We start from the raw sequence: 70,770 nt of genomic DNA, 5'->3' as shown, positions 1-70,770 counted from the left end.
TTTGTATGCATGCAGCACCCGATGAAATTCCCTCTTCACCACACCAGTTAAAGCTGCAGGTGCCCTGCCCTCTTTTAAATCTGGTCACTCTAGTATAGCTCCTGCAGCTTTAATTGTGGTGATGGAAATAAATAAATATGGGGTCCAGGCAGTGAGGCAGCTGGACAACCACCTGCCAGGGATGCTTTAGGGTGGATCCCTGCCTTGAGCAGGGGGTTGGACTTGATGGCCTTGGAGGCCCCTTCCAACTCTGCTTTTCTATGATTCCATGATGACCTCCCTCCCATCCGCCTGTGGACCAGACTAAGCTTTGGCAAGGGGGAAGGGTAAAAGAGGCTGGTCTGCCTACCTGCCTCTAAGGAAGCGATGCATGCTGGGAGCCAAGTTCTGTGCATCCCAGCCAGGGCAGCTTTTCTAGAAAAGCAGAAAACGTAGCCAGGGCTGGAGAAGAAGTGGCAAGGTGGGGAGGCTCCTTGAAGGCCAAATCCCAATTGTGGTATGGGGTGGGTGGGTGACTGGGAAAGGAAGGGGCTGAGCTTCATCCAGTTGCAACAAGCGTTGGTGCAAAGAGCAGGTGCAGAAGTCGGCCTCTTGCTGGGGAACAGCAGGCACCACCTTCTTGTTAAGTATATGAAAAGTAATACTTGCTTAGTCATTAAAATTGTGTATGTATGGCTATCTCAGAGTTAAACAGAGAAAGACTATCTGTGTGCAATTACCTTGAGATAGAAGCTGTACTGGGAACCTTGCCAGGATTCTAAGATATCATGGTGTTAATGATATGAATATACCAAAGATCCTTGAGGCTGAATTAGCCTAATCACAGCTGTATGTAATGTAGATAAGAACTGTGTAGATGTGTATATAACTTCTCACTTTTATAAAATAGAACTGAACTAAACAAGACTGCACAGAAGCCTGAAGTGAATAAACTAGCTCTGCACATTTGTTTCTGAACATAAACAGAATCCCAGAAAAAAAAGTTCTGGCAAACCCAACACTTCTCCCCAAACTGGACCCCTTTTCTTGGAAGTGTTAGCTGCAATCCTTAGGAATCGGAGGGTCGCCACCGATTTCTCTGCATAACCCACTTCCCGCACCCACCCACCCTGCCCCTCTGCTCAGTTCAAAGGGTCAGTAACATTCATCCCTGCAGGTTTTCGAGAGACAGGTTCACGCACACACGAGTCAAGCAGCAGCCGGACCACAAGCGCAAGGGACAGCATTCCAGTTTATTGCCCTGGCAGGCAGCCAGTCAGTTGGGCAGCAGGGTGGGGGGTGGGGTGGAGTTCTGCTTCATAAGAATTGGGCCGGGAAGGACGGAGGCAAGAGAAGAGCCCAGAAACGCCTCTCCCCTTCTCCCTCTGCAAAGGCCTCTGCTAAAGTAAGGAGGCCCAGGGTGTTTTGGGGGGGGGGGAGACACCCACTTCCTTCCAGGGTTTGAGGGCAGCTGGGTCGTCTGTCACCCAGAGAGGCAGGCAGCAAACAACGCAGTCATGAAGAAGCCAAGGAGTTGTTTCCCAAAGGAGGGGGAGAAAGAGGGCAAGAGCCGTTCTTTTGGGGGGGTGGTTGGAGGAAGGGTGTTCAGGGTGGCTGTGGAACACAGACCTCTTTAATGGAGTCTCCCCAGCCCCACCCTGGTGGACTAAAAGGGAGGGGCGGGGCAGGGCAAACCTGGCGAAAGGGAAGCCTAGCAAGAGACTCAGGAATGCCTTTTCAGCCAGAATGTCAGGACGGACAGGAAAGGAAGCTGAGGAGGGAGGGGAAGAGGGGGAGGAGGAGGGGGGAGGAAGAGGAGGAGGGGGGAGGAAGAGGAGGAGGAGGAGGAGGAGGAATGGGGAGGAAGAGGAGGAGAAGGGGGGAGGAAGGGGAGGAGGAAGAAGAGGAGGAGGGGATGACGACACTCCAGGCAGGCACCAGGGCAGGCAGGAGAAGAATAGAGCCCAGGGGTGCTGAGGAAACATAGCCCCCCCCCCCGGAGCATTTGGGGATCTGCCATCACTTCTGTCCTGCCCCCTTCACAAGGACATGCCACTGCTTCTCACCGGTGTAGCTTAGCATTGACCCCCCCAAGAGCTGGGGCAGGTGGGTGGGTGGGTGGGTGGCGATGCCCCGGCGCCCTCACCTGCACTCTGCTCTTCACCTGCATAGAAGAGCAGAGTTGGAAGGGGCCTCCAAGGCCATCGAGTCCAACCCCCTGCTCAATGCAGGAATCCATCCTAAAGCATCCCTGACAGATGGTTGTCCAGCTGCCTCTTGAAGGCCTCTAGTGTGGGAGAGCCCACCACCTCCCTAGGTAACTGATTCCATTGTCATACTGTTCTAACAGTCAGGAAGTTTTTCCTGATGTCCAGCCAGAATCTGGCTTCCTTTAACTTGAGCCCGTTATTCCGTGGCCTGCACTCTGGGAGGATCGAGAAGAGATCCTGGCCCTCCTCTGTGTGACAACCTTTTAAGGATTTGAAGAGTGCAATCATGTCTCCCCTCCATCTTCTCTTCTCCAGGCTAAACATGCCCAGTTCTTTCAGTCTCTCTTCATAGGGCTTTGTTTCCAGACCCCTGATCATCCTGGTTGCCCTCCTCTGAACACGCTCCAGCTTGTCTGCGTCCTTCTTGAATTGTGAAGCCCAGAACTGGACGCAATACTCTAGATGCGGCCAAACCAGGTCCGAACAGAGAGGAACCAGTACATAGAGAGGAACCAGTACCTCTGAAGAAGCCGGACCTCTGAAGAGCTTGCCCGAAACAGCTGAAAGAGACACCCCTGGGCCAGGGGCTGCTCTTGGTTCGTGGCAGAGAAGGCCACAGACCCCTGGAGAGTCTCAAAGTGTTTCCTTCTCGACTTCAAAAGAGTTGCCCACACGGGCAACCTGTTCTTCCAACAGATCCGGGCCTTCTGTCTTGGGAAACGGCCCCACCCAGCCCAGGCGGAGACCGTGGGAGCAGACATGGCCAGTACCTGTGACTTTGGTGCCGCCCGCCAGGTCGGTGCTGGTGCTGGTGACCGTGAGCAGAGCGTGTGAGCGGGAGCTGCGCTCGTTTATGTGGGTGGAATGGGTCACCCGGTTCCGCTTCCCCATCGAGAGCATCTGGGAGGCAGAGAGGCAAAAGCACAGGACAGTGACACTCAAACATGCTTTAAAATTGGGCCCTCAAACGAGGAAGGAGGGGAGTCCACTTTCTGCTGGGGCGAGGGTTAATGTTTTAGCTAAGCGAGGGTTAATGTTTTAGCTAAGCGAGGGTTAATGTTTTAGCTAAGCAGAGTATTTTTTTGCTTTGCAGGAAGCGCAGCCCTCCAGGTGTTCTAAGGCTGCACTCATAGAATCATCGAATAGCAGAGTTGGAAGGGGCCTACAAGGCCATGGAGTCCAACCCCCTGCTCAAGGCAGGAATCCACCCTAAAGCATCCCTGACAGATGCTTGTCCAGCTGCCTCTTGAAGGCCTCGAGTGTGGGAGAGCCTACAACCTCCCTAGGTCACTGATTCCATTGTCATACTGCTCTAACAGTCAGGAAATTTTCCTGATGTCCAGCAGGAATCTGGCTTCCTTTAACTTGAGCCCGTTATTCCGTGGCCTGCACTCTGGGAGGATCGAGAAGAGATCCTGGCCCTCCTCTGTGGGACAACCTTTCAAGTATTTGAAGAGTGCCATCATGTCTGCCCTCCATCTTCTCTTCTCCAGGCTAAACATGCCCAGTTCTTTCAGTCTCTTCATAGGGCTTGGTTTCCAGACCTCTGATCATCCTGGTTGTGATGATGAGTCTGTGGCGTAAACCCAATCAATGGGAAATTGCCTTAGGAACCATGTGGATTATTTCCAGAGTAAAAATGGAGATTGATTCAACAACAAAAAGTTTCTCCACTGACCCTTGCTAGGAAGCAGCTGGCTAGCACCTCTAAATGCTGCCCGTGTGATGAAGATGATGACTCAGCGTATACATTTTGTTCTTGAAAACTCCACCAACCAATTAAACCCCTCTCCTGAAAATAAAGAGACACACACTTCCTATATGGCCGCTTTCCTCTCTGTTATGTCCACCTGTGATGAAATGTAAATTATCCCAGGCTCAGAGAATGATCTCTAAAAATTAGTCATTATTCTTACCATGAATAATAATTGAATCTTCCTTGCCTGACTTAAACCAATGAAACCAGTTCCTCTTTCCAATGGTACAAGGGAATGAATGCTATATTGGTCCATCTGTGAGCGATAATTGGGGGAAAGCCCTTGTTTGACGTTTTGACCTTTTCCTGATTATGCTGGGCAAATCTACCTGGGGGTGTGACGAGTCTGGCTGGCCAGGCCAATTTGCACTCTTTGGGAAGCTGCGCCCTCTTACTCTGGAGTAAGCGCCTCCCCGCTTACTCTGGAGTAAGCAAGCACTTTTCCTGCCCAGGAGCGTGGCGGGTCCAGCCAGGCGACGAAATCAGCCGGGGTCGTGGAATCCACAGCCCCACCCCCCACCCCGGTGGCCGCTTCGCAGGGGCTTTTGTCCCGGAATGTTTCCCCGTGGTGGATCGGGCTCCGCCAAACCAGCCGCCCCAGTCGCCCGGTGATTAGCGCGTCCCGGCTAATGATTGGACCACCTGTTACCAAGGGGTCTGCCCTTCATCAGCATGACAAAAGGGCCTCCATGGCCGGCCCTACTTAAGGGGCCCCGGCACACACCCACACCCATTTCTCCGCCCTCTGAAGAAGTCCTTCCCTGCGTTCTCCAGGGGCCCAACGCGAGCATGGAGCCCGGAGAGGCGCGGAGCCCACTGGCCGAAACCCAGGCGTCCCACCCGCAGCCCCGGAGGAAGCCGCCCTGGCCCCTCGCCCCACCAGCCGCAAGCACAAGAAGCGCTATCCGCGGCACCGCAAGCCGCCCTCCTCCTATCTGGGCATGATCGCCCTAGTGATCCAGGGCTCCCCCGAGCGAAAGCTCAAACTCTCCCAGGTTAGGCGCTCCGCCGGGGCTGCTCGCCTGGCCGTGCGCTGGCTGCGCTGCGGGGCCTCACCGGCGTGGCCCCGCTGCCTGCCGCTGGAGAGGACGGTAAGAGAAGAGCCGGCTGCGGGGTGCGGGGGGGGTTTGGCTTTCTGGCTTGGTCCCCTGATGGGATGCGGGGGGGTCAGGGGGCGGCCACTTCCCTTTTTGCAACCCCGGCTCAGGCGGCCTCTTGGAGAGGCTTTGCGCGCCACCCAAACCCGCCCGGAGTGTTGTGCTTGGGGAGGGCTATTTTGCTTGAAAGTGGCGGTCGGGGGACGAGGACGTGCGGAACAGCCCTTCCCCAGGCCCGGCCGCCCTGTTCCTGGGCGCGTCTTTCCGCAGAGGTGCAGGAGCTTCGCCCTGGGTGGGCTGCTTGGTTGGCGAAAAGCCCCGCGGAAGGCGGAAGGCGCGCTCGTTGCAGCGGCCAGGTGGGGGCGCACTGCTGCCCGCACGGCTCCCACGGGACGCCCGGAGCGCGGGGTCTGGGCACCGGGTCGAGCTGCTCTCCGCTCAATGCGGGAGAAGTCGCGTCTTCCTCTCTGCCCACGCAAGCGGCGCGCAGCCTTGCGTCGGACCTCCGTGCTCCACATCCCCGGCCAGCTAATTCCATTCCGCCTTCAAGGTGTGTGTCTGGGCGGGGGAGGGGTGGGGGGAGCTGCTCCCTTCCGAAGCAGGACCAGGCCGCCCTGCTTCCGGCTCAGCTGCCCTCCCCTCCCCTCCCCTCCCCTCCCCGGGGTCAGTAGACTTGGATCTGGCCATCAGGACTGACCCCGACCTTTTCCTTCGCGCCCTGGGCCCCTGGAGCCAGCCCTCCCCAGGCCCCTTTCCTTGCAGCAGCGTCTGTTTGTGCAAGAGCCCCCCCCCACAGACTCTGCCAAGGAACGGGGCCTGGGGGGGGGCGCTGCCACTGGAGCCTCCCCGGATCAAGGACTGCGGAACTCCAGGCAGCCCTTGACCCCCCCGGCGGCGGTTGCTTTTTGGTCGACAGCATCCAATAAGACCCCATTTTCTCAACCAGATTATCCGCGAGATAGGGGAGAGATTCCCGTTCTTCAAGGGCTACCAGGGCTGGAAGGACTCCATCCGCCACAATTTATCCAACAACCCGTGCTTCTCCATGGTAAGGAACGGGGAAATGATGGAGGGGGGGCGGCTGTGGGGGTGGGACGGGCGCAGGGCTCGGTCCTGGGCCTCCAGGAGTGCTTCCTCGCAGGTAGCTGCTTCCCTGGGATTCTCCCCGTAGCGCTGAGCTTTCGCGACTGTGGTTGTTTTTGCTACCGGGCGACAGCGATCCTTTGCATACCAGGAACGGAGTTTAAGGGGGGAAATGTAAAAAAAACCAAACCTTTAAAAAATCAACGGATGGCCCAATCCAATTCAAATTTGGTGTGCTTAAAGCTCTCCCTAATATCTATTCCTGTGCCAAATTTGGTGTCTTTATCGTTAAAGCTTACGCAGATGTAAGCATTTCTTTAAAATCCTGCTCCTGCGTCCCAGCAGCGACCCGGAGGATACGCTCAAAAAGTAGGGGCTAAATACAGCTATTGTTTTGGCTTTATTGCACAATGAAGGCAGGATGCCTGGGAGATTTTAATGATTCCATCTTTTTCGGCCCACTTGTATGGGCTTCCAAATTTTACCATAATTATTACTAAAGGTTTTGTTGATGTTTTTCCTAATTTGGACTCCCAAATAGCGAAAAGATACGTTAACTAGGGGAATGCCCATTATTTTAGAAGTAACCATTGTGTATTGGCATTGACATTGACATCTTGTCTGCTTTGTTCGAAGCTCCTCTGCTATTTTTGGGATCCTGTTTCCTTGGTTTAAAATAACTTTTGGTGTTGCTTTCTCTGGTTCTCTGACGGTCTGCTCAAAGACGGAGCTTCCAAATTGTTTTTGAGCCCTTCTACGGCTTTTCAGGGCGTTTTTTTTGCCTTCGGGCTGAGGTGCTCTCCCCTTGCGCTGCCGCTCTCTCCGCACCCAAGCCCTGCCCCGCGGCCTTCCTTTCTCACCCACCCACCCCTTCTTCTCCCTCTGCTGCAGGAGCTCAAGGATCCGACGAATCCCAAGGCGAAGGGCAACTACTGGACCGTGGACGTCCGCCGCATCCCCCCGGAAGCGCTCAAGCTCCAGAACACCTCCGTCTCGCGCCGGGAGGGAGCCGCCTTTGTCCCTGACCTCTCGCCCTATGTGCTCCACGGCCAGCGCTACTCCGGCCACCATACTCCTGGGGCAGAAGCTGTGGCCAGTGGAGGAGGGGGCCCAGAGGGGCCCCCACCGCCCCGCCTGAAGAGCACGTTCAGCATTGAGTCGCTGCTGCAGGATGTGCCCAGGGCGGCCTCGGACCCCGGACCAGAGCGTGCTGCGGGCAGCGCCTCTCCTCCTGCTGGCGGGAGAGAGCAGCCGGGCCCCAGCCGCCCTGCCAGCCCTCCTCTGTTCCTGCACGCCGGCTGCAAAGAGGACTCTGCCCTCCAGCCCAAGGCCTCTGTGTGGCCACAGCCAGGGCCGCCCCAAGGGCCCCAGGGCCAGCTGCCTGGTCTGTACAGGGCGGCTGTCTTCGTGGGCTGGGGGCCGCCCACCTTGCCCATGGCATCCCTCTTTGCCCCCCGGCCCAGTGTGCCCCCTGGCCCTGCCACCTCTTCCAATGGCACTTACTGGAGCCTGGCAGCAGGGCCCCCACCCCTGCCCATGCAAATGGGGCAGCACCCCAGGGCAGACCCCACTGGACCCCTTGTCCAGAACCCTCCTCCCTCTTTCCCTCCCACTTTCCCCCACACTCTTAATTTCCCCCCTGAAGGGACCTCCGGAGTACCAGGGAGTGAATTTCCATGATGGCAACTCTTGTGAAGAATCCCGTCTTCCCCATCCAAAGTGCTTCCACCAGCAATGCTGAAAGCAGCGCTTTAAAGGAAATGGAAGCTAATGGGGGGGAGGGGGAGGTGAATTTTGGAAAGTCTTTAACAGCCCCCCTCCCCCCCTTCACAGCACTAACAGTTTTGCACTCTCTCCTTGCCAAGTGCTGGTTTTTGTGGGGGGAGGGGGGAGTCACAACTCTTGGGCCCCCCTCCTCCTTTGTGTATGTGTCTTACTTATATTTAACCTGTATTTTATTCTTGGGTGCACTTTTTCATGGGAAAGCAATGCAATAAATGAAATAAATAAACAACGGTCTTTGCCTGATGTGTTTTTAGCCAAGGAGATCTGGGTTCCTTTTGACCCAAAAAAATCTTTAAAGGTTGCTCTCGGGCACAGCAGTGCATCTCTCAATCCAGCCTACTCATCCAATGCAACCTGGGTGGGGGGGTCACATGGGTACGTCCTGAGCTCTCAGAGAAGAGATCCCTGCTTGGGGTACATCTTCTTGGCTCGCCGCTCCGACCATGTTACTCCGCTTCTGAAATCTCTTCATTGGCTTCCAATTCACTTCAGAATCCAATATAAACTTCTCCTGTTAACCTTCAAAGCTTTTCACGGTCTAGCTCCTTCCTATCTCTCCTCTCTCATCTCACACTATTGCCCCGCTCGTGCTCTTTGCTCCTCTGATGCCATGTTTCTCGCCTGCCCAAGGGCCTCTACTTCCCTTGCTCGGCTTCGTCCATTTTCGTCTGCTGCCCCTTACGCCTGGAACGCTCTTCCAGAACATTTGAGAACTACAAGTTCAACCGCAGCTTTTAAAGCTCAACTAAAAACTTTTCTTTTTCATAAAGCTTTTAAAACTTGATGTTGTGCAGACTTCTACTGTTACTTTCTACTGTTAGTTTTACCCTACCCTGTGCCTGCTTACCCTACCCTGTACCTGTTTGCATTCTCTTCCCCTCCTTATTGTTTTACTATGATTCTATTAGATTGTAAGCCTATGCGGCAGGGTCTTGCTATTTACTGTTTTACTCTGTACAGCACCATGTACATTGATGGTGCTATATAAATAAATGATAATAATAAATAATAATCCTGTTAACATAAAACCCTGTTTTGTTGTAGGATTCCCTTAGGGTGACTCTATGGAAAGGAGGACAGGGCTCCTGTATCTTTAGCAGTTGCATAGAAAAGGGAATTTCAGCAGGTGTCATTTGTATATATGGAGAACCTGGTGAAATTCCCTCTTCATCACACCAGTTCAAGCTGCAGGTACCCTGCCCTCTTTTAAATCTGGTCACTCTAGTATAGCACCTGCCAACGTCTGAGCCTGTTTAGCTCAGTGGTTCCCAAACTTTTTCAGGTCACCGCTCCCTTGGTTACACAAGTTCATGCCCAGCGCCCCCTACCCTACACTTTAAAAATCCTCATTCAGAATAGGGGGTTTCAACGACCCACTAAGGAAGATAATAACAATAAAATTCAAAACAGTGACAATTAGTGGAATACTTTATTCAAAATCCAATTGGTGTGCCCTGCCACGCAGGCTGCAAACGCATTCACTCTCTTTTCCCTCCCTCCCTTGGCAAGCTTGGGGCGGGTGCTTCCCATTTAGGGGGGATTCTAGGAGTTGAAGGACTTTTTTCTGTTCAAACATGCCTAAAATGGACTGTGGGAATGCTGTGGATGTCATATATCTTGACTTCAGCAAAGCTTTTGACAAAGTACCACATGACATTCTGATTAACAAACTAGCTAAAAGTGGGCTAGATGGAACAACTATTAGGTGGATCCACAGTTGGCTACAGAATCGGACTCAAAGAGTACTTATCAATGGAACCTTCTCAAACTGGGGAGAGGCAACGAGTGGGGTGCCGCAGGGCTCAGTCCTGGGCCCTGTGCTCTTCAACATTTTTATTAATGATTTCGACGAGGTGCAGGGAAAGCTGATCAAATTTGTAGATGACACCAAATTGGGTGGGATAGCTAATACCCTGGAAGACAGAAACAAACTTCAAAGTGATCTTGATAGGCTGGAGTGCTGGGCTGAAAACAACAGAATGAAATTTAATCGGGATAAATGCCAAGTTCTACATTTAGGGAATAGAAACCAAATGCACAGTTTCAAGATGGGGGACACTTGGCTCAGCAATACTACAAACGAGAAAGATCTTGGAATTGTAGATCACAAGCTGAATATGAGCCAACAGTGCGATATGGCTGCAAGAAAGGCAAATGCTAGTTTGGGCTGCATTAATAGAAGTATAGCTTCCAAATCACATGAGGTACTGGTTCCTCTCTATTCGGCCCTGGTTAGGCCTCATCTAGAGTATTGCGTCCAGTTCTGGGCTCCACAATTCAAGAAGGACGCAGACAAGCTGGAGCGTGTTCAGAAGAGGGCAACCAGGATGATCAGAGGTCTAGAAACAAAGCCCTATGAAGAGAGACTGAAAGGACTGGGCATGTTTAGCCTAAAGAAGAGAAGACGGAGGGGAGACATGAGAGCACTCTTCAAATACTTAAAAGGTTGTCACACAGAGGAGGGCCAGGATCTCTTCTCGATCCTCCCAGAGTGCAGGACACGGAATAACGGGCTCAAGTTACAGGAAGCCGGATTCCAGCTGGACATCAGGAAAAACTTCCTGACTGTTAAAGCAGTGCAACGGTGGAATCAGCTACCTAGGGAGGTTGTGGGCTCTCCCACACTAGAGGCCTTCAAGAGGCAGCTGGACAACCATCTGTCAGGGACGCTTTAGGGTGGATTCCTGCACTGAGCAGGGGGTTGGACTCGATGGCCTTGTAGGCCCCTTCCAACTCTGCTATTCTATGACTCTATGATTCTATGAAAATTGTGCCTTTAACTTATCATGTCACACTAGCATGAATACAGGAATCAAATAGGATTTCCCTCTTCAGTGGAACACACTTACTTAGGAGTAAGCACCATTTTGTTCTAGGTAAGGATAATGTATTTTAATTAAAATTTAAAAATAATTCTCTGCCACCTGGTACAGAGTTTTCCTATGGAAAACCTGGCTGGGACTGAAGTAGAGGGGCACTAATTTTACTGTAGTTCTGGTCTTTAATTATGCTTAACTATCCCACAGTTCAAAACTGAAGTACTTTGGCCACATAATGAGAAGACAGGATACCCTGGAGAAGAGGCTGATGCTAGGGAAAGTGGAAGGCAAAAGGAAGAGGGGCCGACCAAGGGCAAGATGGAGGGATGATATTCTGGAGGTGACAGACTTGACCTTGGGGGAACTAGGGGTGGCGACAGCCGACAGAAAGCTCTGGCGTGGGCTGGTCCATGAAGTCACGAAGAGTTGGAAATGACTGAACGAATAAACAACAACAATCCCACAGTTACCTTGCTATTCTATTTCTACCATTCCTTTTCTCCTGTCTTTTCTTCACCCTCTCTTCATTTTCACATATCCCGCAACGCCTTTTTTTCTTTTTTGGTTGGAAGCCCTCATATACATTTCGTTCTTGAAAACTCCCCCAACCAAGTAAATCCCTCTCCAGAAAATAAAGAGAGGCACAGCTCCTATATGGTCTCTTTCCTCTCTGTTATGTCCACCTGTGATGAAATTTAAATTATCCCAGGCTGAAAGAATGATCTCTAAAAATGAGTCGTTAGATCTTGCAATGAATAATAATGGAATCTTCCTTGCCTGACTTAAACCAATGAAACCATTTCCTCTTGAATGCTCTATTGGTCCATCCTGAGCGATAGCCATTGGTTGCAGCCTCCTTCTTCGGGAACTTGTCTAACCCCCTTCTGAAGCCCTCCAAATTGGTGGCCATGACGACATCTGGTGGGAATGAATTCAATCATTGAACTGCACATTGTGTGAGGAAGTCCTCCCATTGATGTGCCCTCAACCCTCCTGCCTTTTAGATCCATGGGCTGACCCAACGGGGTTCATGAATGGGAGAAAAAAGTTTCCCCAGCCACTTTCTCCACACCATGCATCATTCCGTGCACCTTCATCACAGTATTTTAGTACTGTGGCCACCTTGAGTCACATTTTTGGTAGAAAGGTGAGATATGCATTTAATTAATAAATGAGTACATAATCTTTGACTCCCCAAGAGTTCTCCATGCATAGTGATTGTTTTATACCGTATGCTTTTATCTGAGATCTTCATGATATAGGGTGGGATATAAATGTTTTCAATAAATAAATAAGCTTCACCATTTGCATTTCTGTCTGTCATGTTGCTGCAAAGGAACAATTTAGGTGAGGGGTCAGCATCTCCAGGCCAGCACCTTAAAATAGCCGAGATAAACCTGCCCCTAAAGCTGTTGTAGGGGTTTGTAGCCCTATTCCTCCGGGGAGCACCTGGTTGCGGAAGGCTGTTCTACACCGATGCACTGTGACCCCCCCCAGAGAGAGTCCCAGAAGCTGCAGCTGGGGGATTCCAACGCCCTCTTTTCACAGCTGGGCTCCATGAGCCAGACAATACCAGCAACACCTCTGCTCTCACTTTCACCGGTGGAGGAACATTCTCTGACTCTTCCTTCCCTCCTTCCCAACAGGAATCCTGAGCTTCAAAACAGCCAGCTCAACAGAGGAAGCTTCAGCTGTACGCTGAGAAGACCTGCAACTGCTGTTAAAGGTTCTGCCTGTCATGGCAGCTACCAAAGCCCCAGTTCAAATCTCACCTCAGCCAAAAACACAGAGTGGGGGGTGGTCTGAGCCAAGCCTCTCGATTGCAGGGTGCTCTCATGGGTCAGGAATGTGAGGACAAAGATGGCCAACCTTGCAGGGATGTTGGAATGATCACCAGTGTCATGCACGAGGAAAAGCACGGGCTCTCTAGATTGGTGGACAGATGCTTATTGATCGTCCTCAGGGGTCCTTCTCCGTGAGCCCCTGCCAAAGAAAGTGAGGCAGGTGGCTACCAGGAGCAGGGCCTTCTCTGCTGTGGCACCCCAGCTGTGGAATGAGCTCCCTAAGGAGGTTCACCTGGGACCTACACTATATTCTTTCAGATACCAGATGAAGGCTTTTATTTATTTATTTATTTATTATATTTCTATACTGCCCAATAGCTGAAGCTCTCTGGGCGGTTCACAAAAATTAAAACCATAATAAAACAACCAACAGGTTAAAAGCACAAATACAAAATACAATATAAAAAGCACAACCAGGATAAAACCACGCAGCAAAATTGATATAAGATTAAAATACAGAGTTAAAACAGTAAGATTTAAATTTAAGTTAAAAATAAATGTTAAAATACTGAGAGAATAAAAAGGTCTTCAACTGGCAACGAAAGGAGTACAGTGTAGGCGCCAGGCGGACCTCTCTGGGGAGCTCATTCCACAACCGGGGTGCCACAGCGGAGAAAGCCCTCCTCCTAGTAGCCACCTGCCTCACTTCCTTTGGCAGAGGCTCACGGAGAAGGGCCCCTGTAGATGATCTTAAGGTCCGGGCAGGTACATATGGGAGGAGGCGTTCCTTCAAATAACCTGGCCCCAAACTGTTTAGGGCTTTAAATGTCAATACCAGCCCTTAAAATCGGGCCCGGACCTGGGCTGGCAGCCAATGAAGTTGTAAAAGGACTGGCGTAATGTGATCTCGCCAGCCAGTCCCTGTTAGTAAACGGGCTGCCCTGTTTTGTACCAACTGAAGCTTCCGGACCACATATAACGCCTTGCAGTAATCCAAACGAGAGGTTATCAGAGCATGGATAACAGTAGCTAGGTTATCACCGTCCAGATAAGGGAGCAGTTGCTATATCAACCTAAGCTGATAAAAGGTGCTCTTTGCCACTGAGTTCACCTGTGCGTCAAGTGACAGTTCTGGATCCAAGAGCACCCCCAAACTACGGACCCGATCCTTTAGGGAGAGTGCAACCCCGTCCAGGACAGGGCAAACATCACCTCGCCGGACAGAAGAACCACCCGCTAACAGTACCTCCGTCTTGTCTGGATTGAGTCTCAGTTTGTTAGCCCTCATCCAGTCCATTACCGTGCCCAGGCACTGGTTCAGAACAGTCACTGCCTCACCTGGGTTTGATGAAAAGGAAAGGTAGAGCAGGGTATCATCTGCATATTGATGACACCTCAGTCCACATCTCCGGATAACCTCCCCCAGCGGCTTCATGTATATCTTAAACAGCATAGGGGATAAGATAGAGCCCTGCGGAACCCCATGGCTTAGGAGCCACGGCACAGAGCAATAATCCCCCAGCACCACCTTCTGGAATCGGCCATCCAAGTAGGAGTGGAACCACTGCAACGCAGTACCTCCCACTCCCAGCTCAGACAACCTATCCAGAAGGACACCATGGTCGATGGTATCGAAGGCCGCTGAGAGGTCCAGGAGAACCAACAGGGTCGCACTCCCCCTGTCTCTCTCCCGACAGAGGTCATCCCACAGGGCCACCAAGGCAGTTTCCGTTCCAAAACCAGGCCTGAAACCCGATTGGGGTTCAAGACCCAAATCTCAAGACCCGAACTTTTTTTATTCTCTCAGCATTTTACTGGTCTATAAATTTAGTTTTAACTTTGCTGTTCTAAATTTATATTTTAAATTTGTATTTCTGCACCGCTGCTGATTTTATCCTGGTTGTACTTTTATATTGTACTTCAACCTTCTTCTCACTGGCCTTCCTTCTTCTCACATCAGTCCCTTGGTTTCTGTTCACCACTCTGCTGCTAAGATCATCTTCTTGGCTCACCGCTCTGACCATGTTACTCCACTTCTGAAATCTCTTCATTGGCTTAACTTCTCCAGTTGACCTACAAAGCTTTTCACTGTCTAGCTCCTTCCTATCTCTCCTCTCTCATCTCACACTATTGCCCCGCTCCTGCTCTTCGCTCCTCTGATGCCATGTTTCTCACCTGCGCAAGGGTCTCTACTTCCCTTGCTCGGCTTCGTCCATTCTCTTCGGCTGCCCCTTACGCCTGGAACGCTCTTCCAGAACATTTGAGAACTACAAGTTCAATCGCAGCTTTTAAAGTTCAGCTAAAAACTTTTCTTTTTCCTAAAGCTTTTAAAACTTGATTTTGTTCTGACTTTTATACTGCCTGTTTGGTGCATTCTCTTCCCCTCCTTATTGTTTTATTATGATTTTATTAGAATGTAAGCCTTTGCGGCAGGGTCTTGCTATTTATTGTTTTACTCTGTACAGCACCATGTACATTGATGGTGCTATATAAATAATAATAATAATAATAATAATAATAATAATAATAATAATAATAATAATAATAATTTGAATGGTTTTTTGTGTGTGTGTGAACCGCCCAGAGAGCTTCCGCTATATGTGTATTTGTATGTGTAATGTTCAGATCAACTTCTCTCCGCCTTGTCTCTGCATAAAATTAAAGCAGCCACCGCGAATAGCCGGCAGGCAGGAATAGTTCAACTCCCTTCTGTGCGGCCTTTAGCCCAGACTAACCCTAGCCCGATGCCCTCTTTGGCTTCCAGCCTCAGTGTCCAAAGCGCGGAAGCTGCGCCCTCTTACTCCGGAGTAAGCGCCTCCCCGCTTACTCCGGAGTAAGCAAGCGCTTTTCCTGCCCAGGAGCGTGGCGGGTCCAGCCAGGCAACGAAATCAGCCGGGGCGTGGAATCCATCCACACACACACACACACACACACACAGGCACACAGCGGGGGCTACTTCGCAGGGGCTTTTCTCCCGGAATGTTTCCCCCGCGGCGGGGGTTTGTGGATCGGCCCCGGTTTCTGCCCGGTGATTAGCGCGTCTCTGCTAATGGTTGGACCAAGGGGGCAAGGGGTCTGCCCCCCATCAGCATGACAAAAGGGCCTCCTTGGCCGAGCCCCTACTTAAATGGCCCTCGCAACCCCACCCCCCACCCCTTTCTCAGCCGGATGAAGAAGACGTTCCCTGCCTTCTTCAGGGGCCCCACAGCTAGCATGGAGCCGGGACAGATGCGCATCCCCCTGGCCGAAACGCAGGCGCCCCACCCGCAGGCCCCCGCGGCCCCGGAGGAAGCCGCCCTGGCCCCTCGCCCCGCCCTGGCCCCTCGCCCCAAGAAGCGCTATCGGCGGCACCCCAAGCCGCCCTACTCCTACCTGGGCATGATCGCCCTAGTGATCCAGGGCTCCCCCGAGCGGAAGCTCAAACTCAGCCAGGTAAGGCGCTCCGCCGGGGCTGCTCGCCTGGCCGTGCGCTGCGGGGCCTCACCGGCGTGGCCCCGCTGCCTGCCGTTGGAGAGGACGGCAAGAGAAGAGCCGGCTGCGGGGCGCAGAGGGGGGGGTTGGCCTTCTGGCTCGGTCCCCTGATGGGATACGGGGGGGGGGGGTCAGGGGGCGCCCACTTCCCCTTTTGCAACCTCGGCTCAGGCGGCCTCTTGGAGAGGCTTTGCGCGCCACCCACCCCGCCCGGAGTGTAGTGTTTGGGGAGGGCTATTTTGGGGACGTGCGGAATAGCCTTTCCCCAGGCCCGGCCGCCCTATTCCCGGCGGCACGTCTTTCCGCGGAGGCGCAAGGGCTTCGCCCTGCGCGGGCTGCTTGGTTGGCGAAAAGCCCCACGGAAGGCGGAAGGCGCGCTCGTTGCAGCGGCCGGGTGGGGGCGCCCTGCTGCCCGCGCGGCTCCCACGGGACGCCCGGAGCGCGGGGTCTGGGCACCGGGGCGAGCTGCTCCCCGCTCAACGCGGGGGCTCCTGCGGGGGCAGTCGCGTCTTCCTCTCTGCCCACGCAAGCGGCGCGCAGCCTTGCCCAACCTCGCGCTCTACTTGCGTCGGACCTCCGTGCTCCACATCCCCGGCCAGCTAATTCCATTCCGCCTTCAAGGTGTGTGTCTGGGCGGGGGAGGGGTGGGGGGAGCTGCTCCCTTCCGAAGCAGGACCAGGCCGCCCTGCTTCCGGCTCAGCTGCCCTCCCCTCCCCTCCCCTCTCCGGGGTCGGTAGACGTGGCGCCCTGGGCCCCTGGAGCCAGCCCTCCCCCGGCCCCTTTCCTTGCAGCAGCGTCTGTTTGTGCAAGAGCCCCCCCCCCCCGCGACAGACTCTGCCAAGGAACGGGGCCTGGGGGGGGCGCTGCCACTGGAGCCTCCCCGGATCAAGGACTGCCTGGGACCACCCGGCGGCGGTTGCTTTTTGGTCGACAGCCTCCAATAAGAGGCCATTTTCTCAACCAGATTATCCAGGAGATCCGGCAAAAATTCCCGTCTTTTAAGATGAGCTACCAGGGCTGGAAGGACTCCATCCGCCACAATTTATCCAACAACCCGTGCTTCTCTATGGTAAGGAGCGGGGAAATGATGGAGGGGGTGGGGGCTGTGGGGGTGGGACGGGCGCAGGGCTCGGTCCTGGGCCTCCAGGAGTGCTTCCTCGCAGGTAGCTGCTTCCCTGGGATTCTCCCCGTAGCGCTGAGCTTTCGCGACTGTGGTTGTTTTTGCTACCGGGCGACAGCGATCCTTTGCATACCAGGAACGGAGTTTAAGGGGGGAAATGTAAAAAAAACCTTTAAAAAATCAACGGATGGCCCAATCCAATTCAAATTTGGTGTGCTTAAAGCTCTCCCTAATATCGATTCCTGTGCCAAGTTTGGTGTCTTTATCGTTATAGCTTACGCAGATGTAAGCATTTCTTTAAAAATCCTGCTCCTGCGTCCCAGCAGCTTCCCGGAGGATACGCTCAAAAAGTAGGGGCTAAATATAAATAGGGCGAATCTTTTGGCTTCTTTGCACAATGAAGGCAGGATGCCTGGGAGTCCTTCACCCGCAAAGCAGATTCAAAGGTGGAAAACTTCGGAGTCCTTTGCATGCAATTCGCAGGGATTGCACAGTATAACGCGGGTGCGATAAAGCTCTGGCTTGGACCCCGCTGCCTTTTTTTTTCTTTCCATTTTTTTACAAACTCTTTTATTGATTTTAATACAACTTCATGGGTAAATCTACCAAACCGTGTTCACATATACTACAAAGGTGGATAAGTATTATAAAAGCCTTTTAATACATTACTAGAAACCCATTCAAAGTCAAGGAATTTTTTTTAAAAAAAAACCCAGACCAAACACATTTCGACCCTAAAGGAGGGTCTTCCTCAGTGGTCACATATACTATATACACACTTAGAGATACCAGGTAGTTATTTACACATTGCCAATATGCCACTAGATGTAAACTTGCTTTTTAAAAGTAGGTATTGGGCTATTTTATTGAGCCGGGTTTGGGAACAGCTTCCTGTGCCAACTTTTAGAAAGCAAGGTTACATCTAGTGGCATAGTGGCAATTTTTAAATAACTACCTAGTATCTCTAAGGTTACTTATCAGAAACGCCTTGGAAAAACCAAAATAGGCTTTAAGAAGTGTATTTTGGTTTTTCAAGGCGTTTCTGATCTCCTTTTTAATAAAGGGTATATCCGTGGATCTGGGTGTTTGCTTTTCTTGTGAGTCATTCATAAAAGATAAGAGGTGTCTTAAGTTGACACGCTTCACAATAAAGTTTAAGATTAGGGACTGCCCATCCTCCCTCAGTTAATGGCCAGTACCTTAACAGTTTTGGAGTGCGAGGCGTCTTACTTTTAAAAATATTTTTTTCAGTTTTGGTTTGCCAGATCTTAAGATGTATTGGGACTTCTCTTGGTAGAACATAAAATAGATAAGTAAATTTAGGAACTCTCATCATTTTAACTGTTGATATTCTACTTAATAACGAAAGATTTAAATGATTCCATCTTTTTCAGCCCACTTGTACGGATTTCCAGATTTTACCATAATTATTACTAATGATTTTTGTTGATGTTTTTACTAATTTGGACTCCCAAATAGCGAAAAGATACGTTAACTAGGGGAATGCCCATTATTTTAGAAGTAACCATTATGTATTGGCATTGACATTTCCGGCAGCCATCTTGTCTGCTTTGTTTGAAGCTCCTCTGCTATTTTTGGGATCCTGTTTCCTTGGTTTAAAATAACTTTTGGTGTTGCTTTCTCTGATTCTCTGACCCAAAGACGGAGCTTCCAAATTGTTTTTGAGCCCTTCTACGGCTTTTCAGGGCGGTTTTTTTGCCTTCGGGCTGAGGCGCTCTCCCCTTGCGCTGCTGCTCTCTCCGCACCCAAGCCCTGCCCCGCGGCCTTCCTTTCTCACCCACCCACCCACCCCTTCTTCTCCCTCTGCTGCAGGAGCTCAAGGATCCGAGGAATCCCAAGGCGAAGGGCAACTACTGGACCGTGGACGTCCGCCGCATCCCCCCGGAAGCGCTCAAGCTCCAGAACACCTCCGTCTCGCGCCGAGAGGGAGCCGCCTTTGTCCCTGACCTCTCGCCCTATGTGCTCTACGGCCAGCGCTACTCCGGCTGCCACGCTCCTGGGGCAGAAGCTGTGGCCAATGGAGGAGGGGCCCCAGAGGGGCCCCCACCGCCCCGCCTGAAGAGCACGTTCAGCATTGAGTCGCTGCTGCAGGATGTGCCCAGGGCGGCCTCGGACCCCGGACCAGAGCGTGCTGCGGGCAGCGCTTCTCCTCCTGCTGGCGGGAGAGAGCAGCCGGGCCCCAGCCGCCCTGCCAGCCCTCCTCTGTTCCTGCACGCCGGCTGCAAAGAGGACTCTGCCCTCCAGCCCAAGGCCTCTGTGTGGCCACAGCCAGGGCCACCCCAAGGGCCCCAGGGCCAGCTGCCTGGTCTGTACAGGGCGGCTGTCTTCGTGGGCTGGGGGCCGCCCACCTTGCCCATGGCATCCCTCTTTGCCCCCCGGCCCAGTGTGCCCCCTGGCCCTGCCACCTCTTCCAATGGCACTTACTGGAGCCTGGCAGCAGGGCCCCCACCCCTGCCCATGCAAATGGGGCAGCACCCCAGTGCAGACCCCACTGGACCCCTTGTCCAGAACCCCCCCTCCCTCTTTCCCTCCCACTCTTCCCCACACTCTTAATTTCCCCCCTGAAGGGACCTCCGGAGTACCAGGGAGTGAATTTCCATGATGGCAACTCTTGTGAAGAATCCCGTCTTCCCCATCCAAAGTGCTTCCACCAGCAATGCTGAAAGCAGCGCTTTAAAGGAAATGGAAGCTAATGGGGGGGAGGGGGAGGTGAATTTTGGAAAGTCTTTAACAGCCCCCCACCCACCCCACCCCACCCCCGCCTGGCAATGCAGCTGCTTAACTCCATGGGCCAGGTGGGGCAGCCCCCCTCCCCCCCTTCACAGCACTAACAGTTTTGCACTCTCTCCTTGCCAAGTGCTGGTTTTTGTGGGGGGAGGGGGGAGTCACAACTCTTGGGCCCCCCTCCTCCTTTGTGTATGTGTCTTACTTATATTTAACCTGTATTTTATTCTTGGGTGCACTTTTTCATGGGAAAGCAATGCAATAAATGAAATAAATGAACAACGGTCTTTGCCTGATGTGTTTTTAGCCAAGGAGATCTGGGTTCCTTTTGACCCCAAAAAATCTTTAAAGGTTGCTCTCGGGCACAGCAGTGCATCTCTCAATCCAGCCTACTCATCCAATTCAACCTGGGTGGGGGTCACATGGGTACGTCCTGAGCTCTCATTATTATTATTATTATTTATTTATTTATATAGCACCATCAGTGTACATGGTGCTGTACAGATAACACAGTAAATAGCAAGACCCTGCCGCATAGGCTTACAATCTAATAAATTGTAGTAAACAATAAAGAGGGAAGGAGAATGCAAACAGGCACAGGGAAGTGTAAACAGCACCGGGTAGGGTGAAGCTAACAGTATAGAGTCAGAACAAACTCAATATTTGAAGGCTATAGGGAAAAGAAAAGTTTTTAGCTGAGTTTTAAAAGCAGTGATTGAGTTTGTAGTTCTCAAGTGTTCTGGAAGAGCGTTCCAGGCGTAAGGGGCAGCAGAAGAAAAAGGACGAAGCTGAGTAAGGGAAGTGGAGGTCCTTGGGCAGGCGAGAAGCATGGCATCAGAGGAGCGGAGAGCACGAGCGGGGTGATAGTGTGAGATGAGAGAGGAGAGATAGGCAGGAGCTAGACCGTGAAGAGCTTTGAAGGTCAGCAGGAGAAGTTTATATTGGATTCTGAAGTGAATTGGAAGCCAATGAAGAGATTTCAGAAGTGGAGTGACATGGTCAGAGCGGCGGGCCAGGAAGATGATCTTAGCGGCAGAGTGGTGGACAGAGTTGGGATACATCCTGTTAACATAAAACCCTGTTTTGTTGTAGGATTCCCTTAGGGTGACCCTATGGAAAGGAGGACAGGGCTCCTCTATCTTTAGCAGTTGCATAGAAAAGGGAATTTCAGCAGGTGTCATTTGTATATATGGAGAACCTGGTGAAATTCCCTCTTCATCACAACAGTTAAAGCTGCAGGTGCCTTGCCCTGTATAGCTCCTGCAGCTTTAACTGTGGTGATGGATAGGGAATTTCACCAGGTTCTCTCTATATAAGAATGACACCTGCTCAATTTCCCTTGTCTATACAACTGTTAAAGATACAGGAACCCTGTCCTCCTTTCCATAGGGTCAGCCGAATTCCCTGCCCACTCCCACCTCTCCTGCAGTCCCAGACCCTTCAGGCCTCTAGGCCCAAACTTTCCCCTCCAACCCCAAATGCTTCTAAATTCTCACTTGTCCTCATTTCCTTTGACTTGTTTCATGACTGTAAGGTAGATCTCTGTTGTTTATTCGTTCAGTCGCTTCCGACTCTTCATGACTTCATGGACCAGCCCACGCCAAAGCTTTATGTGTTGCCAGCATTAGGTTTATTATTAATAGTGGTGGAACACACAACTGGACTAGAAATGTATGTTGGGGAGGAACTTTGTTTGCTAAGAGCAGAAGATCTCTGGCAACCTTGTACACTTCAGCGGGGTCAATGTAGGAGAAACTCCCGCTGGGGGCTGGGGGCCAAATGTAGCACTGCAATAAATAAATAATAAATAAATATGGGGCCCAGGCAGTGAGGCAGCTGGACAACCACCTGTCAGGGTTGCTTTAGGGTGGATTCCTGCATTGAGCAGGGGGTTGGACTTGATGGCCTTGGAGGCCCCTTCCAACTCTGCTATTCTATGATGATCTGCCTCCCATCCGCCTGTGGACCAGACTGTCTGCCTACCTGCCTCTAAGGAAGCAATGCATGCTGGCAGCCAAGTTCTGTGCATCCCAGCCAGGGCAGCTTTTCTAGAAAAGCAGAAAAAGTAGCCAGGACGCCCCTGGCCAAATCCCAATTGTGATATGGGGTGGGTGGGTGACTGGGAAAGGAAGGGGCTGAGCTTCATCCAGTTGCTACAAGCGTTGGTGCAAAGAGCAGGTGCAGAAGTCGGCTTCTTGCTGGGGAACAGCAGGCACCACCTTCTCCCAAAACTGGGCCCCTTTTCTTGGGAGTGTTGGCTGCCATCCTTAGGAATCAGAGGGTCGCCACCGATTTCGCTGCATAACCCACTCCCCCCGCCCCGCTCAGTTCAAAGGGTCAGTAACATTCATCCCTGCAGGTTTTCGAGACACAGGTTCACGCACACACGAGTCAAGCAGCAGCCGGACCACAAGCGCAAGGGACGGCATTCCAGTTTATTGTCCTGGCAGGCAGCCAGTCAGTTGGGCAGCAGGGTGGGGGGTGGGGTGGAGTTCTGCTTCATAAGAATTGGGCCGGGAAGGAGGGAGGCAAGAGAAGAGCCCAGAAACGCCTCTCCCCTTCTCCCTCTGCAAAGGCCTCTGCTGAAGCAAGGAGGCCCAGGGTGTTGGGGGGGGGGGGGGAGACACCCACTTCCTTCCAGGGTTTGAGGGCAGCTGGGTCGTCTGTCGCCCAGAGAGGCAGGCAGCAAACCCCGCAGTCATGAAGAAGCCAAGGAGTTGTTTCCCAAAGGAGGGGGAGAAAGAGGGCAAGAGCCGTTCTTTTGGGGGGCGGGTTGGAGGAAGGGTGTTCAGGGTGGCTGGGGAACACAGGCCTCTTCAATGGAGTCTCCCCACCCCCACCCCCACCCCCACCCTGGTGATCTTAAAGGGAGGGGCGGGGCAGGGCAAACCTGGCGAAAGGGAAGTGTAGCAAGAGATGGAGGAATGCCTTTTCAGCCAGAATGTCAGGACAGGCAGGAGAGGAAGAGGAGAAGGAGGAGGGGGGAAGAGGAGGAGGAGGAGGAGGAGGGGAGGAAGAGGAGGAGGAGGAGGGGGAGGAAGAGGAGGACGGGGAGGAGGAGGAGGGGGGAAGGAAGAAGAGGAGGGGAGGAGGAGGGGGGAGGAAGAGGAGGGGGAGGAGGAGGAAGAGGAGGAGGAGGGGATGACGACACTCCAGGCAGGCATCAGGGCTGGCAGGAGAAGAATAGAGCCCAGGGGTGCTGAGGGAACATAGAGGGGGCCCCGGGAGCATTTGGGGATCTGCCATCACTTCTGTCCTGCCCCCTTCACAAGGACATGCCACCGCTTCTCACCCGCTTAGCATTGACCCCACAAGAGCTGGGCAGGTGGGTGGGTGGGGAGGAGAGAAGCCAACCAGAAACCGGCTCTTTTTTAAAACAAAACAAAACCCCAACAACCTCCAGCCCCCCGGGATTGTGAGCGTAAAGATGGCTTGAGCAGCAAGCTGCCGTCCATATAATATCAAGCGACCCCCTGGGATGAGCCCCACTGTGACGGATCGGGGCCCTGGCTCCACGCCTCAAACATGCAGGAGGAAAGCACTTCTCAGGCAGCCGGATGGCAAAGTGGGATGGAGGGGGGGCTGAAAGCGGGGGGTCGTGTGCGCCTTTCAAAGCACACTGGAGAGAAACCAGGCTGGAGAAAAGGGGAGGGGGCTCCACAAGTCTGGGGAGGGGGGGCAGGCAGGGGAAGGAAGGTCCGTGTGTTCAGACATGCCTGTCAGGATCCGGGCAGCAGGAAGTGGAACCCCAGAGCTCAGGGACACGTCACTTTGCAGGGCAACACGGGAACTGGCAGACTTTGGGAGGCCCTTCCTTGCCACACCCACCCTCCCCCATTTCACGGCAGCAGCCCCCCAACACTGTTCAAAAGGGAGGGGAGCCTGGACGGCCTCTCCCATGTGCAAAAGAGCAACCGTCCACACTGTCCCTAAAGCCACAACGGCACAGAACCTTGGGCTACGATCCACGAGGTGGTGACAGCAGAAATATGGATAATACGAGAAGGAGCAAAGACGGGGGGGGGGGAGGGGGGAAAGGGGCTGGACCTCATCATACAACGGACTTGCAAGGCAGGGGATAGGGGGGCGCTATCTGTTCCATGGTCCTAGAGCAGCCTTCCTCAACCTGGGGCGCTCCAGATGTGTTCGACTGCATCTCCCAGAATGCCCCAGCCGGCTCCAACACATCTGGATCGTCCCAGGTTGAGGAAGGCTGTCCTAGAGGAACAAGGGGTTGTCCTCTGGGGGCGGGAGGGGGGATCCCATCCTGTCCCTGGAGCCTTGAGGAAAGTGGTGCTCAGCTAAGGACCCGGGGTGATGCCTTTCTGGGTTCAGGACCAGCCTGTTTGGAGAGGCCTCATCCATGAAAGGGGCTGGGCGTTCTCCGTGTCCCCAAACCGTTGCCTTGGCTCCAAAGTCCTCCCATCCAGGGACTCCGGCGGCTCAAGCCTCGTGCTGCGCGGAGGAGTCGATGCGGCGAGCGGCCGGGCCCAGCTCCACTTTGCAGACGCGCTGGGCGAACTTGAGCGAGCAGACCGATTCCCCCATGTTCTCCTCCAGCGGGGAAATCTGAGGGCAGAGGGGGAGAGGGGCGGGAATGAGCGCTGGCTCCCTGGTCGGCCGCTCTCGCTGCTGCCAGCCTAAACCCCAGCCAGGCCGGACCCAAATCCCGGAGGAACAAGCGGCACGGAGTTTGCCACCCCGCAGGCCTGGCTGTCCCCTGCCGGCAAGAGCTGAGGCAGCTGGGGAACTCCCACACAGTGGAGGGGCTGGTTCCTAAAACACAAGGCCTGCCAGGAGCCCTGCCCCCGCCCCCAATACCCAGGGCCTGGCAGCTATCCGCCCATGCTCAGAGGCACTCTCATTTATGGCCACGTCAGGCGTCCCAGGAGCTCAGCCTGTATTTCAAAGGCGGCACCGCCAGAGCCGTTTCTTGCCCCACTTTGCCCCGGCGATGCCCCGGCACCCTCACCTGCACCATCATGATGGTCTTGCTTCCTTTGCCCAGCGAGTCCTGCAGCAGGTAGGTGAGCTTGGAGTTGCGGAAGGGCACGTGGGCCTGCTTGGCCCGCAGCGCCTGGATCACCTCCCCCAAGGCCAGCAGGGACTTGTTGATGTTCTGGGCTTCCTTCAGCCGCTCCCCCTGGGCTCCGGACTTCCACACCCGCTCCGAGCCAGCCAGGTCCACCAGATTCAGCTTCCCTGGGGAGCACAAGACCGGGTAGGAAAGGCTCCTCCAAACACCCCTAGTCCCTGGCTGTAGGAGCGTCTGCCTTAGAGTCATAGAATCATAGAAGAGCAGAGTTGGAAGGGGCCTACAAGGCCATCGAGTCCAACCCCCTGCTCAAGGCAGGAATCCACCCTAAAGCATCTCTCACAGGTGGTTGTCCAGCTGCCTCTTGAAGGCCTCTAGTGTGGGAGAGCCCACAACCTCCCTAGGTAACTGATTGCATTGTCGTACTGCTCTAACAGTCAGGAAGTTTTTCCTGATGTCCAGCTGGAATCTGGCTTCCTTTAACTTGAGCCCGTTATTCCGTGTCCTGCACTCTGGGAGGATCGAGAAGAGATCCTGGCCCTCCTCTGTGGGACAACCTTTAAGTATTTGAAGAGTGCTATCATGTCTCCCCTCAATCTTCCCTTCTCCAGGCTAAACATGCCCAGTTCTTTCAGTCTCTCTTCATAGGGCTTTGTTTCCAGACCCCTGATCATCCTGGTTGCCCTCCTCTGAACACGCTCCAGCTTGTCTGCGTCCTTCTTGAATTGTGGAGCCCAAAACTGGACGCAATACTCTAGATGAGGCCAAACCAGGGCCGAATAGAGAGGAACCAGTACTGCCGGACCTCTGAAGAGCTTGCCCAAAACAGCTGAAAGAGACACCCCTGGGCCAGGGGCTGCTCCTGGCTCGCGGCAGAGAAGGCCACAGACCTCTGGAGAGTCTCAAAGTGTTTCCTTCTCGACTTCAAAAGAGTTGCCCACACGGGCAACCTGTTCTTCCAACAGATCCGGGCCTTCTGTCTTGGGAAATGGCCCCACCCAACCCAGGGGGAGACCGTGGGAGCAGATATGGCCGGTACCTGTGACTTTGGTGCTGCCCGCCAGGTCGGTGCCGGTGATTGTGACCGTGAGCAGAGCGTGTGAGCGGGAGCTGCGCTCGTTCATGTGGGTGGAATGGGTCACCCGGTTCCGCTTCCCCATCGAGAGCATCTGGGAGGCAGAGAGGCAAAAGCACAGGACAGTGACACTCAAACATGCTTTAAAATTGGGCCCTCAAACGAGGAAGGAGGGGAGTCCACTTTCTGCTGGGGCTGCTGCGAGGGTTAATGTCTTAGCTAAGCTGAATAGTTTTTTGCTTTGCAGGAGGCGCAGCCCTCCAGATGTTCTAAGGCTGCACTCATAGAATCATCGAATAGCAGAGTTGGAAGGGGCCTACAAGGCCATCGAGTCCAACCCCCTGCTCAATGCAGGAATCCACCTTAAAGCATCCCTGACTCAGGGTTGTCCAGCTGCCTCTTGAAGGCCTCTAGTGTGGGAGAGCCCACAACCTCCCTAGGCAACTGATTCCATTGTCGTACTGCTCTAACAGTCAGGAAGTTATTCCTGATGTCCAGCTGGAATCTGGCTTCCTTTAACTTGAGCCCGTTATTCCGTGTCCTGCACTCTGGGAGGATCGAGAAGAGATCCTGGCCCTCCTCTGTGTGACAACCTTTTAAGTATTTGAAGAGTGCCATCCTGTCTCCCCTCCATCTTCTCTTCTCCAGGCTAAACATGCCCAGTTCTTTCAGTCTCTCTTCATAGGGCTTCGTTTCCAGACCTCTGATCATCCTGGTTGCCCTGCCAGCATCCCTCACCCCTTGCAGTCCAACAACATCTGGGGGGGCCACACATCCCTCACCCTTGTTTTACAATAAGGAAAGAGATCCCCACATTATACGACATGTTTCAAAACCAAGCTATTATTTGCCCTCAAAATAAGCCACCATCCATGCTTCGGAGATCTTTGGCAGAAGTTACTTGTGTAACTGTTGAAACCAGATGATTGATTTCAGGTCCCAGACTGGGGGTTGGCTGTCTTACCGTATTTCTTCGATTCTAAGACGCACTTCCCCCCCTAAATAAACAGCTCTAAAAATGCAGTGCGTCTTAGAATCGATGGCGTCTTAGAATCGAAGCAATACGGTAAGACGAAAAGAGGAAGCTTCTGCAGCAGCCTCAAGCCATGGGAGCGAGGAGGAGCTGGGAGAGTAAGCGCCTGGTTTTTTGTTAGTCAAATTTATTCGTAAGTCCCATCGATTTCCATGGGACTTACTCGCATGTCGTCGTCCCCTGGTGCACAGACAATATTGTTTACTCTTTGTTTCAACGCGCCCCCCCTTCTTCCCGCACAAAGGGCAGTTTCTTCTCTCACAGAGGGAAAAAAGAAAAGGACACAACCGTTAGAAGAAAGCGCGGACGGGGAGGGGAGGAGGTTGGCTGGGCGGTGAGGGAAGTATTTCTTCGATTCTAAGATGCCCTTTTCCCCCAAATAAACATCTCTAAAAATGGGGTCCGTCTTAGAATCGATGGCATGTTAGAATCAAAGGAATACAGTAACTTGCTCGTTCAGCCAAGGAGCCTACAGCAACCCAACAGGCCTCTAAACACAGTCCTGCCATCCTGGGTTTCTCTCGGGCTGGGAGGCGCTTAGGAGGACCACAGGCAAAGCATTTGCTGCTGAAGAGGCCAGCATTTATACAGAGGGGCAGCATGTGGTGAGAGCGTTTGTCTGGCACAGAGGAGACCCGGGTTCCAGTCCCCACTCAGCCATGGAAGCTCACTGGGGGACTTTGTGCCAGTCACGGACTCTCAGCCTAACCTACCTCACCAGGTTGCTGTGAGGATGAAATGAGAGAGGACAGGGACCATGTATGTCACCTCGGGCTACTTGGGAATCATATAATCGTAGAATAGTAGAGTTGGAAGGGGCCCGTAAGGCCATCGAGAAAGGCAGGAGATAAATGCAACAAATAAGTAAGCTGTAGTCATGATCACAAACTGGGATGGCTTCAAAAGGGGGCTGGAGAAATTCATGGAAAAGACTTGTCCACGGCTACTAGGCAGGAGAGCTATATGGTACCTCCACTATCAGATGGAGCGTGCCAGGGATACCACTTGCTGGGGAAGAGCAGGAGGGGGCTCTGGCATTCACGTTCTGGCTGGGGGCTTCCCCCCTTGGGCATTTTCATGGCCACTGTGGGGAATAATCCTGGGCTAGACTAAGCCTTGGTCTGATCCAGCAGAGCTGTGATGGGTTAAGGCCAAGGCAGGGCAGAGCAAGGCTCAGGGATAAGAATGCGCCAGGGATTGAATCGCTGTGACCACATGCCAGCCCTGGGGGAAGAGGTCTTACACAGATTCTGCATAAAGCACAGGCTCAGCTTTTGGTGAGCCTCCCGGAGAACAGCATCTACACAGAAAAGCCACTGAGGACGTCACTCCACACTTGCTGGTGCTCCAAGGCTGCGCAGTCCAATTGCACGCTTGCTTGGGAGTAGGCCCTCACGAGTTAACTGGGGCTTACTACTAAGTAGACTGTTAGAGCAGTACGACAATGGAACTCATGACCTAGGGAGGTGGTGGGCTCTCCCACACTCGAGGCCTTCAAGAGGCAGCTGCACAACCATCTGTCACGGATGCTTTAGGGTGGATTCCTGCACTGAGCGGGGGGTTGGACTAGATGGCCTTATAGGACCCTTCCAACTCTACTATTCTATGATTCTATAAGTAAAGATGCAAAGCAAAGTAAGCAGGGAAGGATCCAACCCCGAAGGGACATGAAGTCCAAGTGAACTTGCCAAGCTTGTGAACTGATCCCCACCCCCTGTTCCGCTGAAGGTAATACATACAGCATTTTAGGATGCACAGACACATTCCTGCACGCCCCCTCCCTCCCCCAATCTGAGGGTTGTTAAAAAGTGTAAAAGGTGATAGCTGTCCCCCTCCCCTATACATGCCTCCACCTCCCTTCCGTTGTACGTGTGGCTTGGCCTGGCCAAAGGGTCACCCAAGGAACCTGGGCGCAGATCAAAGATCTGAACTTGTATCTCTGAAGGGCAATGCGCCTCTTTCCACCATGGCCTCTGGCCCAACTAAACTGCCCTTGCCCAGAGTGGAGAGGTGTGGGCTTCAGCATGCGCTCAGCCACACTAGGCCATGAAGCTCATGTTCAGCCTTGCTCCTAGACTGCCGTCCCACGGAGCCAGTTCCCTGCAGTCCAATCTGGCTACCTTTTTGATCTCACGGAGGCTGTGCACCTCCACGCTGGTCAGGCCTGGGACGTGCAGTTGGCCGCTCCCATCCGGGTTCAACTTGACATCCAATTTCTCTTGAGGATCCTTGGCAAGTAGATCCCTAAAGGGAGGGAGGGCAAAATGTGGGGGACTTCTGGAAGGCACCAGACTGGGCCAGGCTGGACGGCAAGAGCGTGCGTAATGCGGGGAGGCCGGTGTGCCTTCCGGAACAGGGGCTGTGTGGAACGGCCCACGCTGCTGCCGCGACGAAGGACTCTTTCAGGAAGGCCCTGCTCCTGCCCTCTGTCCCTCCTGTGCAGACAGGGTGAGGGGTCTTCCCAGGGCACGAACCGCATTCAGGAGGCGCCTCTCACCTGATCACCTCGTTGTAGATCTCCACCATGCTGAGGCTGACTGAGTACTTCCAGGCCTCCTCCTTGGCCTCCATCTCGCGATAGAGGGCCTCCAAGGCGCGCTGGTTGATCCCGGGGTTATCCGGGACACCCTGGAACAAGAGGCAAAGCAGAGGCCTGAAGGGGAGCGGGCTGCTGCAGGGCTCAGCCCAGCAGCTGCATTGGCGCCCCAGGGCACTGCCTCCACTCCAGAGGACAGACTGGCTCCCATGCCTGCCCTCCTCCTCCTGCCTCCTGGCCATGAAGCCACGCCTGAGGCCACGGCAGGCCTCTGACAGAAATGAATCCAGGTGCCATTTTGTGCAAGGGTGCCTCCGCGGGCGCCTGTGCATGCGCAGAAGCCCGGCGAGGGGCTCGTGGAGGTGGTGAGCGAGCCCTTACCTCCATGGTGTAGGTCTTGCCGGAGCCCGTCTGCCCGTAGGCAAAGATGCAAACGTTGTAGCCGTTCAAGCAGGACATGACCAGGGGCTCAATCTCCAAGAAGACCTGCAGGGGCAGACAGGAAGAAGGGGGCTACTGAGCAAGGCCCCCCCGCGCCAGGACCCGCGGGGGCTGCAGTGAGACAGATGCGAGGAGGTGCAGGGGCAGGCGGCGGTGCTCCCGAGGGGTGTGGCGGTGAGCGGATGAGCTTTGGTGAGGGCGGAAAGCACGGCTGCTGGCTGTGCGAGGCAGGGCTCAGAGCACGGCGAGTTACCTGCTGCGGTGGCAGCCACAGCTCTGGCCATCCCGGAGGCGTGCAGGCTCCCTTTCCTCGCCGGCACCTAGGGATCGAGGGGTCACAAACCAGCAGGGGCAAGGGGCAAGGTGGGCCCAAACCATCAGGGGCCCCCTGAGCCTGGGAGAAGGCGCCACCCACTGACTGAGGGCACCGGCCCCTGTTCCGGAAGACGCAACAGCCTGCCCGCGTTATGCACGGCCCTGCCATCCAGCCTGGCGCCTTCCAGATGTGGGGGACTGCAACTGCCTTGGGCAATTGGGGGTGTGGTAGAAGCAGGGCTCATAGGGACACCCCCCCAGCAATTTTTGATTAGCAGGGATGCTAATTAGCCACCCCATCTCAGAAATGCCCTCTGAGTTTAGCTACAATTCTCACAGCAGTGGTGTCGGGGTGGTGAATTTTCCCATATATCGTTCCCCTTTAGTGGTAGTCTAGCACACCTGGAGGGCGGCACTATAGTGTTGGGCCAACCCTACCCTCTGTCGCTGTTCTAGAATGATCCATCAAACCTGGGAATGAAAGACTCAGGCTGCCTAACAGGGCTGCCAACCTTGTGACTAGGACACGGCGTAGCGCTTGAAGTCTCCTTCTAAGCATGAGGGGCAGGGGGCGGGGGGGCGGGGGCAGCAGGCACTTGCTGCCCTTCCCACCCAGTCTTGCTTTCCGCCCCACTGCAGCTTCTGTGGCAAGCTGGCCTCTCGAGGCGCTTCCACTCCAACGGCCGGTGGCACGGCCAAGCCAGAGGGCCGGCTGCACCTCTGCCCTCTTGCCTCCCTTGCTTTCGTGTGGGAAGATCCACAGCCAGAAAAAGTCAGAAGAAGAGTTGAGAAGACCAGGGCATTGTAGAAGATGAAGAGGCCATTACTTGGAGCCCCTGAAAATCCCACAAATGTGCCAAGCAGCGGGTTGGGGAGGAAGGTGAAGGACCGGATAGAGAGAGGATGGCATGGAGGCCTCCCAGCTGCCTTATAGAATCATAGAATAGCAGAGTTGGAAGGGGCCTACAAGACCATCGAGTCCAACCCCCTGCTCAAGGCAGGAATCCACCCTAAAGCATCCCTGACAGAGGGTTGTCCAGCTGCCTCTTGAAGGCCTCTAGGGTGGGAGAGCCCACAACCTCCCTAGGTAACTAGTTCCATTGTCATACTGCTCTAACAGTTAGGAAGTTTTTCCTGATGTCCAGCTAGAATCTGTCTTCCTTTAACTTGAGCCCGTTATTCCGTGTCCTGCACTCTGGGAGAATCAAGAAGAGATCCTGGCCCTCCTCTGTGTGACAACCTTTTAAGTATTTGAAGAGTGCTATCATGTCTCCCCTCAATATTCTCTTCTCCAGGCTAAACTGTTAAAGATCCAGGAGCCCTGTCCTCCTTTTCATATGGTCATCCTAGTTCTGAATGGAAAATTCCACTGAGAACATTTCCCTCACAATCATAGTTGCCCAGAAGGGATTCCACAATGGCCAGTGATTCTTTCAGTGATGTAGATTTGTTTGTTTAAAGTAATTTTATCCTAATCCTCAGTCAAAAAAGTTTCCAGAACATCTTACATGCCACCAGTAAAGTAAGACAATTGCTGCCTGCAGACATGACATTTTCAAAAAGCACAGCTCCAAGGAAAACGGAATGAGGAGGGAAAAACCAGTCTTTCAGCAGAATCATAGAATCATAGAATAGCAGAGTTGGAAGGGGCCTACAAGGCCATCAAGTCCAACCCCCTGCTCAATGCAGGAATCCACCCTAAAGCATCCCTGACAGAGGGTTGTCCAGCTGCCTCTTGAAGGCCTCTAGGGTGGGAGAGCCCACAACCTCCCTAGGTCACTGATTCCATTGGCGTACTGCTCTAACAGTCAGGAAGTTTTTCCTGATGTCCAGCTGGAATCTGGCTTCTTGAGCCCGTTATTCCGTGTCCTGCACTCTGGGAGGATGGAGAAGAGATCCTGGCCCTCCTCTGTGGGACAACCTTTGAAGTATTTGAAGAGTGCTCTCATGTCTCCCCTCAATCTTCTCTTCTCCAGGCTAAACATGCCCAGTTCTTTCAGTCTCTCTTCATAGGGCTTTGTTTCTCACGTTTCAGAGGAAGTGTAAAGTCTCCTGCATCCAACCCACCCAGCCTGCCAATGCTGGACTAATGTTCTGAGATGTAGTTTCTGCCATCCAGAGCTCAGGCAATTAGTATCAACTGTAGCGTGAACATATGAAACGGAGGACTCGTGTATTCTGCTACACTAAAGGCCTTTAAGAAGTGGCTAGACAGCCACCTGTCAGGGATGCTTCAGGGTGGATTCCTGCCTTGAGCAGGGGGTTGGACTCGATGGCCTTGTAGGCCCCTTCCAACTCTGCTATTCTATGATTCTATGGTTATTTATTGCATTTATTGCGCCCATTGCCAAAGCTCTCTGGGTGGTTTAATTGTTCTTCTGCTGGAGAGACCTGCACATCAGCTCCACAAGTAGCCGCTGTTTGTTCCGCTGATCCTTAGAAAGCATCCCAGAATGGGGGTTGGTTCCCTATGTGAAGGCCGTATCTGCTCGGAGTCCCACTCCATATGCTCAGTTGCCTAGGGTGACCCTGTGGAAAGGAGGACAGGGCTCCTGTATCTTTAACGGTTGCATGGAAAAGGGAATTTCAGCAGGTGTCATTTGTAGGCGTGCAGCACTGGGTATAATACCCCTTTCATTACCACAGTTAAAGCTGCAGGAGCCCTGCTTAGCATGACGAGATACAAAAGAGGGCAGGGCTCCTGCAGCTTTCTATGCTTTTATAGAATCATAGAATAGTAGAATTGGAAGGGGCCTACAAGGCCATCGAGTCCAACCCCCTGCTCAATGCAGGAATCCACCCTAAAGCATCCCTGACAGAGGGTCGTCCAGCTGCCTCTTGAAGGCCTCTAGTGTGGGAGAGCCCGCAACCTCCCTAGGTAACTAGTTCCATTGTCATACTGCTCTAACAGTTAGGAAGTTTTTCTGACTGTTATTACTTTAATAATAAAGTAATAACTGTCCATCTGTTTGGGGGCAAAATGCACTCCAGCTTTTAGGACACCCTCCCCCCCACACACACACAAATAAGTTTTTCCACCACTGCATTAGGCAGTTGGAAGATTGAGTGGAGGACCAGTTGTGGGGGAGGGCAGGGGCTGATGGCCCATTTCCTTGTCTGCCAGCCATTTGCCAGCTCCACCTCTTGCCTGCCCACCCCATACATCAGCTGTTTATCTTCCCCTGGGGGAAAGGATATGGGCAATTTTGATTCGGGAAATGGTTGGCAGCGGAAATGCCTATACCCCAGCCCACCCCACCCTCAAGTTTCCATTTCCAACTGAGTTCTTCAAAAGCTTCCAAGCACTCCGTGTGGTGTGAAACTCCCCAAACGTCGTAGGTCACTCCGGAACACAGAAGGCCCCTGAAGAGATTAACATCATGGTTGTTCAAGAGGCCTAGGACGGTGCCACGCGTCTCCAAATGCCATGCGTCTCGTGGCCGGAGCCCCTTGGCCTGACTTCGGGAACTCCCACCCGGCCTTGCACGCCTTCCCTTCCCTTTTTTCAGAACGCCCCACCTCACCTCACCTCGCCTCGCGACCCAGCGTGAACCAACACAGTTAAGAGGGAGCCGTTCAGAGACACTGTGGGACAAACGTTGTCTCCAGGGCCACAGGGCCTTTCCCTGCACAGCCCCGAGGAGGGCAGAGCAAAGCAAGGCGTATCCCCGGTCAGCCCCTCAGAGACCTTTCCCCAAGTGTCCTGCCCTGCGTGTGGGGGCAAGGCCTCAGCTGCTGGCTACTGGCACAGCCCCACAGCCCCGGCCTGCTTCTACAGCACCCCCCATGCGCCATGTCTCAAAGCGCCCTTCAGGGCTGGCGGAGAGCCGTGGCGATGGTGAGGCCCTCCTGCCCCCCTGGGGAATGTGCCTGGGGCGCCCCAGGGCAGGCGCTCTCACCTCCTCCTGGGTGGCCTGTGGCAGGAAGACCTTGTCCAGCTTGAAGGTCCGCTCCTTGCCCTTGTAGCAGGCGGTCACGCAGCCGTCGTCAGCAGGGCCGGCGTGCACCACGGTGCCCCCTTCCTTCTCCTGCTGGTCGTCCTTGGTGAGGGGCTTCAGGCGGCAAAGGACCCGGATGTTCCCTGTGGGAAGAGGAGAGGCGGGGGCTCAGCGGGCCCGGTCAGTCGGAGCGCCTGGGCTGCCTCGCCCGGCCACCACGACAGCAGGCATGTCCCGAAAGAGCCGGAGGAGGCTCCGTTGCACCAGGAGCACCGCTGCCCTGCCAGGCACCGAAGCAGGAATTGTGGCCTCTCCCCCACACCCACCCCTGCAGCCGGGACCGCTTTACATCCAATGGGCACAAATCGTCTGTGTCCGTCCCCCCCGGGGACCCTCCCTCCACACGCACCCCAGAAACTGCAAGACAGCCGTTTCCAAGGCAAGACATCATTCATTTTACTCTCTCGCTTCTGCACTATTCTCATGTCACTACAGAGTTCAGAATGGAGCTATTTTGCTACTAAAAAGGGAAATGAGAGAGTCAATTAGTCATTCAATCCTTTCCTCTTCCTTTTGGGAGCAGAGGCAGGACCTGGGGAAAGGGAGGGAGGCTGCTCAAGGGGCAATTAAGCAGCTCCCCGGCCACCACCGGCCCTCACCAGGAAACCATCAAAGAGGAAACTTTTAATCTGCGTTGCTGGGAAGCCGGGCGAAGGAGGACTTCGGTCCGACAGAACGGTTTAGGAAGATGTCCAAATAACTGCAGAAAAGCAATGGCTCAGCAGCGCTAAAGGGATCTAGTGCAGAAGCAACCTGGCTGAGCCACCAGTTTGATCCCGTGGAACCACTTGCCACTTGCAAGATTTTTCCAGCACAGCAGCACTGCCTGGAACATCTATCCTGGCAATTTAGCAGGCTGTAGGGGGGGGGGGGGGAGAGCAGGGCCATTCCACCAGCCCTGCTAAAAGAGTGGTTTTCCCCCCCTCTTCCCTCCTCATCCCATTTTCCTTGTGAGCTGTGCTTTTTGAAAATGGTATGTCTGCAGGCAGCAATTGTCTTACTTTACTGATGGCATGTAAGATGTTCCGGGAACATTTTTGACTGAGGATTAGGATAAAATTACTTTAAACAAACAAATCTACATCACTGAAAGAATCACTGGCCATTGAGGAATCCCTTCTGGGCAACTATGATTGTGAGGGAAATGTTCTCAGTGGAATTTTCCATTCAGAACTAGGATGACCATATGAAAAGGAGGACAGGGCTCCTGGATCTTTAACAGCTGCATAGAAAAGGGAATTTCAGCAGATGTCATTTGTATATATGGAGAACCTGGTAAAATTCCCCTCTTCATCACCACAGTTAAAGCTGCAGGAGCTATACTTAGGGTGACCATATAGAAATCATAAAATCATAGAATAGCAGAGTTGGAAGGGGCCTACAAGGCCATCTAGTCCAACCCCCTGCTCAATGCAGGAATCCACCCTAAAGCATCCCTGACAGATGGTTGTCCAGCTGCCACTTGAAGGCCTCGAGTGTGGGAGAGCCCACAACCTCCCTGGGTAACTGATTCCATTGTCGTACTGCTCTAACAGTCAGGAAGTTTTTCCTGATGTCCAGCTGGAATCTGGCTTCCTTTAACTTGAGCCCGTAATTCCGTGTCCTGCACTCTGGGAGGATCGAGAATACCATCTATCCTCCCAGAGGGGCCAGATATACTAGAGTGACCAGATTTAAAAGAGGGCAGGGCACCTGCAGCTTTAACTGTTGTGACAAAGAGGGAATTTCACCAGGTTCCCCATATATACAAATGACACCTGCTGAAATTCCCTTTTCTATGCAACTGTTAAAGATTCAGGAGCCCTGTCCTCCTTTTCATATGGTCATCCTAGTTCTGAATGGAAAATTCAGAAAATTCCCACCATTTCCACGTTTTTTGGAACGTGCTGCCTCTTACATCTCAGAGTCCTGGCCCGAGAGTGCACGAGGCATTTCAGCAGTCAGCCCCATTCACCCTGGCCAAAGAGCATGGCCCACGGCCCCACCCATTCCCCCGGCCAACGTGGCAGGATCTGGAGGGAAGAAGACAAAGAACAGCTGCTAGGGGGCCCACGGGGATCACGCCCAAGCCACACCAATCCAGCCCTCTGGAGCAGGGGTGGGCAACGCGTGGCCTGCCAGATGTTTTGGCCTACAACTCCCATCATCCCACACCATTGGCTCTCCTGGCTAGGGCTGTAGGCCAAAACGTCTGGGGGGGCACACGCTGCTGCCCGTTGCTCCGGTGCCTTCAAAATGGCAGCCCCATTTGGGGAAGGTGTTCCGTCTACAAGGAACGGCAGCAGCCGCGCACCTTGAAACTGGTGGTGGGGTGGAGGCTGGACCCCTCCATTAGCGGGGTCACAAGAGGTCATGTCCCCTCCCCTCAGCTTCCCTCCACCACCACCCCCAGCTTGGCTATAATCCACTCAGCAGGGGCAATGAAGAAAAGAACAGTGGGGTAATCCCAAATAGCCTGAGCACTGATTAGGTTTGCCAAAGGCCTTCGCCCCGAAAGGCCTATTCGCTTTACAAAAGCCGCGTCTATCTTGCCGCATGCGTGGACTCTCCGTGGAGGGGTGGCCATGGAGAGTGCAAACACTCCCAAGTTGCCAGCTCATCACTGGTTGCAATGGATCCTGGGGCAGCCCTCTCAGGGAGCACAGGGCAGCCAGATAGGCTGGGACATGTCTTTGGTTGGGACCCCAGCAAGGAGGAGTCCAGGGGGTATCAGGAAGGGGGTCGCTGGCACAATTCTGTGAAATGGGAGGGAGGGAGCAGGACTTGCGTTGTTATTGTCGTCATAATGACGGCACAGTCACCAACCAATAGATGCTTGTGGCACTAGGACGGCCACCATCCACACAGCTCTGGTGTTCTCGCTGGTCATGCTCAGCAGAGGGAAAATCCCATTTGCTAGGGCATTGAGCAGGGGGTTGGACTCATAGAATCATAGAATAGCAGAGTTGGAAGGGGCCTACAAGGCCATCTAGTCCAACCCCCTGCTCAATGCAGGAATCCACCCTAAAGCATCCCTGACAGAGGGTTGTCCAGCTGCCTCTTGAAGGCCCCGAGTGTGGGAGAGCCCACAACCTCCCTAGGTAACTGATTCCACCGTCGCACTGTTCTAACAGTCAGGAAGTTTTTCCTGATGTCCAGCCGGAATCTGGCTTCCTTTAACTTGAGCCCGTTATTCCGTGTCCTGCACTCTGGGAGGATCGAGAAATGATCCTGGCCCTCCTCTGTGGGACATCCTTTTAAGTATTTGAAGAGTGCTCTCATGTCTCCCCTCCATCTTCTCTTCTCCAGGCTAAACATGCCCAGTTCTTTCAGTCTCTCTTCATAGGGCTTTGTTTCTAGACCCCTGATCATCCTGAATGCCCTCCTCTGAACACTCAATGGCCTTTTAGGCCCCTTCCAAGTCTGTTATTCTATGATTCTATGAAAGGAGGACCGGGCTCCTGTATCTTTAACAATTGTGTAGAAAAGGGAGTTTCAGCAGTTGTCATTTATTATTATTATTATTATTATTATTATTATTATTATTTATTTATTTATTTATTTATATAGCACCATCAATGTACATGGTGCTGTACAGATAACACAGTAAATAGCAAGACCCTGCCGCATAGGCTTACAATCTAATAAGTTGTAGTAAACAATAAAGAGGGAAGGAGAATGCAAACAGGCACAGGGAAGTGTAAACAGGCACCGGGTAGGGTGAAGCTAACAGTATAGAGTCAGAACAAACTCAATATTTGAAGGCTATAGGGAAAAGAAAAGTTTTTAGCTGAGTTTTAAAAGCAGTGATTGAGTTTGTAGTTCTCAAGTGTTCTGGAAGAGCGTTCCAGGCGTAAGGGGCAGCAGAAGAAAAAGGACGAAGCCGAGTAAGGGAAGTGGAGGTCCTTGGGCAGGCGAGAAGCATGGCATCAGAGGAGCGGAGAGCACGAGCGGGGCGATAGTGTGAGATGAGAGAGGAGAGATAGGCAGGAGCTAGACCGTGAAGAGCTTTGAAGGTCAGCAGGAGAAGTTTATATTGGATTCTGGAGTGAATTGGAAGCCAATGAAGAGATTTCAGAAGTGGAGTGACATGGTCAGAGCAGCGGGCCAAGAAGATGATCTTAGCGGCAGAGTGGTGGACAGAGACCAGCGGACTGATGTGAGACGAAGGAAGGCCAGAGAGAAGAAGGTTGCAGTAGTCCAACCGAGAGATAACCAGTGCGTGAACGAGAGTCTTGGCAGAAGAGACAGACAAAAATGGTCGAATCCTGGCAATATTATACAGGAAGAAACGACAGGATTTAGCTACTGCCTCGATGTGAGGAGTAAAGGAGAGCGAGGAGTCAAATATAAAGCCAAGACTACGAGCTTCCTTGACCGGAGTAAGCGTGACATCGTTCACAGTAAGAGAGAATGAGAGGTGAGGAGAAGGTTTAGGAGGAAAAACAAGCAATTCAGTCTTTGCCATGTTAAGTTTCAAACAACGATGAAGCAGCCAGGCTGAGATATCTGAAAGACATGCCGAGATACGATCGTGAACATCTGGAGAAAGTTCCGGAGATGAGAGATATAATTGTGTATCATCGGCATACAGGTGATATTGGAGGCCGTGAGATTGAATAAGCTTACCCAAGGGCAGCATGTATAGAGAGAACAGCAACGGGCCAAGCACCGAGCCTTGCGGAACCCCTACTGAAAGGGGAAAAGAGGAGGACGAGCTGCTGTTAGCCGACACGCTGAAAGAGCGACCCTCTAGATAGGAGGCGAACCAGTTATAGACAGAGCCACAGAGTCCAAGGTCATGGAGGGAATCTAAGAGAAGATCGTGATCAACCGTGTCAAAGGCTGCGGTTAGATCAAGGAGAATAAGAACGGAATAATGGCCTTTAGACTTGGCAGTAAGAAGATCATTGGTGATCTTGGTAAAGGGTTGTTTCAGTGGAATGCAAAGGACGGAAACCAGATTGAAAGGGATCCAGAGCAGAGTTATTAGAGAGAAAGTCAAGACAATGAGAGTAGACCAGACGTTCCAGGATCTTTGAGACAAAGGGCAAGAGAGAGACAGGTCGGTAGTTAGACAGGGATAGTCGATCAAGAGTGGGTTTTTTTGAGAATGGGAGAGACTGTAGCATGTTTAAAAGCAGAAGGAAATGAACCAGAGGACAGAGAAGAATTAATGATGTGAAGCAAGGACGGGAGGATAGCGGGGATAAGATTAATAAAGACGCGAGAGGGAATCGGATCACGGGAACAAGTAGGCATGCAGCACCTGGTAAAATTCCCTCTTCATCGCCACAGTTAAAGCTGCAGGAGCCCTACCCTCTTTTGTATCTGGTTGCTCTAGTATAGGTCCTGCAACTTTAACCGCTGTGATGAAGAGGAAATTTCACCAAGTGCTGCATGCTTCTAACAAAGCTTTTAATGGTTGAATTCACTAGGCACATTGTTTTAACTGTTTTAATAGTTTTACTGCTTTTAAATTATATATTGTTTTAACTTGGTTTATGGTTTAATTTGTTTATAGCTGTGTATATTTACTGTTTTTATACTATATGCTTTTATTTGTATGTCACCCTGAGATCTTATTGATATAGGGCGGAGATATAAATGTTTTAAATAAATAAATAAACAAATAAACAAATGCATGCAAAGGACACCTGTTGAAATTCCCTTTTCTACACAACTGTTAAAGATACAGGAGCCCTGTTCTCCTTTTCGTATGGTCACCCTACCATTTGCCCAGAAATTTTGGGTTCCAGTTTGAGAACTGAGCCAATGCAATTCCACCAAAGCCAAGATACTAATGGGTGTGGGTGTGTTTCCTTTTGGGTGATATTTCACTGGTTTGATTGTGGTTTATCTTTAATCTGTCTTCATGTCTGTCACCCTAAGAGCTTTTGGCTATGAGGTGACTCATTAGCTGAATGAATTAAAATTGCCAGGGAATCAGTGCACCAGGTGAGTGACCACAGCACCTTCCACGCACAGAAGAAGTCTCACCTGGAAAGGTCTCCTCCCAGAGCCACCTGCCCACCACCACCACCACCTATGGAACTGGGAGTACCTTTCAACTCCAACAGCTGGTCGTGGTATTTCTTGCGAAGCTGCATCTCCCGCAGGTAACGCTCCTGCAGCGAATGGTTGGCGTGCGACGCCTCGCTGATGGCCGAGCGCATCTGGGACGGGGGAAAGAGATCCAGTTTGGGGGGAGGGCAACAGTTTTCCAAGTCCCCCCACCCAGTTGCTGAGCTCCTGGGGAGCAGAAGCAAGCCACGGCCACGGCACGCTTTTCCACAGGGTGCTGGTTTCCCCCCTGCCTCCCCTCTCCCGTCTTTTCTCTCAAAAGAATATCAGAAGAGCCCTGATGCTGGATCAGACCGAGGGTCCATCTAGTCCAGCACTCTGTTCACACAGGGGCCAACCAGCCTTTGGCCAGGGACCAAACAGGCAGCACATGGTGAAACAGCAGCCTCCCACCCATGTTCCCCAGCAACTGGTGTATATGGGCGCTCCCATGGAGGGCCAAATCCTGCCCACGAGCTGCCGCCTAGCATCACACCCTCCTCGCCCAGTGTGCTAAAAACATGGCTGCCCCACGCAAGCACTGGTTCTGCCCCGTGGCCAGCTGCTCACCACTAGGTCAAAGCGCAGGGCAAGGGAGGGAAGGCGTAACTAGCCCAAACACCAGAATCCCAGCTTATTTATTTATTGCATTTCTATCCTGCCTTTTTTCCTCCAAGGAACCCAAGGCGGCGAACATAATCCTCCTCCTCTCCATTTTATCCTCACAACACCAACCCTGTGAGGTAGGTTGGGCTGAGAGTCTGGGACTGGCCCAAAGTCACCCAGTGGGCTTCCATGGCCGAGTGCGGATCTCCTGACTCTCAGTCCAACGCTCTAGCCACTACACCACACTGGCCCAGTGGCTTCTGCCAGGCGCACCGTCCAGCACACAAGAAGAGACCTGCTGGATTAGCCCAAAGAGGCCTATTTGGTCCAACGTTCCCTTTAAACAGCTCTTCCACACTTTTAGCATGCTTTTAGGATGCTTTAGGATGTTTTTAACAGTGTATACCATGTCTTTAATCAGTACTTTATGTATTTTATGTTTGCTGTTGTTCCCCGCCTCGATCCAATCGGAGAGGCGGGTAAGAAATATATTATTATTATTATAATTATAATTATTATTATTCCAGTGCGGAACCCACAAGTAGGATGGACTAGGGTGGATTCCTGCACTGAGCAGAGGGTTGGACTCAATGGCCTTGTAGGCCCCTTCCAACTCTGCTATTCTATGATTCTATGACTCAAGTGCAATCTCACCCTCCCATCTGTATTGTCCCGCAACTGGTATACAAAGGCAGACTATTTATTTTCTCAGCATTTTAACAGTCTATCAACCTAATTTTAGCTTTGCTCTTTTAAGTTTGTATTTTAAACAACATGGAGATTCATTGAAAAACCACAGCCTATCCCTTCTTTATTTTCCATCTCCTGTTCTCCCTGAAATGTTTTCAAATGACCTCCTTAACCTATTCACTGCTTTTAATAGCCCAGTGTTATTCATTTTCTTTTTGCTATCTTGTCTTTTGTGCAACTTCTTTTGGTTTCTGTATTGTAAACCACTAAATGTTTTCGTTACAGCTTAACAAAATAATGGGAAATTTAACACAAGACTTGTAGAATAATTACACTGATTGTTGTTGTTTTGACAAGTTATGGGATACTTGAGTGGCAAAAAGTTCCCATTGTGATGTGGGTTGAGGGTTTTTCATGGAAATTGTTTTATGTTTTATTGTAAAGCGCCACAATGCCAGAAAGGGCGAGGTGGCGCTATAAAAATGTTTTTAGATAAATAAAGGAATAAATAAATCTGCATTAATTTCTGCATTGCTGCTCAATTTTATCTTGGCTGTGTTTTTATGTTATGCTTTTATACAGTTTGTTTTATATTTTGAATGGTTTTTTATGGTTTTGATTTTTGTAAATCGCCCAGAGAGCTTCGGCTACTGGGCGGTATAAAAAAATGCAATAAATAAATACTGCTTCTGATCTTGGAGGAAATGTGCAGCTGTCACGGCTAGTGGCCACAGATGGTCTTAGGATGAATTTGCCTAATCCCCCTGAAAAGCCTTGCTGCTGGCCATCGCGGCATCTTGTGGTAGCGAATTCCCCCGTTCCGCTGGGCGAAGGGGTCCCTCCCTGCAACGGGTCTCACCTGCCGCCTCGCCTCGCTGAGTGCAGCTTCGTAGCAGTCGGCAAAATTGCGCACCTGCCCCCGCAGGCTGCCGTAGTCAGATTTCAGGCCCCTGAGGAGAGGCTGGAGGGCGCCCAGGCGCTGCTGCACGCCTGGAGGGGAGAAGCAGAGAAGAGGACCGTGCAGTTGTTACTCTCCTCGTAGCCCACCTGCTCTTCATCTGGGAAACAGAGCGTATTAGCCTCACAACAGCCCTGTGATGTAGCTCATCTGGGGAGCAGAGTGCATCAGCCTCACAACAGCCCTGTGATGTAGCTCATCTGGGGAGCAGAGTGCATCAGCCTTACAACAGCCCTGTGATGTAGCTCATCTGGGGAGCAGAGTGCATCAGCCTCACAACAGCCCTGTGATGTAGCTCATCTGGGGAGCAGAGTGCATCAGCCTCACAACAGCCCTGTGATGTAGCTCAGGCCGAGGCAGGAGGGCTTGCCCGAGGCCATGCAGTGCAGGGCACCAATCCTAGATTTCCAAGACCCAAACCCTCCTCGCATCTAAAACAACCAGATGCACCCTGAGCACCAGATGTCCTGGCTCAGCCAATGCTGGGAAATGTAACCACAGGTACCAGTTCTCTCTCTCTCTCTCTCTCTCTCTCTGGGGGCTTCTGGGACCCTTCTCAGTTCCAGATCTTGCTGGCCCCTACCTGCCAGCTGCTCGCGCAGGTGCTGCAGGTGTTGCTCGGAGCACTGAGAGGCCTCCCGGACGGCCTCTTCCTTCCGCGCCTCCAGCTGTTTGATCTCAGACAGCAGCTCCTGGTGCAGCCCAGCGATCTCGGACTCGTAGGCAGAGATCTGACAGGGAAAGACCTTGCATCAGAAGGGGTTGGGTGGGCGTTGGGACTGCGCAGCAGGAGCCGGCTAAAAACCCAACTGAGGAGCCTTTTTCTGAGAGGAGTCACTGATAGACAGGGGAGGGCTCGCACCCCCACCCCACCCCCACGCTGACACCCCTCTCCCCTTCGAATATCACCCCTCCTCCCCTGCAGGCAGGCTTTGCAGCCGAAGGCTGAATTTTCAAAGGGGGGCATTTTCGGAACAGGGGCACGTGCAGGTCTGAGGGTGTGAGTGAGAAAGAGAGAGTGCAGGGGAGTGTGTGAACGGGGTCTGCACAAGCACCCTGGGTTGCCACAGGGCATGGCTCCTGCCCATTTTGAGAGCGGCCTGCCCTGTGCTGGCATGTGGCCAACGCTGTGCTTGTCAGGAGACTATTCCGCCTTCAGGGGAAAACTGTTCCCCGCCCCTCCTCTAAAGAATCAGGGCCTGTCGTTATTCAGCCTAGGAACGGTCCACCTTGCTGGCCTAACTCAAACCCGGGCCCGTCTTACCTTGTGCCTCAGGCCGACGGTCACCTCCTCAGAGATGTGCAGCTGCTCTGTCAGCTGCTGGCACCGCTCGTCCTGCCAGGAGAGCTGTTCCGTCAGGGCCCGGTTCCGTGCCTCCGCTTCCTCCAGGGATTGCAGGGTCTGCGGGGCGTCCACTTCCACCGTCTTGGTGATGTACTGAGAGGGGAAAGGCCAACCGGCCAAGCCACGGGGGGCGTTACCGCCTTGCGCCACGTTCATCCCAGACCACCAGGGCGAGTGGCCAGGGACCGACACGTGTGGAATTATGTCCTGGCCCCATCAGGGTCAGCGGTGGAAAGGTGGATCTCTTTAGGCCTTTCCACTCGCGATGCAGGGCAAAGCCACGCCTGACCCCCGGGGCGGACGCTTGAGAGTCTGCGTGACTCACCAACTCTCCTTGGCCCCCAGTGCCACGCACACGTTCTATTTTCAAGTGTACACTCAAAACATCATTCTGGAAACCAGGTGTGTCCTTTTTCTCTCTGGCATCCTGGCGATACAGAGAGGCACCTTCCTCCTCAGGTTCTAGCTTCCAAACCTGAGGCCGTGGGGGTGTCAGGCACAGGCCTGGCCTGCACACCACAACTCAGCTCAGCTGGTGAGGGTGTGTGGACAGGAGGGGAAAAAACTATGGAAAACCCGGGCAAATCTACAAGAGCAACCTTTCCCAATCTGGTGCCCTCCAGATGTTTTGAACATCAACTCCCATCGTTCTCAGCCAGCGTGGCCAATGGAACGACGGGAGTTGTAGTCCAATGCATCTACATGGGGCCAGGTTGTGGAAGACTGTACAAGAGCCACCCAAGGTCAGAGCAGGACATGACAAGGAACAAAGCTCACTTCCTGGGCAAAGAACCCCCAAGGATGGAAGCTGAACTAACCTGTCCGCCCGTCTGCCTCCCAATCCACTTCCAACCTTCATTCCACAAGCAGCTGCCCCATCTTACTGCCTCTGGGACAAACCGTCTAATGACAGGTGTAATTGTTCCTGATGCTACAGGCCAACGGTCAAACTAAACCGGATATGGATCTCTGCATTTTTTAAATTCCCCTAACTACCAATCTCTGGCAGCTGCTTTGAAGATCAGCAGGGGGGCGGAGGGGGCTCACCCTCCCCTCTGAGCCATTTCCTCAATTTAAACCCCCGTCCCGTCCCGTCCCCACCCCAAAGAGGAGTGAATTCTAAGATCCAGCAGGACACACTTTATGCAGCGGGAAAAGTATTGTGCCAGGGAAACGATGATTTTGTCCAGCTGAGTATCTAGGGCAGCCTTCCTCAACCTGGGGCGCTCCAGATGTGTTGGACTGCATCTCCCAGAATGCAGGGCATTCTGGGAGATGCAGTCCAACACATCTGGAGCGCCCCAGGTTGAGGAAGGCTGTCCTAGCTAGTTCACTGCAGGCAGTACAGTCACCAAATTCAGGGTGACCGCACTGAGCTGGGTGCCCCCTTCACCTCGATTCTGAGGGCAAGTGGCCAGCTTGCCCATCGCTAAGGACAGCCCTGAGTAGCACACAGCCATCAGGACTAGAAGCCATTGATAGTCTGGGGCATTCTGGGAGATGCAGTCCAACACATCTGGAGCGCCCCAGGTTGAGGAAGGCGGATCTAGAGCTTAATAAGGAGCTAATTTTTGTAAACCGCCCAGAGAGCTTCAGCTATTGGGTGGTATAAAAATGCATTAAATAAATAAATAAATAAAAGTTTCTTTTTTTTAAAAAAAAAAGGAAGAGAGAGAGAGAGAAAGCTAAAGAGATCTAGAAACTAAAGGCGAATGCTGCTTCCTTTGCAGCTTCAGAACCTTATACTAATAGTAGTATAATTAGTACATTTGGGGCGGGGGGGGAAAGCCTCCCTTTAACTCTCCCCTACTTTGCAAGGTGCCTCCATCTTTCTCCCTTCTTCTATCATCTTATTTATTTATTTATTTTATTACATTTATATACTGCCCCACAGCCGAAGCTCTCCGGGCGTTTCACAAAAGCTAAAAACAGTAAACATTAAAAGTATACAAAATTTAAAAACCATCAGAGACATAAAAACAACAGTATAAAAACAGCAGCATCCATTTAAAACAACCGTTCTGGGGGCCATTAAGAACAAACTTAGCATTGTTCAATGCCGCTAAATGCCTGGGAGAAGAGGAAAGTCTTGACCTGGCGCCTGAAAGATAACAATGTTGGTGCCAGGCGAGCCTCGTCGGGGAGATCATTCCACAGTCGGGGGGCCACCACAGAAAAGGCCCTATCCCTTGTTGCCATCATTCCTTCCTTGGAAATGTTCCAGGAAGCTGCTCTTGCAGTTGGGGCTGGGTGGAGGGAGGGAGGGAACATATCTTATAGCCAAAATGACACTAAGTTAGAACACTTAATGACACCTTAACATTCAGCACCTGTTTTTCCCTGGAAGGCAAGATTTCTCTTTCAGTAAAGCCAGCCTGGGCCCCCAGATCCAGTCAGAGACTTCTGCTGTGGGAAGTGAAGGGGGGGGTTCATTGACCTTTTCACTTCCAACTGCATTGACAATTTGGATCAGGGCCCCAGTACCTGCTCTTCGCAGCTCCCATCTACTCCTATGAGAGCCTTCCTTCCACCCGTGCAAACAGCAGGGCCCGATTGGCACCACGGCAGGTGGCAAGAGGTTAAAGCCCCTCCAGATCCCCATGTCGGCTACGGGTGAAAGGAAAACCTGTCCTGCAATTTGGCCCCAAGAATCAGCCCTGTTCTGAAGGTGCTTCTGCTTCGGCTGCCCGCCCAGGTGAGCTGTGCCTGCCCTCTGGTGGCCGCAAGGGGGAGGGCAGCAGCACCCACCTGCACTTCCGGAGGCTGGCTCTTCTGGGCCTCCAGGGCGAGTTGGAGACCCCGCAGGCGTTCGTCCAGGTGCTGCACCTCCTCCTCCTTGCGCCACTGCAGCCGGTCCATCTGCCCCTCCAGGCCCATCAGCTCCTCCACCTTCTGCTGCAGGGTGGCCTCCAGCTGCTGCACTTTGCCGCGCAGGTCCTCGTTCTCCTGAGGAGAGCATGAAGGTTACTCCAAGCCCACCCCTGCCTTCTGGGCGGGCTCAATGCTTGCTTGCTTCATAGAATCATAGAATAGCAGAGTTGGAAGGGGCCTACAAGGCCATCGAGTCCAACCCCCTGCTCAAGGCAGGAATTCACCCTAAAGCATCTCTGACAGAGGGTTGTCCAGCTGCCTCTTGAAGGCCTCGAGTGTGGGAGAGCCCACAACCTTCCTAGGTCACTGGTTCCACTGTCGTACTGCTCTAACAGTCAGGAAGTTTTTCCTGATGTCCAGCCGGAATCTGGCTTCCTGTAACTTATTTGCCTGCGGCTTTCGATAGTCCACCTTTTCCTTCAAGGAGCCCAAGGTGGCTTGCATGATCCTCCTCTTCCTACTCTCCGTTTCATACTCACAACAACAACCAGAACTATGGAGCCCAAAACTGTATTGTGTCCAGTTCTGGGCTCCACACTTCAAGAAGGACGCAGACAAGCTGCAGCGTGTTCAGAGGAGGGCAACCAGGATGATCAGGGGTCTGGAAACAAAGCCCTATGAAGAGAGACTGAAGGAACTGGGCATGTTGAGCCTGGAGAAGAGAAGATTGAGGAGAGCACTCTTCAAATACTTCAAAGGTTGTCACACAGAGGAGGGCCAGGATCCCTTCTCGATCCTCCCAGAGTGCAGGACACGGAATAACGGGCTCAAGTTAAAGGAAGCCAGATTCCGTCTGGACATCAGGAAAAACTTCCTTACTGTTAGAGCAGTATGACAATGGAACCAGTTACCTAGGGAAGTGGTGGCCTCTCCCACACTATAGGCCTTCGAGAGGCAGCTGGATGCTTTAAGGTGGATTCCTGCATTGAGCAGGGGGTTGGTCTTTATGGCCTTATAGGCCCCTTCCAACTCTACTATTCTATGATTCTATGAACCCTGTGAGGTAGGTTAGGCTGAGAATCAGTGAGCTTCACAGCTGAGTGGGGACTAGAACCTGGAGAGTCCAAGACTCTCACCACTACACCACATGGTCTCAATGTTGCCCTCTGCTAGCGGTTTTGCATGGCCCTGTGACGCCTTTCCACCCAGGCACTCTCCAAATGTGACTATTTAAATTGTTTTTGCTGCTTTTAAATTATATGTTGGCTTTAACTTGATTAATGGTTCAATTTGTTTTTAGTCGTGTATATCTAGTGTTTTATATTGTATGGTTTTATCTGTACGCCGCCCTGAGATCCTAGTGATATAGGCCGGGATACAAAAGTTTTAAATAAATAAATAAAATAATGTGTTGGACTGCAATGCCTATCATATGGCTGCAAATGATGGGAGTTGCAGTCCAACACATCTAGAAGGCACCAGGGTAAGGAAACTGTCCTCATTTTTCTGCGGTAGATTTACACTAATGCAGTTTGGAGCCTAACATGTGTGAACTTGGCCACAGGGCTTGCAAGGCCAGGGCACACGAGAGAGTCTGGGGAGGGCCAGGTTCAAATCCCCGATCAGCTAGAAGCTCACCCCAACTTTTGAAGGGTGGGGGAGGGAGGGGTTACATGCCCTCCAACTACTAGGTAACATTACCCAATTTGGCTTCATCAAACACCTAAAACTAACTACCAACGCTGATAATATAAATGCCTCCATGTTTCTCTGCCTCTCGAGGGACCCGAGTGTGTTCCAATCGGGACTAGTGCTAAATGTTATATTATTTTTAAAAATGACCTATCAGCCATTTCTGTTTCTAGGCCCCAGTGGCTTTCAGTGCAATTTGAAAATCTGCTTACCGTCTGACAGAGGGGTCAAATTACATGCTCTGTTATGCTAAGGAGCTACTGACTGTGAATGATGTGTTTTTCCATTTTACTTAAAAGTAAGTGCAGGGGCCCAATCTGGACTAGGACTGCAATGCAGGGCCGGGGGGGGGGGGCTTCATCCCTTCGCTCCTCGCCATGGCTCCCCCTGAAAGTCCCACCCGCCCTGGTGCAGTAGTTGGTGCTAGAAAAAAGCCACCATTTGCATCAATGGGAGCCGTTCCCCCCAAACCCACCCAATACTAACTGCCATGCAGAGCACGAGGTTCATTTTTCAGGGCTTCAAAGCAGGAAAGGAAAGAATTAAGTGTGCTGCAGTCTCGATCTGGACTAAAGGAACTTACTTTTGAGTAAACCCAAAAACACAAAGCGACTTGCATACTATAAATTCAATTTGACAGTAGTTTGAGTCATAGAATCATAGAATAGCAGAGTTGGAAGGGGCCTTCAAGGCCATCGAGTCCAACCCCCTGCTCAAGGCAGGAATCCACCCTAAAGCATCCCTGCAGAACAATTCCTGGAGTCCCTCTTAAGGGTATTTCATTCGGCAGACATTGTGCCTTTAAGATCATGCCAGATCCTCCTCACCTGCCTGATGAAGAGCTCTGGAGAATCATAGAATCATGGAATAGTAAAGTTGGAAGGGACCTATAAGGCCATCGAGTCCAACCCCCTGCTCAATGCACGAATCCACCCTGCATTCAGTACTACAAAACTACACTTAAAAATAATAGAATCATAGAATAGCAGAGTTGGAAGGGGCCTACAAGGCCATCGAGTCCAATCCTCTGCTCAAGGCAGGAATCCACCCTAAAGCATCCCTGACAGATGCTTGTCCAGCTGCCTCTTGAAGGCCTCTAGTGTGGGAGAGCCCACAACCTCCCTAGGTAACTGGTTCCATTGTCGTGCTGCTCTAACAGTCAGGAAGTTTTTCCTGATGTCCAGCTGGAATCTGGCTTCCTTTAACTTGAGCATGTTATTCCGTGTCCTGCACTCTGGGAGGATCGAGAAGAGATCCTGGCCCTCCTCTGTGGGACAACCTTTTAAGTATTTGAAGAGTGCTATCGTGTCTCCCCTCCATCTTCTCTTCTCCAGGCTAAACATGCCCAGTTCCTCCTGTGACGTTTTGGTTGGTCCTCAGAACGGTACTGTCCAACTGCTGAAGTTGACTTTTCCAAAGGGCCAAGCGTTATTTCATGCACTCTTTTCCAATGGTTACCCACATGTGTATTTTTCCTTAAGTCATTCATAACCTGCCACACTCTGCAGTGGCAGGGAGCATGTTGGAGGCCCTTTCTGCACCGGTGCCGGGTTCTGTGTCCCCAGGGAATACGGCACCTGCTTTTCCCCCAAGACAATTCCTACACGCTGAGCTGCACATTTCAAAGTGCCGACGTCTCCTCCTAATCCCAGCTGGGCCAGATCTTGCCCAAAGCCAAGGACTGGCGAAGGAGTCCTTGTGCGAAGGAGCCTCTCCCATCAGGCGCGCAGGCTGCCCTACGCAAGGAAAGAGGGGTCAGGAGGAAGGGGCTCACCTTGACCAGCAGGGCCGGGGGCTGAGCGGACACGGTGGCCAGCTGCTGCAAGAGGCCTTGGGTGATGTTCAGGCTCTGCTTCAGCCCCTCGTTTTCCACCGTCAGGTTGTGGATCCGCTTCTCTGAGTCCGTCACTCCCTGAGGGGCAAAGTAGGTCATGCCTTACCAATGGAGGCTGGTGGCTCTGATGCCAGTGGGGTGTGTGAATCTGTTCCGGGTTTTGGTCACAACCAGTCAGGACTCTAAAGGAGCATCCAAGGTGCCTTGGACGCTCCTTTAGAGTCCTGACTGGTTGTGAATGAAACCCGGAACGGATTCACACACCCCACTGGCATCGGAGCCACCAGCCTCCTCTGCTTATTCCCCGCTCTCCACAAACATCACGCCCCTCTTAAAAGGAAGGTGGGGGAGACCCAAGAGCACGGCCGTACCCAGGTCCCCCCCCGTTCACAGGCACCTCCGGGCAGCACCCTTCCCGTCTCGCTCTGCCAGCCTCCCCTGAGGGTCCCAATCCGTCGGTCCGGTATGGGTCCTCCCTCTCACGTCCTCCCTCTGCCTTTGGCTCCCCGCAAGTGGGAGGCCCAGGGGTGGGTGAGGAGGAGGGTGCCAGGCTTTCCTCACCGTGCCGACGCGAAGCCGCGCGAGCTCCTCCTCTCGCTCTTGGATCTGTTGCTTCAGCGCCTGGATCTGCCGGGAGACAAGCAGCAGGTCCGTCAGCCACTCTCCACGCTGAGCTCCAGCCAAGGGAGCCAGGGGGACCAGACAGGGCCCCACCCGGCACCTGACTCTTGAGCAGGCCTTTTCCAGCCAAGGCAGTAAGCCTGTGTGCACCAGTTGCTGGGGGCACATGGGTGGGAGGGTGCGGTTGCACCCGTGTCCTGCTTGTTCATCCCTGGCCGACGGCTGCCTGGCCACTGTGTGGACAGAGTGCTGGACTAGATGGACCCTCGGTCTGATCCAGCATCAGGGTACTTCTGATGTTCTTCTCCTGGTTTCTCTGGTAGGCACCAAATTTCCCAGCTGAGCAAAAAGGCGGAACCAGCTGCTAGCCTCAATTAAAGGCATGGAAAACCCAAGGAGGCTAGAAAAATATTTATTCTGTAAAACAACAGGCCCTCTTATGGCGTGGTATTTATTACGTTGTTACAAGGTAGCTTGTACCGTGAGCAGTACCGACTCCATTTTGAAACAACCCAAAACCCCACCTACAGACTGAGGGCATTCACAAAAGGCCTGGGTCAAGTCACCATTTCCTGATAGACTTCTTCAAATGCATTCCCCAGAGACAAAGGTAGGGGTCAAACTAAGCAGAATATGAATGCTGGATGGCAAGAGTCATACCTGGTCATACACATGCTAATGCAGCCCTGTTGCTGAACTCCAGGCTGCATCAAGTACAGCCATCATCCCAAATCACCCTCTTTTGTTCCCATCGCAAGTAGATTTTTAAATAAGATCATACAAAAACCCTCAAGTTAGGAGGGAAGAAGCAGGCTAGCTCGCTCTCTCCCTTTTGAACCAAAAACACAGAGCATTGTACACATTCCAGCTTGCGAGAGCAAGCCGCCATGAGTGAGTGCTTTGCCTGGCTGTATTATTTTCCTCTTCACCTAAGACCAAGAGCTGCAACGCTCCCCAGTTCTGCTCTGCAGCCCAAGGAAAGGTATATTGCCTTTAAAGATTCCCTCTGCTCTTTCCCCTGCTGTCTCTGTGTGTATGCAATTAAGTCTCAAAAAAATATATATTTTTCAGTCTTGAAACTGCTTCTAAGCCTCTACTTGCTCAGCTAATTTCCCCAAAACTAGCTTGTGCCTTTGTATTTGTTTCAACCTCAATAAATGTGCCATTGTGGCGTTATCCCCTTCAGTGCTGTAAGTTTCTTGAGTAAGAATCGCCTTACTTAGCCACAGACGCTCTATTGCCAATGTCAAAAGATTCCTTATAAGCGGGTGTAAGTCTCATTAGAACGTGTGCAAGTTTGTACGCGGGTCTAATGAGAGCACATCATGTAACAACATTTATATCCTGCCTATTATTCTCCTTATGGAACCCAAGGCAGTGTACATAATCATTACAAAGTGACCATATGAAAAGGAGGACAGGGCTTCTATATCTTTAACAGTTGCATAGAAAAGGGAATTTCAGCAGGTGTCCTTTGTGTATTTGGAGAACCTGGTGAAATTCCCTATCCATCACCACAGTTAAAGCTGCAGGAGCTATGCAAGAGTGACCAGATTTAAAAGAGGGCAGGGCTCCTGCAGCTTTAACTGTTGTGATGAAGAGGGAATTTCACCAGGTTCCCCATATATACAAATGACACCTGCTGAAATTCCCTTTTCAATACAACTGTTAAAATTTTTATTATTATTATTTATTATTTATTTATATAGCACCATCAATGTACATGGTGCTGTACAGAGTAAAACAATAAAATAGCAAAACCCTGCCGCATAGGCTTACAATCTAATAGAATAATAATAAAACAATAAGAAGGGAAAGAGAATGCACCAAACAGGCACAGGGTAGAGTAAAACTAACAGTATAAAAGTCAGATCAAAATCAAGTTTTAAAAGCTTTAGAAAAAAGAAAAGTTTTTAGCTGAGCTTGAACTTGTAGGAGCCTTGTCCTCCTTTTCATATTTTTATTTATTTATTTATTTATTTTATTACATTTTTATATCACCCAATAGCTGAAGATCTCTAGGCGGTTCACAAAAATTAAAACCATAATAAAACAACCAGTAGTCTAAAAACACAAATACAAAATAAAGTATAAAAAGCACAACCAGGATAAAACCGCGCAGCAGAAATTGATGTAAGATTAATATACAGAATTAGAAAAGTAAAACTAAAAAAAAAATTTTTGGGGTCACCCTACAAAATCCTCCTCCTCTCCATTTTATCCTCACAACAACCCTGTGAGGTAGGTCAGGTGACTCACCCAAAGTCACCCAATGGGCTTCCATGGCGGAGTGGGGTCTAGAACCCAGATCTCCCGACTCCCAGTCCAACACTCTAGCTGGTATACCACAGCTGCAGAGTGTGGATGGTGCTTTGCAGAGTAACTAACAGGAAGGCAGGTCCCTGCCCCGAGGAGCTTACATTCTTACCTTCAATAGGGAAGGGGAAAGACGGCACGTGGCTCACAGCAGAAGAATCGGCCTTAGGGACACGAGAAGCTGCCTTATACTGAAGTCAAACCCTGGGTCCATTCAGCACAGTATTGTCGACACTGACCGGCAGTAGCGGCTCACCAGGGTTTGGGGCATTTGCCTTTCAGAGACCAACCTGGAGATGCTGGCAGGAATTGAACCTGGGACCTTCTGCAGGCAAAGGTGGGACTCTTACCGCTGCGCTACGGCCCCTCCCCCCCGCGTTTCGTTTACTTAGATCAGCCTTCCTCAACCTGGGGCACTCCAGATGTGTTGGACTACAACTCCCAGAATGCCCCAGACAGCTCTGTCTGGGGCATTCTGGGAGTTGTAGTCCAACACATCTGGAGTGCCCCAGGTTGAGGAAGGCTGACTTAGATGCACTTATAGGCTGGGTTAAAGTAAGGCACAAGGAACCTGTCAGTGTAGCAAAGCTGCAGGGTGTGTGTGTGCAACACCTGGACCACAGCTGTGCCAGAAGTGTAGATGGGGGACAGATTGTCTGGAAAAGCCCTATCTCTAAGAAGAAACATATTCTCCATTTTTCTGCAATACAATCCATGGCAGAGTGAATTAGGTTGCTTCATGGCACTGGGACTGCGTGTGCCTGATGCAGAAACAGATGTTTCTCCCCGGTACACACATGTCGGTGCTCATCCTGACGTGCATGTGCCTAGGTGCTGGAAGCAGCTGGCAATCACTACCACACCGTAGAGCCATAAAGGAAAACAGAAAACACTTTCCCCTAACCTGTTGCCCTCCATATGTGACAAACTACAACCCCTATCATCCCCAGCTAAGCAGCCCAATGGCCTGGTCGGCCTTGGATGACGGGATTTGTAATCCAACACATCTGGAGAGCGCCGGGTTGGGGCAGGCCGATACAAACCACACCCACCAACCCTTGAACTCACCTGCTGGTGGAAACTGCCGGCCAGGCGGTGCTTCTCGCTCTCCCGCTCATGCGCCTGCTGCCTGAGGCCCGTCACCTCCTCGGACAGCCGACTGCGCTCTCCCTGCAGGGCGGTGATGGACTCCACCAGCTGGTGCACGCCCACCGGGGACACAGAGTAGAGCAGGCAGGTGGAGGGCAGCTTCACCCCTGGCCGGAGGAGAGCCAGAAGTGAGCGCACAGCAACCATTATTATTATTATTTATTTATATAGCACCATCGATGTACATGGTGCTGTACAGATAACACAGTAAATAGCAAGACCCTGCCGCATAGGCTTACAATCTAATAAAGTTGTAGTAAACAATAAGGAGGGAAAGAGAATGCAAATAGGCACAGGGAAGTGTAAACAGGCACCGGGAAGGGTGAAGCTAACAGTATAGAGTCAGAACAAACTCAAAGTTTAAAAGCTATAGGGAAAAGAAAAGTTTTTAGCTGTGTTTTAAAAGCTGTGATTGAGTTGGTAGTTCTCAGGTGTTCTGGAAGAGCATTCCAGGCATGAGGGGCAGCAGAGGAAAATGGGCGAAGCCGAGCAAGGGAAGTAGAGGCCCTTGGGCAGGCAAGAAGCATGGCATCAGAGGAGCAAAGAGCACGAGCGGGGCAATAGTGTGAGATGAGAGAGGAGAGATAGGCAGGAGCTAGACCGTGAAAAGCTTTGAAGGTCAACAGGAGAAGTTTATATTGGATTCTGGAGTGAATTGGGAGCCAAAGGGAGCAGGCTTGGGGGGGGGGGCGGAGGCAGGACAAGGCCGGGGCCCTGGTCCACATGGGCAGGGTCCACGCCAGAGCGGATTCAAAGCAAGGGGCCATTTGCATTTATTTATTTATTTATTTATTTATTGCATTTCTATACCGCCCAATAGCCGGAGCATGCCTTGAGACCTCTCCCCATGGGGGAGCAGAGAAGGTCGCCGCAGCGTCCTTTTCCCAGGTCCCATCATCCCCCAACCCACCCACCCCCGCTTAGAGTGGCACAGCTGGAGCTCTGATCAGCCACAGTCGGGTGGGGGGAGGGGAGAGGAAGGACAGTTAGGAGAAGCCGGGGCTGCCTTGTCTCCTGGTACATTGAGACGTTCAAAGGTATAGGGACGGATTGGGCATCCCACGTGGCAGCTGCTCCTTCCCACAAGAGCCAGGCGGTTGAGGTCCAACGAACGACATGCCAGATTTAGCCACCGGCCTTATAGTCTCTTCTAGAGGCTCTCATAGAATCATAGAATAGCAGAGTGGGAAGGGGCCTACAAGGCCATCAAGTCCAACCCCCTGCTCAATGCAGGAATCCACCCTAAAGCATCCCTGACAGATGCTTGTCCAGCTGCCTCTTGAAGGCCTCTAGTGTGGGAGAGCCCACAACCTCCCTAGGTAACTGGTTCCATTGTCGTACTGCTCTAACAGTCAGGAAGCTTTTCCTGATGTCCAGACGGAATTTGGCTTCCTGTAACTTGAGCCCATTATTCCGTGTCCTGCACTCTGGGAGGATCAAGAAGAGATCCTGGCCCTCCTCTGTGTGACAACCTTTTAAGTATTTGAAGAGTGCTATCATGTCTCCCCTCCATCTTCTCTTCTCCAGGCTAAACATGCCCAGTTCTTTCCGTCTCTCTTCATAGGGCTTTGTTTCCAGACCCCCTGATCATCCTGGTTGCCCTCCTCTGAACATGCTCCAGCTTGTCTGTGTCCTTCTTGAATTGTGGGGCCCAGAACTAGATGCAATACTTAAGATGATGCCTAACCAGGGCCGAATAGAGAGGAACCAGGACCTGAAATGATTTGGAAGCTATACTTCTATTAATGCAGTCCAAAATAGCATTTGCCTTTCTTGCAGCCATATCGCACTGTTGGCTCCTATTCAGCTTGTGATCTACAACAATTCCAAGATCCTTCTCGTTTGTAGTATTGCTGAGCCGAGTATCCCCCATCTTGTAACTGTGCCTTTGGTTTCTATTTCCTAGATGTAGAACTTGGCATTTATCCCTATTAGATTTCATTCTGTTGTTTTCAGCCCAGCACTCCAGCTCTCAATGGCTCTCCGGGATCTCAGGCTGCCCGAGTTCTTCCTCAACTCTGCCACCTGAGATGGGACCTGGGGGTGGGACCTGGGAGCCTCTGCAGGCAAAGCAGACGCTCACCAGGCTGCACTTCGGTGCACTTCACACAGCCGTGGTGATTCGCCCTCCTCTGCGCCACAGGAGGGCGCAGCACATTGCTCAGCCTGGGGTGGGGATGGGGGGGCAGAATGCTGCACTCGAACTGGACTCTCATTAAAGCTGCGGTGCGCAACACGCGGCCCTCACCAAGCCCTGGCGGGGAGAACAAAGGAAGGGAGAAGCGCAAAGCGAGCAGCACGACGCCACCGAAATTTCCAGCAGCAAAAACGCGGATTTTCAAAGAGGAAGCCGAAGTAGACAAACCTTGTTGCAGACAAGCGGGATTTGGCCACTTTAGGCCTCGTTACTGGTTTGCCCCTGGAAACCCTCTGTCAGGGATGCTTTAGGGTGGATTCCTGCATTGAGCAGGGGGTTGGACTCGATGGCCTTGTAGGCCCCTACCGACTCTGCTATTCTATGATTCTATGATCAGCGGCAAACTGGCATTTTTTCTCCCAGCATCCCAAGGAGTGCAGGGCGCCCCGCAGAGTGTGGCCCACGGAGGATTCCAGGAGTCAAAAATGGCCTCTGGACCCTCCAAAGTTGCCCACCCCTGAGTTCAAGGGTGGAATATTCCGCTTTCAAGCTTCTGAATGGCTGGGTGAGGTCCATTCTCCGTGGAAGCCCTTCATTAGCCCTTGTGGGCAATGGCGGTGGCTGCAGGGTCAAGCAGCAAAAGGTGGCCACCCTGCCTGGCACAGCACATTCCCTGCTGGGCTGCACAGTATCTGCCAGTCCGTGGGACACATCCCAGAATCCAGTTAGGGCCTTGCAATTCCCCCATTTGCTGTGTGGCTCTATTAAAGGTATAGGAAAGGAAAGGAACCTCTCGTGCAAGCACTGAGTCATTACTGACTCTTGGAGGGGCAGCAGCTTTCGCTGACGTTTTCTTGGCAGGCCTTATAACGGGGTGGTTTGCCGTTGCCTTCCCCGGCCGTTATTAAGACCAGGTTAATTTTGAAGCATTTCTCTCTTATAAAGAATTCAAGTTTGAGCTGGCAGCTCAGCACTTGCAAATCTTGTCTTGCTCCTCTTTACTCGCAGAGTTGCTCTTGCAATGAATGCTTTTTCAATGCAGCAGCTTGGCTCTTGCAAAGCCTGGCTTGATAAACTTGCAGAGGACCTCCTCCTTGGTTTGAGAAATCAGGCCATTTATGCCAACCTTATCCCACCGTTCCTAAGAAGTAAGAGCAGATGAGCCTTTGGAAGAGGCAGGGTTGGATGTAGCAATTCACCTACTGCAAAGGTGGCAGGTCTTAACCTACGTGCTGACGATATTACGAAGACAACTTTCGTAGATCATAGAATCATAGAATAACAGAGTTGGAAGGGGCCTACAAGGCCATTGAGTCCAACCCCCTGCTCAAGGCAGGAATCCACCCTAAAGCATCCCTGACAGATGCTTGTCCAGCTGCCTTTTAAATGCCTCTAGTGTGGGAGAGCCCACCACCACCCTAGGTAACTGAATCCATTGTCGGATTTTAAGTATTTGAAGAGTGCTATGACGTCTCCCCTCAATCTGCTCTTCTCCAGGCTAACATGCCCAGTTCTTTCAGTCTCTCTTCATAGGGCTTTGTTTCCAGACCCCTGATCATCCTGGTTGCCCTCCTCTGAACACGCTCCAGCTTGTCTGCGTCCTTCTTGAATTGTGGAGCCCAGAACTGGACGCAATACTCTAGATGAGGCCTAACCAGGGCCGAATACAGAGGAACCAGTACCTCAAGTGATTTGGAAGCTATACTCTTCAAATACTTAAAAGGTTGTCACACAGAGGAGGGCCAGGATCTCTTCTTCAGCAGTTGGACAGTACCGTTCTGTGGACCAACCAAAACGTCACAGGAAGAACTGGGCATGTTTAGCCTGGAGAAGAGAAGATGGAGGGGAGACATGATAGCACTCTTCAAATACTTAAAAGGTTGTCACGCAGAGGAGGGCCAGGATCTCTTCTCGATCCTCCCAGAGTGCAGGACACGGAATAACGGGCTCAAGTTAAAGGAAGCCAGATTCCAGCTGGACATCAGGAAAAACTTCCTAACTGTTAGAGCGGTACGACAATGGAACCAGTTACCTAGGGAGGTTGTGGGCTCTCCCACACTAGAGGCCTTCAAGAGGCAGCTGGACAAGCATCTGTCAGGGATGCTTTAGGGTGGATTCCTGCATTGAGCAGGGGGTTGGACTCGATGGCCTTGTAGGCCCCTTCCAACTCTGCTATTCTATGATTCTACTTCTATTAATGCAGCCCAAAATAGCATTTGCCTTTCTTGCTGCCGTTTCGCACTGTTGGCTCCTATTCAGCTTGTGATCAACAATTCCAAGATCCTTCTCATTTGTAGTATTGCTGATACGAACATGAGCAGCAACATTAGGGAGGGAGATCAGCTCTTCCTTTCTCCCTGCACCCGTTTGGAACCCTGTTTCCCGAGAGGGAGCGCCTGGGACCCCTCGACTCACCTTCATGCATCTTCTCCAGGAGGCCTTGCTGCTCGCAGATGATGCCTTCCAGGCTTTCGATCAAGCTAAGCTTGTCCTTCACCCGCTGCCTGTAGGCCCTCTTCAGGCCCCGCAGTTGTTTGTGGCGACGTCTCTCTTCCTTGCGTAGGCGGGACCGATACTCGCCCGCCTTCTCCTGCAGCTGCTGCAGCTGGGAGTAATGCTCCAGGAATGAGAGGAGGTGGGATATCACGGAGAGGAGCGGGGACTCCGGAGGCTGACGCAGTGGGGAAGGGCCCCAGAGTGTGTAGGAGCCCGCAGACACGCAGGGCAGGGTACAGGAGCAGGTTAGAACACAGAAAGACAACAGAGAAGAGGGGAAGATAATGAATTTAGCAGCATGCCCTCTGGAAGGGGCAGGAAAAGGCGAGAACGGGGAAGGGGTCTTCATCAGTGGTCCCGAGCTCTCCTTCGATGCCCTCTCCCTGTTATCTTCCACTGTTTCTTCTCCTATCATCAGGTTGTGTGAACCCCACGGGAAAGGGGATGGTGTACACAGGATCCGAAAGAAAGTAGAACTCTCTATGGACTTATGGGCCTTGTTCTGTAGTACATTGGGTGGGCAGAAAGTAGATCTCCAGATGTGTTGGACTTCAAGTCCCAGGAGCCCAATGGTCAAGGAATGCTGGGAGTGGAAGTCCAAAACATCTGGAGATCCGCCCTTGCTATGAGACACTAATTGCCTACTGTTAATGGTCTGCTCCGCTCACTTCTGACACCGGAGCCTGGAAAGGACAAAAAGGACTTTAGGCTATAATGTGTGGGGTGGAAAGGTCACCCCCACCCCCAGGGCCCTTTGGATGTTGAAATGAGACCCCCAGCAATGGGTGTGGCTGCCCCCTTCCGTCTATTATGATTATGATTTGCATTTATATCCCGCCTTTTTTTTTCCTCCAAGGAATCCCAGGTGGCATACATAAGCCTCCCTCTCCTCTCCATTTTATACTCACAACAACCCTGTGAGGCAACTTGGGCTGAGAGTCCCTCTAGTTGCAGTTCTAGCACTCTCTGCTAACCACATTGACCTGGTTCGCATGACATGACAGCCCAACATGGCCTAATTTATCCCTGGGGGCCGTTGTCCTGTGCCAGGCAGTGCCATTTCTGCACGGTGCTCGTGGACATCCGGCTTACCGTGGCTTGTTGTGTTGTATGAACCCAGCCAGCAGGGGTTATTTGAGGGTTAGACAACCTTGAAATAACCCCAAAACAAGCCATGGGTTATCTGAGGGCTGTCTAACCCTCAAACAACCTTTACCACCTATGTTTGCATGACATGACAAGCCGCAGCAATTCTTGCATATTCAAAATGGCGGCTGGCTCACGCTGCAGCATCCTGAGTGAACCCACGTTGGCTTGGTGTGACATGTGATCTGTCCCCCTGAATCTCATTGTCCCCGTCCAGTAAACTGCTCATTTCCACAAAGGCATGTGAGGGAAAAGGAGAATAGGAGAGGCGGGTGGGAACGTGGAGCCATTTAATGCCATTCAATCCCACCCCACCCCCCTCGACCAACCTCCACCCACCCCGACCACCCACACGAGTCCCAGACAGGAGTGGGGTGAATTGGGGTTGAAGACCTTTCCATTGGGCGAGTCTTTCTCTGCGAGGAGCATCTTCGCCACGGCCTCTTGCTTGAGGGACCGGAACTCCGTGAGCGGGGTAGGAGCATCCCCCGAGCTGCCCCAGCCCAGGCCTTCCTCCTGCTCCTCCTCTTCCTCAGTGCTGCTGCCTTGGTTGCTGTCTGAGCTGCCTGTCAACGGACACAGCCCTGGCCAGTGAGAAACACACCAGACACGCACACACGCACACACACACAACGCCTCTCTTCAGGGTGGACCCTCCTCATAGCCCCCTCTTTTTGCTCCTGGGGGAGAGGCTATGGGGCCTGGCTGGCTGCTGCTTGAAGGAGGGGCAGCCAGCCCCCTACCCCCACCTCTGCCCCTCCTTCAAAACCTGCAAGGCTGCAAGAGCTCCTCAGCCTGCGCAGCTCAGGGCCGGCCCACGGCCTTTTGCGGCCAGAGGCAGAGCTGTGAATGGGGCACCTCCACCACCACCGAAGGCCAACCAAGTCATTTTGCCGCCCGAGGCAGAAGATCCCACCGGCACCTCTCCGCATCCCTGGCAGTAAAAATGTGACGCACGAAGAGCGAACAAAGGGCTGCCTTTTCATCCATCTGCTGCCTGAGGTGGCCACTTCACTTGGGCTAACAGCAGGGCCTGCCCTGACTTTGCCTCAGCATTTGTAGGGCAGCTCAAGACCCAGGCCTTGACTGGAACTGCTCTACAGGGCCCCACGGGCAGCTTAGCCCCACGGGAAAGATGGTTTCACTCCCGCTTCATGGCGGAGAGCCTTCCTGGCCTGAGCCTGGCTTGCGCCCGCCAGTCGACCATTACAAACTGAGATTGCTACCATGGATCCACTCCCCAGATAATAATAATAATAATAATAATAATAATAATAATAATAATAATAATAATAATTTACCCACCTCTCCCTTTGGATCGAGGCGGGGATCAACATCAAACACAATATAATACATAAAATTAGTTAAAACAGCATATTAAACCAATACAATATTAAAATAACAATCACAGCATCTTAAAATTCTTAGGTTTAAAATTCATCTGGGTAGGTCTGCCGGAAGAGACTAGTCTTTATGGCTGTCTGAAACTCAAGAGAGAGCTTTAAGCTGACGAATCTCCTCCAGCAGGCCATTCCGCAGTCTGGGAGTGGCAGAAGAGAAGGTCCTCTGGGTAACAGTTTATTTATTTATTTATTTATTTATTTTATTGCATTTTTATACCGCCCAATAGCCGAAGCTCTCTGGGCGGTTCACAGTTGCCAGCCTAATTGTGGTGGACTGGAGTAAACCCTTCCCAGAGGACCTGAGTGTGCGGGGCGGATTGTACGGGAGAAGGCGATCCCGCAGGTAACCTAGACCCAAACCATATTGGGCTTTAAAGGTAATAACCAACACTTTATACTTCTCCCGGAAACTAATTGGCAGCCAGTAAAGTGATGTTTAGGCACGGACTCCTAACCCAGGTTTCCCCAACCTGGTGCCCTCCAGATGTGATCCCTGCATCCCCCGGCCATCACGAGTCATAGCCCAGCACATCTGGAAGTAGACAGCATGACGAAGGACGACCTCACTTGATCCCAACAGTACCAAACCTGCTTGATTAATGTTATAATTCTACCGCTGTTCTTGCACAGCTGGGCTGGCCATTCAGGAGGGTGTCGAGGCTAGCCAACAATTTTAGGCTACGGGTGGAGGGCGGCAGGGAATGGGGGCGGGGGTGATGGCTACGTACTGTCCAGTTCAGCCAGCTCCTTCCAGAGGTCCTTGCGCTTCAAGGTCTTCTGGGTCCTCCTTGGTGGCTCCACACCAAATGCATTGTGGCCCTGGGAGAGCAAGAAGGAGCAGGACACCGGCATCAGCACCAGTGCAGAGGGAACCAGGAACGCCAGCAGTGTCGGCGGTGCCCATGGATGGCCCTGTTTCAATCAGGGATTTGGGGGCACCATACAGAGGTCAGCTGAGCTCCCCCCACAAAGAAGGCAGTCTTTCTACAGAAAATGGGGCGGGCTGGTAAATGCACCTCCCCACATAGGGCGGAGAAGACGACGAGGGGCTCCAGACCTCCTGCACAGGAGAAGAAACAGGGAAAGCGGCCTGATCCTGAATCAGACCCTGGGTCCATCTAGCCCAGTCCTGTCAACCCAGGCCTCATCTACACCAAGCAGGATATTGCCCTATGAAAGCGGTATACAAAAGGCCGGAGCCACACCAAGCAGGATACAGAGGTGTGAAAGCGGCACATGGTACGATGTGTCCATGGGCCCCAACGGTTGTCAGTGCACTTCAATACCGCTTCAAAACCGCCGTGTGGCTCCTGCCTTTTATGTACCGATTTCCTAGTGGAATATCCTGCTTGGTGTGGATTAGGCCACATTCCCGATCAGCGGCTCTCGAAAGTTTCGAACAGGAGTTTTTCCAGCCTTCCCTGCAGATGCCGGGAATTGAACCTGGACCTTCCGCACGCCAAGCAAGGAGGGTCTCTGCCCCTGAGGCCACCAAGAAGGGGGTGGTAGAAAGGCTTAGCAGTGGGGTTGGGCAGGGGGCAGTGGAGGGGAGGTGGCTGAGGAGGAAACGTATGTGATCGCGCCACGAGGCAGATGTGGCTTTCGCCCTGCTCTTTTGGTGGGCCAACCGTCGGCAGCGTTGGGGGAGTGCAATACGGACTTCGGAAGGCATTAAAACCACACTGCATCGACCTCCTGAGTCCCCCCCCCCGCCCCCATGATGCCCCAACACCTCCGCTACTCCCTGGAGCCTTGTGTGCCCAGAAGCAACAGCTGCAGGAGAAGGCAGTGAGTATCCCTACTACAAGCAAGAGAGCCACGTAGATGGAGGATTGCCTGCGGGGAGTGGGTGAAGGCCAAGCTGAGCCTCCCTGAAAAGTCTTTGAGTCATAGAATCATAGAATCGCAGAGTTGGAAGGGGCCTACAAGGCCATCGAGTCCAACCCCCTGCTCAAGGCAGGAATCCACCCTAAAGCATCCCTGCAGAACAATTCTTGGAGTCCCTCTTAAGGGTATTTCATTCGGCAGACATTGTGCCTTTAAGATCATGCCAGATCCTCCTCGCCTGCCTGATGAAGAGCTCCAGAGAATCATAGAATCATGGAATAGTAAAGTTGGAAGGGACCTATAAGGCCATGGAGTCCAACCCCCTGCTCAAGGCAGGAATCCACCCTAAAGCATCCCCGACAGATGGTTGTCCAGCTGCCTCTTGAAGGCCTCTAGGGTGGGAGAGCCCACCACTTCCCTAGGTAACTGGCTCCATTGTCATACTGCTCTAACAGTCAGGACGTTTTTCCTGATGTCCAGCTGGAATCTGGCTTCCTTTAACTTGAGCCCATTATTCCATGTCCTGCACTCTGGGAGGATTGAGAAGAGATCCTGGCCCTCCTCTGGGTGACAACCTGTTAAGTATTTGAAGAGTCTTTGTTCTGGCTACACAGCTTGGAGTTCCTCCTCCTCCTCCTCTGGGATTTGTGGAATTCTTAGCTGCAGGCTTTCTGAATGCAGCCTCTGCACCCCTGGAAGTCTTGCAGCATTACAGAGGATGCTGTCATGCAGCTTCCTCAGTCTAAAAGTTGCTGCCCAATATCCCCCGGCAATGTTGCAAGGGATCCGTCCTGGGACGCACCTTGCAGACTGCACAGCGCAGCCAGTCAGGAAGGGCAGCAACATGATGTCCCGGACGTGCCCTGCGCAGCGGGCCATGCAGGAGAAACAAACTGCCAACCCCTCCCTCCCTCCCTCCCCCCTCCCCCCACCAGTGACTCCTTAACCAACTTGGATCTGGGTGCAAGAGGGAAGTTACAGGGGGCTACGTGGTAGTCAATCTCCATGAAGGGGTCTTGGTTATCATGCCTTGAGTGCAAGCAAAAATTGTGGGGGGGGGGGGAGGGGGAGGTAATCTCGATTAATATGGAATTAAGGATCATGATGTTGTACAAGCCCCCAGAGAGACCGGAAGGTGGGACCCCAAGCAGGGAGATTCCTTTGGGCCAGGGAGGCAGGGAACCAACAAAGCCCACCCAGCCCTGTCCAGGGCTGCCTGACCTTGCTGAGCTACTATGCATCGCCTCGCCAGTCAAGGGAAGGACACCATGCTTGTGAAGCTGATTTAGAAACAGCCGCAGCCCGTGCCTCCCCGCAGCCCCAGTTTCCCTCACCCCGATGATCTGGAGGGCTATTCACGCAGCATGCTCTTTTAGCAACCCAAATCTCCTTTGCCTCGGGACGCTACACGCGCTATTTGGCGAAGGCGTGCGATCTGGGTATTTTCAAAAGAGCATTTCTGTTAGGTGGCAGAATAGCTCTTGCTGAACCCGTTGTATTTGGGCACAGTGACTTAATTCTGCACTGCCACCATGAGCGCAATCCAGAGTCACCCCCCCCACCCCGGGTCTAGGAGATATAGGAACACAGGAAGGCTGCCTTATAGAATCGCTGAAGAGTAGAGTTGGAAGGGGCCCATAAGGCCATCGAGTCCAATCCCCTGCTCAATGCAGGAATCCACCCTAAAGCATCCCTGACAGACAGGTGAGTCAGAAGCTTGGGTCCATCTACCCTAGGGTGACCATATGAAAAGGAGGACAGGGCTCCTGTATCTTTAACAGTTGCACAGAAAAGGGAATTTCAGCAGGTGTCCTTTGTATATATGGAGAACCTGGTGAAATTCCCTCTTCATCACAACAGTTAAAGCTGCAGGAGCTATACTAGAGTGACCAGATTTAAGAGGGCAGGGCTCCTGCAGCTTTAACTGTTGTGATGAAGAGGGAATTTCACCAAGTTCCTCATATATACAAATGACACCTGCAGAAATTCCCTTTTCAATACAACTGTTAAAGATACAGGAACCCAGTCCTCCTTTTCACAGGGCCACCCTAATCTAGCCCAGTATTGTCAGCACTGACTGGCAGCAGCTTTCCAGGGTTTCAGGCGGGATCCCTTTCCTTGCCCTACCCGGAGAAGCCGGGCATCGAACCTGGGACCTTCTAAACGCAAAGTATGTGCTCTATCACACTGAGCTATGGCCCCTGCTGCCAGCCTGTGTTTAGAGCCCTGACAGGGATCTGTGTAGAAAACCCGACTAGGCCTCACCACCCAATACCTACTTCAGCTTGGCTCTAGCATGTGCCCACCCGCAAATGTCCCTGCTCTGATGCTTTGTTTCTCCTGCAATTCTGGGCCTTTTCCTGGCACTGCGGCTCAGCTGCTGGCCTCCTGCCACAGACAGGAACTGTCTTGCCTCCAGTCCCAGCCAAGGCAGCATCACGGACGGAGGCTGGGCAGGAAGGCAGGCAGGTGGGTGGGTGGAAGAGAGCACCTCTCCTGTCATTGGGGGATCTGGAGTTTGTTGGTTGGTTTGGAGCCATGGGATTCCCAGCTCACATTCAAAGCAAAACAAGGGGCAATGTCAAACTTGCATATGTTTAAATAACTGAATACATGTAAATGAGCCATGATCCAAGGTTCATTCTCTCTCTCACACACACACACCGGCCTCGAATGCCCCCTTCCAATCAACTGTCACTGTCTGGCCACGCTAGTTGGGAAGCAGCTCCGTTTCCATGGTGACAGGTGCCATGGAAACACCATCACGGAGCGATGGGCCTGTTTGTCTGAGTCCTGCTTGCCAAAGAACGGCGCCGATTCAGATTTATCCCTCCTGCCCATCATACCTGGCAAGAAAAGGGCAGGCATCCGACGCAGGGATGTCGTGGGGAAAAGCTCCAGGGAAGGAAAAGGCGAAGAGGAAAGGGTGCTGTCTCAGGACCAAGAAACGTGGGGCCCTCCTTGGCTCAGGGTTTACGCTCCCTAGCTCAGGCCTACTTGAAGGGCGAATTCCCACCAGAGCTCAGCTCTAGAATCTCCCTTTATGCAAATAAACCGTGGGACATGCGACATGCTAATAAAGAGAGCACTTCTGAGCATGCACAGAATGCCTTCCTCCCAATACTAAGAAATAACAGACAGCTCCTACGCATCTGACTCTCCTGCCACTTCACACACTATGGATGTCCTACACAGAAAGTGCTTCCCTGTAAAACAACAACAATATGCCATCCACATTCAGATGTGTTTACCATGCAAACATCCCACATGGAAGTGCTTTCTGTGTAAGACATTTGCTGCGTGTGGAGCAGCCCTGAGTGGGCAGAGCTTTCGGTTCCCAGAAACAAATGCTGAATTTGTTCATAGTATAAAGCGTCAGGCTGCAAAAATGACATCAAAAGGATGCAGACTGCACATTATGCAGATTCCGGCTGGACATCAGGAAAAACTTCCTGACCGTTAGAGCAGTATGACAATGGAACCAATTACCTAGGGAGGTTGTGGGCTCTCCCACACTCGAGGCCTTCAAGAGGCAGCTGGACAAGCATCTGTCAGGGATGCTTTAGGGTGGATTCCTGCACTGAGCAGGGGGTTGAACTCGATGGCCTTGTAGGCCCCTTCCAACTCTGCTATTCTATGATTCTATGATCAGATATTCCCCTGCCAGAAATTTAAACGACGTACCACTAGCGCCACATTCCCTGTGCTCTGGGCCTGTCAATGCCACTCACACTGACCTGAATTCTTTCCCTCTGAAGAACTCCCAGCCCGCCCCCTTCCTTCCCCCAGAGTGGCAGGACGGCAGGGCGAAGTGACAGTTCAGAGGATGGCGCATGCGTGGAACGCTCCCTTCCCCCAGCGCCCTTCTCGAAGCCTCACGCCCCTTCCCTGCCAGCTGGAGGCTGGCATGACCCTTCCAGAAGGCCTGGGGAGGCAGAGTTGTCATTGCTCACCTTCAGTGACAGACAATGGGCTATAAAAAAAATATGTGCAGACCTCTGAATGAACTCAGACATGCCCATGAGCAACGAGTCGCTCTTCTTCCCAGAGAGAAATGGCATTCCCAAACCAGGGAGTGAAGAGAGAGAGAGGGCATGGCTGAGAAAGGGAGGATTTGCTGGGGCAGCTGGTAAGATGGGAGGCAGCGCCAACTACAACCCCCCCCCCCACGATACTGAAAAGTGTTCTCCATTTAAGTGGATTTGCATATTCACCCACACGATGTCCACAGTGCTTCATACAGGCGATGCCATTCCCCACATGGCCAGACGTGCATGTGGACCTCTCGTCGCTGGTACTATGCTTGCCTACGTACTTATGCCGTGCCACCTAAGAAAAGCTGTGAGGTCTAAAACGTGGCCTGGAACCAGGATATGTGTTCCTGGAAAATCCTGGATTGCAGAGACCCCAGCGTGCATTGCCTGTGGTGGGTGGTAGCAGGGAGGACATTCAATATACTTCGGGAGAAATGCAGTCTTCTCCATGGTAAATGAACTTGTGAACCCATCTTTAGTGATCATAGAATCATAGAATAGCAGAGTTGGAAGGGGCCTACAAGGCCATCGAGACCAACCCCCTGCTCAAGGCAGGAATCCACCCTAAAGCATCCCCGACAGAGGGTTGTCCAGCTGCCTCTTGAAGGCCTCTAGTGTGGGAGAGCCCACAACCTCCCTAGGTCACTGGTTCCATTGTCGTACTGCTCTAACAGTCAGGAAGTTTTTCCTGATGTCCAGCTGGAATCTGGCTTCCTTTAACTTGAGCCCGTTATTCATGACAACCTTTTAAGTATTTGAAGAGTGGTCTCATGTCTCCCCTCAGCCTTCTCTTCTCCAGGCTAAACATGCCCACTTCTTTCAGTCTCTCTTCCTAGGGCTTTGTTTCTCACGTTTCAGAGGAAGTGTAAAGTCTCCTGCATCCAGGCAGTCAGGGGGTCTCCCCTCAATCTCCTCTTCTCCAGGCTAAACATGTGAATCCATTTTAACTGTGCTTTCATGCTAATGACCAGAATAGTGAAATGACACACCGATCCCACACATTCTATTTTTATTTGATTGCTAGATTTCCTTCTTCTATTCTCTCCCAACTTTCAGCGTACGAGGAAGAGCCCAACGGCAGCTATCCCACGAAGCTGATGGGTGGGAGATTCAGGACAGATAAAAGGAAGTACTTCTTCACACAGCGCGTAGTTAAATTAGGAACTCACTACCACAAGATGTAGTGATGGGCACCCATTGGGATGGCTTTAAAAGGGGGTTGGATAAATTCCTGGAGGCGAAGGCTATCCATGGCTACTAGCTTTGATGGCTATGTGCTACCTCCAGTATCCGAGGCAGGAAACTCCTGTGGAACATGGGTGGGAGGGTGCTGTTGCACCACGTCCTGCTTTGTTGGTCCCTGGTTGACAGCGGGAGTGCTGGACCAAATGGACCCTCGGTCTGATCCAGCATCAGGGCTCTTCTTATGTTCTTAACAATAAGTTAGCTAAAGACCATTAAAACTAAACACTGAAATCCAATAACGCAACCCATAAAACCATAATAATGGCAGATTATGGGTATTTATGGGTGAGGTAGAGTATCTAATCCAATTTACGGATTGTGAGTGTGGGAGGGAGGGAGGGAGTCGTTCCACTGGGTTCTTCCTGCCAACTACTCTTACACGGGAGCTTTTATGTGGGAGGCGGAAGATCAATCTCAAAACCCATAGTTGTGGAGCTGTTGTCCTCTGGAGGCACAGCAGAAACAGAGCGTTTTTTCAAAGCATCCAGATCTTTATATATATATATATAAAGCTTGGTCTTTAGCAACTAGACTTCAGCAGGAAAGGGGGATTTTAATCTGGCCTCCCGGCCTTGCTGTGTTTAACTGTTTTGTAAGTGCTGCTGCTGCCTCCCTTGAGCCATGGGGAGACCACAGCAACAGAGCGCACGCATTTTATGTAGGAAGCCCTCGGTTCAATTCACCCACATCTCTGCTCAAAAGAATAGTTGGGCTGCAGAGACCCCCGTGTGAAACCTTGGGCTGCCCACAACAGTTGGAAGAGGCAGCCTTGGGTCTCGTGTGAGCCGTAGGGCAGCCTATCTAGCCAGGAATGGCGGAACACCTTGTGCCCAAGAGGGATGACAGGCAGACCAAAAAGCTGAGGGGGCCCCTAGCCGCCATTGGGCAGGACCACACATCTCCAGGAAACGCTCAGCGAGCATCACAGCCCATCGAAAGCAACGCGCTGCAGCAGAATCAGCCCAGATTGCTCCTTGCTGCTGTGGCACAGCTGGGAAATGTCCTTAGATAAGGGGGGGGCGGGGAGAGAAGAGCCACCTGTGCTGATGTTGCAACTGCCTGTTTCAGCGCAGAAATGGGGACACGGCTGGTGTCGCTTCATGGAGGGGCAAAGAGGGCGTAGAGGTGGGAAGCGGCGGCGGCGGCGGCGCCTCTCCCCTGGCCAAACTCGGTGGGTCTTTCCAGCATCCCCCCCTGCAGCATCTGGAGGCTACGTGACACGCCCCCCCCGCCCCACCCTTGCTCCTGGGTCTCGGCTGACCCCCCCCCCTCTCCCCAGGGCCCTCTGCCCAAAGTCGGCCCCTGCTGGCACTGCAGCAGCACATCCCGCCCCTCCAACCTCCTCCAGGCCGCAGCTCCCATCAACCCCAGCGATGATGGGAACTGCAGTCCGACGCACCCGGCAAGCTAGCCGTGCATCCTCTCCATCCCCCACCCTCCAATTCAGCCCCTCTTGCGTGCGTATGGTGGTGGTGTGGCGAGGATGCTCTGGAAGCCGAAGAGCAACCAGTGATGCCACACCGGCGGACCCCCCCCCCCCCGCGCCATTGCCCCCTTCCTCTGCGCCCCACAGCCCGTGCCAAGATGGGCCCCCTCCTCCTCCTCCTCCTCCTCCTCGCGAGCATCGCCGCCGCCGCCGCGCCTTGCCTGGGGGCTGCTGCTGCTGCTGCCGCCCAGGGGCCCTTCCTCCGCCCTCTCCGCCTCCTCCTCCTGGGCGGCATCCTTCTTGAAGAGGGTGTAGAAGATGTAGACGAGCAGCGAGTAGAAGGCGTACATGGGGCGGCTGGCCGGGCTCCCTCTCGCTCTCTCTCGCGCGCGCGCCTGCTCCGCGGCCCCCGCCTCCTGCTCGGGCGCGGGCGATGCCGGGTGCGGGGTGCCGCGGGCCGGGCGCGCCCTCCGCGTCCGCAGCCTGATGCGCGGGGCCGGCCGGCCAGCCAGCGCCCGTCGAGCGCGCCCCCTCGGGCCTCCCCGCCGCCTGCAGGCAGCACGACGCCCCACGGGGCGCAGAGAGGCGGCCGGGCCGCTGGGGGGCGGCGGCTCCTCCGCCAGGGCCGCGGATGCGCAGCCAAGGCAGGCGGGCTCCGGAAGAGCGAGCTGCTGGCCCCCGCCCCGAAGGGACTGCAACCCCCTGCATGC

General features: G+C 52.6%; 1 protein-coding gene across 1 annotated transcript; it reads right to left on the bottom strand.

Moving 5' to 3' along the window:
* Window positions 1–24,285: 24,285 nt before the first annotated feature.
* KIFC2 (kinesin family member C2) lies at window positions 24,286–70,410 on the bottom strand. Its single transcript, XM_063129946.1, is given in 22 exon segments — window positions 24,286–24,418; window positions 24,822–25,051; window positions 25,924–26,053; window positions 29,113–29,236; window positions 29,490–29,620; window positions 29,910–30,014; window positions 34,184–34,365; window positions 40,326–40,437; window positions 42,480–42,610; window positions 43,162–43,309; window positions 43,843–44,016; window positions 46,672–46,869; window positions 50,201–50,338; window positions 50,822–50,887; window positions 54,266–54,453; window positions 58,899–59,154; window positions 60,519–60,691; window positions 62,257–62,347; window positions 67,508–67,529; window positions 69,775–69,787; window positions 70,206–70,248; window positions 70,336–70,410. Coding segments are annotated over 22 exon segments (2,856 nt in total). The 3' UTR covers window positions 24,286–24,292.
* Between the last annotated feature and the right edge of the window lie 360 nt (window positions 70,411–70,770).

The sequence above is a fragment of the Elgaria multicarinata genome, chromosome 7 (assembly GCF_023053635.1).
Source record: "Elgaria multicarinata webbii isolate HBS135686 ecotype San Diego chromosome 7, rElgMul1.1.pri, whole genome shotgun sequence".
Classification (NCBI taxonomy): domain Eukaryota; kingdom Metazoa; phylum Chordata; class Lepidosauria; order Squamata; family Anguidae; genus Elgaria; species Elgaria multicarinata.
The sequence above is the reverse complement of the archived record's forward strand: the minus strand, read 5'-3'. Positions and strand labels throughout refer to the sequence as shown.